Below are 66,697 nucleotides of genomic sequence, written 5' to 3'. Positions count from 1 at the left end.
CAAATACAAATGATGGTAACAGGAAGTGCATTTTGGTCGTACTAAGGTTCTAAGGAAGTTAATATTTAATCAACTAGCCGTTATAAAACAAGCATGGGTGTGTTTCCTTATGAAAATATAATTTAAAAAAAAAACCCTTCGACAACAGGTTATTAAATGACTAATTATTTTAATGTATACATTAATTAATCGCCTCTAGCGAAATTAATTTCAAAATTACCCGATATCAGGTTATTTTAATCAAGCAATTCTTTACCCGTTTTGGCTCAAGCGCATTTTGCAATAGAGTGATAGTTACGCGGAGTGATACACGATGTTAAATCACGTAAGGTTGAAAGTGGTAGTTGCAAAGTGTTTTGTTGAAATAAAAATTTAAATATTAGACAGGGTTTTTTTACATTATTTTAAGTTTATTTTAAATTTATGGGTTATTTTGAAATTCAAGGTTTTTTAACTTTAAAATAATGTAAATAAATAAAACTAGAAATTTTTATTTTGAAACATTAGACTTAAATTTAAAATTAGTTTAAACAAAATAAAATTTTATTAACAGAAATGTAAACATTTCGAATTTATCTACTAAAGTTTTCATTTTTTTTTGCTATTTATTTCCCGTATTTTTAACAATTAGTGATAATTAATAGAGTAACGGTGGTATCAGTTGTTTATTAAGTTGTAATACTACAATTTCGTGATTGAAATTTTAATTAAATTTTAAAATTAGAATACCGAATTAAGGTTAAATGAATTTTAAAAACGTTAAACGGTTCATTTGCCAAAAATATCGTGCCAAAATTTATTAACAAAATTTATTTTTTTTTAAATAAAATAATGGTTTAGAAAATTGGAACTAAAAATTAAATTCTAAACACGTGTTTACGTAAATATTGAAGAATTCAGTGTCCACGATGAACCACGTGTATATTTTTCTTAATTTAAAATTTGATCACGTGGTCATAGAATAAATTATTTAAAAAATAACGTATCTACCGTAAAATAGACCAAAAATAGGCCAGAAAAAAATCATTTATTTTCAACAAACTTCACCTTGAAAAAAACGTTGAAAAATATTGATTTTGCAATTTTGAAATCAAATCTAGCCCTTTTTCATGACCACGTTGTTGAAAATATAAAATTCTGAGGGGGATCGCGTCTACTTAAATATTGTTTTATTTTTCATTTTAAAATTTTAATGGTATTTAAGACAATTTTAGGCTTAACTACACTGACAATTATTATCCGTTAATACCTAGAAAACTTTAGTAAATACCCGTTTAACCTTTCAGTAGACGTAAAGCTCGGGTAGCCTCTGATAACACTAAAATGTTTTATTGAAAAAATAATAATAACAATCGAAGTTGAAGAACCGATTTTTAATTCGCGATATCATAATTTTTTTTATATAAAATAATGAAATAAATTTTTATGATTAAATGACAAGTTTAAAGGAATAGTGTCCGTCTTCCTATTTAATCTGTTCAGGGATAGATTTAATTTTAGAAGTAGGAATGGAGAACAGAGTGATCTGGGCGCGCGTCAAAGTTCCGGACCCCCTTCCCCGGGACGGGGGGGGTATGAAAGAAGAGGCGGGTCATAGCGACAGAGGTAAAAAGGAATTACGCATTTTTCGCTGTCTCCGTCAGCAACGTCATCAAAACGTAGTTTAAGTGAGCGAATAAAATAATTTAAAATTATCGTTACGTGTTGGAAGGAGGGGCTCTATACTGGGTGGTCTATGAGTCGGATTGAAGTAAATACTAACCGTTCTCCATTCCTACTTCTAAAATTAAATCTATCCCAGTTAATAATAATAATTTTTAAAACTCATATTTTTGATGACACTGTTTCTTTAATTTTAATTTTTTTCTTTAATATAGTGGGAGGGGGAAGGTGAATTTTTTATGATTGAAATGATCGAATGACAAGTTTAAAATTAGGGTTAGGTTAACATTGCGGTACCATGCGCCATCGTGGAAAATCCGGCCTTGAATTGACAGTAAAGTTTAAAAAACCTTTTGGTGTTTTACCATCGTGAGTGACTCGTTTAGTTAGCAATCACTACGAGAGACTAATATTTTAAACTTGTTCAAGTTCAACGCTTATTTCGGTTGAAATTTACCTGCCATTTCTTCTAGAGACACGATCTGCGGTGTTGTTTTAAGCTATTTAAAGACTTAAGGTGGGTTTTCTTGCTATATTTTTAATTTAAATGTTTTGGGTAATTTCTTGGAATGGTTTTTACCTCTTTTCAAAGGTAAATTTTATTTAGATATCTGGTTTTATTTTTTACTCATTTATTTATTTATTTTTGCATCCGGTGTGCCATATTATTACCTGTATCAGGGAATACATACAGCTTTTAGGAATAATTGTGTAACCATGTATCCCGTGTTAATTAATTTCTGTGAATTTGGGTTTTGTGGGATGGGCTAAAGTGAGAACTTACTAGTTTTGTAGTCACGCATCGTAATTCTGATGACGTCTTTCTAACAGTGTTGTGTCATTGGTTAGGTAGCAACAAGAGGCCCTAGGCGCGTGCGCAAGATGCAACGAGATAGATTATATTTACAGAGGTAAAATTCGTCATAGATAATGATTAGTCTAGCTAGCTCTAACCACAAAATCCGCCCTAGATACCTTGAGTTAAAATGGATACGCAGTGATTCTTAGTGGCTGTATGCATTCCCGCCTATCTAGAAACGTAATTACTTATGTAAGTACTTCAACTTTCATGTTATGATAAATTAGTGGTGTTTTTCGCCTGGTTTTCAATTGGTCAGTACTAGACATTCGGAGCAACGTTACTTGAAAGGGATGGTTAATTATGTTTACATATCATTAACCAATCTTTGCGCGCTTGGGTAATTACTAATTAGGGTTGGGAACTTAATTGTTTTCTTACACACGCGTCTTTCTAATTGTAGATATGTAATTTTCAACTAAATTTGTAATTTTATTTACGTCAAGTTATTTCAATTAAAAACATTATATAACGTAATTTATTTTAGTTTCGTAGCTAAGGCGCAGTTGACGGATATCCTATTCGGGGTGTGTCGTATTTACGTCTTATGAACTTGTTTATTGCAATGGATGTTATAAAACTTTAGGAAATATCTAGCCTTAACGTAATTAGAATTTAAAATACACCCTTATTAACGGAAGTAATTAAGGAATACGTGTTGCAAAAAATACGGTAACTTTTATTTCAAAATATTAAGATATCGCTCTAGACGTTATCAGTGATCTCATGATTAGTCCTTAAATATGACGATACTTTGCGTGATAAAAACTTAATGACGACGATGCTGCGCATGATCAAACCTTTAATATGACAATACTGCGCATGATCAAGCCTTAAACATGACAATACTGCTTATGATCAAGCCTTAAACATGACAATACTGCTTATGATCAAGCCTTAAACATGACAATACTGCTTATGATCAAGCCTTAAACATGACAATACTGCTTATGATCAAGCCTTAAACATGACAATACTGCTTATGATCAAGCCTTAAACATGACAATACTGCTTATGATCAAGCCTTAAATATGACAATACTGCTTATGATCAAGCCTTAAACATGACAATACTGCACATGATCAAGCCTTAAACATGACAATACTGCTTATGATCAAGCCTTAAACATGACAATACTGCTTATGATCAAGCCTTAAACATGACAATACTGCACATGATCAAGCCTTAAACATGACAATACTGCACATGATCAAGCCTTAAACATGACAATACTGCACATGATCAAGCCTTAAACATAACAATACTGCACATGATCAAACCTTAATAACAACAATACTGCACATGATCAAACCTTAATAACAACAACACTCCACATGATCATGAAGCCTTAATAACAACAATACTGCACATTTTCGAACTTTAATAGCAACAATACTGCACATGATCGAGCCTTAAACATACCACTCATGATCAAACCTTAAACATAACAATACCGCTCATGACCAGTTCTTCATTAAACATGACAATACCGCTCATGACCAGTTCTTAATTAAACATGACAATACCGCTCATGACCATGCAGTTCTTAATTAAACATGACAATACCGCTCATGACCAGTTCTTAATTAAACATGACAATACCGCTCATGACCAGTTCTTAATTAAACATGACAATACCGCTCATGACCAGTTCTTAATTAAACATGACAATACCGCTCATGACCAGTTCTTAATTAAACATGACAATACCGCTCATGACCAGTTCTTAATTAAACATGACAATACTTAATAAACCAATCTTTATCATTACCAAACTCACAATCAGTCGTCACTAATTTCCCGCCCAATCCTGTAATGGCGCTCAAACAAGTCGAGGTCACTTTAGACTTAATTTTAACCGTATCTATTTTATCACCTGCTTCTATGTACCATAATGACGTACCAGGATACGAAGCTCCGTACGAATTGAAGGTACCAATAGCGCTACCAATTCCACAAGAGGAATCCTTCAAATTCAAAACACCACTCTTGGAATACCTAACCCTAATTAAGAATTCACCGGGCCTTATTTCTTTAAACCGAAATTGTTGATACTCCTTGCAGTTTTGATTTGTGAATAGAACCAGGTCTTGGTACGACACAGCGTCGCTCGTTAGTGACGCTGAGAGTCCATTGGTTGACGAGGTCAAACTGTACCATAGTTTGTCTTCTGGTTTTACTTCTTTGAATACGATGAAGGCGATGTTTGCGGCTTCCAAACCGGAAGGAAGAGACACCATTAGGTCCCGTAAACCATTTGGGACGTTTACCATCTCCGTGATGTTGTATAGTTCACCTTTGACCCCATTTCCTGTTGATACTTTAAAGCAAAACTCAATAAGTTCATAAGATAAGATATGTTCCTTCCATAAGTTTGTTTAATTAATCTCTGGTCATGACAAACTGAAAGGCTTGTAATTTTGAAGTGAGTGAGTGAGGTAGGTCATAGATTCGGGGAGGTAAAGCGTGGGAGGCCTGGTGAGTGATTGAGGCGCTGCTGTCAAAGGGGGCTTAGTAATGCGGACTAAATAGGAGTGCCTAGATGGAATAGGTCTTAGCTGCAAAATTAATTAACCACCACCGAGTGTACTTAGGACTTCAATTGACTCGCTTCCGTAGTTCTCCTTCTCGAACTAGTTACCTCGAGCTGTAAGTCTCTCAGTAGCATTACGAAGTTTCATACTTAAGGAACCTATCTTATAAACTTATGGTATCGGTTATACAAGGTGTAGTTTTCATAAACTCATTACGTTTAGTTAACTAACTAACCAACCTTTAATCCTGGCAATTGGTGGGCTATCATAACGGTCGAATCTAAGTTCAATCAATTCTTGTACTGATTCAAGTACATTTTGAAGCCCAATTACGACTTGATTGGCGCCAAATGAACCGAAATGCACGTTGGGAATTGTGGTACGATCATCCGGGGCGTTGTCAACGCTTATTGGTTTAAACGCTGATATTGTTGGCATTGAATTATCCAAACATTTAATTGCTCCCAATGAAGCCACCAAAATTAGCGTTACCTTTTAAAATAATATTATAAATTTGGGGTAATATTAAGAGTGTATGAAAAAGAAATTGAGGTTTAAAAGTACCTCAAGACAAAGTTTAATCTGCGCCATTGAGGAACAGTTTCTTGCGATGCTTTCAGTTCAATCTTAAATGTGTGTAATGAATGATATTATGAAATGTAGTGGGTTTATTTCCTTTGGGTGTTGCGGAAATTCCTTCTTGTATATCAACACTCCGTTTTAATTGATAAATACAAGGCTAGGGTTAAGAACTTTAGCTGTATTGTGTTATTGTCTTGAAAGTGTAAGAGGTTCGTGAAAGGCATTGTAAGTTCCTGTGTAGTGGTTGAAGGGTTTGGTTTGAATTTAGTAATTTATATCTACGCTTTTTTTCAATCGTGAAATTAGGCTTGATGCGTAATAAAATGGTCGAGAAACGTTTTTGCAACAATTTTAATTATCAATTTATTCATTAAATGCGCCTAATGAACTATTAATTTACTAATGAATTTATAGATAATTATCATATTTATTTTATATCTGTAAATTATTTTTACTATTATTATATTTATTTTATACTTACAAATTATTTTAACTATTAATCAATATATTTATTTTATATTCATAACTTCTTTTAACTATTAATTTCTATACATATTTCATATTTATAACTTTTAATTATCAATTAATTAACATAAAATATTTATGAATATAATTTTATTCATCTGTAAAGGCGTTACTATTAAGAGTGAATGCATATCTAACCATCACAGTATCTTACAAACCAACTGGTGTCCCCATTTTTGCAATCAGCCATAACGATATTCCCTCCGAATCCATTAATGGCGCTCATGCAAGTTTGCGTCAATTTGGATTTAATCTTAACAGAATTATCTAATTTGCCAGTTTCGAAGCTCCATAGATTATCGTCGATTCCCGGGAACTGGGCGCCCATTACCCTACTGCCAATCTTCTTAGATGGTTCCCGGACTTCCAAAGCGACACGGTCGTCTGGGCTTCCATTTGTATTATCATATTGTTTGCTCAAGATCTTGTACTCTCCCTTATCATTTTCTAGGAAATTGAATACTTGTCTGCCGGCGCGAGTGTTGTTGAACTTGTAGTACAGAACTGGGTCTCCGTCGTTCCTATATTTGACTGTTGTTGTCAAGTAATCGTAGTTGACTGGTACTAAACAGTACCAGTTCGTTTTCTCTAGCCTCTTTTGCAAGAAATATATTTCACCTGAAGAAAGACACGCGTTAAATCACTTTTGAAAAATTGTATCATAGATGGCGCTAAAGATAAAAGGAAAGGGCTTAGTGTGGCTCCATCTAGATTTGTCTAGTGGTGTTTTATAAAAGGGGTAGGATTCCTACAGAAATAGAAGAGTGATTTTGAGTCGAAAATGTAACGTCTATGACCTTGAAGGAGTGAGTGATGGAGTGAAACCCCCATTCTTATAACGTTGCCTCTGTGCCCTCTACGGCACCGTAGTCCTCCCAGCATCCTTAGTGGCGTTTAGGTAGGGTCTTACAGTACGGAATAGTAAAGGACGCCCTCTCTCTTATAAAAATAGAAGCTAGTTCTCACACAAATACAATGGCTCTACGAAGGCCTGCGTAATTAAGGCACACTGAGAGAGTTACAGTGCCGCAATCCAGCTCACCTCACTTATCCCTGCCATGACGTTTTCCCCTAAGGGACACCGTTGGAGTGTTTTAGGGATGACACCTTAAAATTAATTAGGAATTTGAAAGAAATTGCTAATTTAATTAAGGGCCCCGGGTCATCTGGATAAAATCCACTTGTTGTAATTGTAACCTTTATGATCCCAATTGAATTGATAGATAACTTACCTATGTTGTAGTCTTTTATGTCACTGTACCTTAGGTCTATCGTAAAAAGTCGAGATCCACCGGGGAAATTGATAACGTTGGTGATGTTATAAGTTAAACTTTGATTGAAGTTGAAGTCATCACCAGGTGAAACGTCAATACTAAATTGCTTGTTAGACCGGTAATAGTTTAACATCAATCCTCCGTTAACAAGTCGGGTCATATTTTTCAAAGTGATTATGACTTGGGATGCACCAAAATGACCCAAAGTAGCGTTGAAACTGACTTCTCCGTAGTTTTCACTTTCAACGCTTTCAACAATAGTATATTTATCGCCATCTTGCGGTTTGAAATCTTTTAATCCGTGAACTCCATACGAGAGCCATACGATAGCTAGCACCTAAAATTATTAATTAAAATAATCATAAGTTCATTATTTTTCATCTAAGTTCCGAGTACTTCCTGTTTGCAGTTACTTAAGGAACTCACAGCGAAACTTAGAAACTTGTAGCAACACTTAGAAACTTGTAGCAACATTTGGAAATTTGAACTAATCTTAGAAACTTTAGTCGCAAAGCTTAAAAACTCATCGCCAAGCTCAGAAACTCGTCGCAAAGCTTAAAAACTCGCCGCGAAACTTCTAGCTAAAATAGTTAAGACGAAGCTAAATATTTACTCACCCAAATCATTTTGTGAACCATGTTCAATTCTTCGATGAGAAATAATGAGTTATCAGGTACCCAATAATTTAGTTTAAAGGCCAACTTCCAACGAAAAGGGTTCTAGCGAACTGAAAACCGAGCATCGAGACTAACAATGGAGTGACCGGGCCGATTTGCGAATCCCCGCTGGGGTAAAAGATGGAAGGGTTATCTCTAACTGAAAATCGTGCAATGTGGTTCTAAAGAACTGAAGATGAACAACAGAAATCCTTTTAATCTTTTTTCCTCTCGAATTTTGCTTTCCTCGGAAGGAAATTCTCTATTGCGTATCTTCAGTTCGCTAGAACCACATGGCACGGCTTTCAGTTAGCTAGAAGCCTTCCAACTTTTGCCCCAGCGGGGATTCGAAAATCGGCACGGTTGCTCCATTGTTAGTCTCGATGCTCGGTTGTCAGTTCGTTAGAACCCTTTTCGTTGGAAGTCGGCCTTTAACCAAATAATGGCAAGATAAGATATTGAGCGTAACGTTTATAAAAGAAATGCAGGTACGTTTGAAGATAAAATTTCAGTAAAGTAAAAGATTTCATACTTATGTGCAGCCGACTTATTAATATGCAACCTTTAATCAAGTTTTTTGATTAGATTAATGTATCATAGCCCTATAATGCTAAGTTAGGATCATGCATCTTTTTAACGGATATAGGGACATCTTGTGGCGGATTATTTCTTGGCTCCTGGTAAAGGATTGGCGGAAAACAGAAACTATGATAACCTACTATGATCATTATCAATTTTATTCATGTTTAAACATTTAATTGGAGGTGGCGCGGTAGTCTCTTGAATTTTGTCTCGCATGGACAAATGATTGATTAAATGCGTCTAATGAACTATTAACTATCAATTTATTGAGTAAATGCGTCTATAACTATTAATTATTATATTTATCACTTCTTTTAACTATTTATTTCTATATATATTTCATATTTATAACTTCTTTTAATTATTAATTAATTAACATAATATATATATGAATCTTATTTTATTAATCTGTAAAGGCGTTACTATTAAGAGTGAATGCATATCTAACCATCACAGTATCTTACAAACCAACTGGTTTCAATCCCCTTTTCGCAATCAGCCATAACGATATTCCCTCCAAATCCATTAATGGCGCTCATGCAAGTTTGCGTCAATCTGGACTTAATCTTAAAAGATTTATCTAATTTCCCAGTTTCGAAGCTCCATAGATTATCGTCGGATCCCGGGAACTGGGCGCCCATTACCCTACTCCCAATCTTCTTAGATGGTTCCCGAACTTCCAAAGCGACACGGTCATCTGGGCTTCCATTTTTATTATCGTATTGTTTGCTCTTCTTCCATGGTTTGCTCAAGATCTTGTACTCTCCCTTGTCATTTTCAAGGAAATTAAATATTTGTCTGCCGGTGTTCTGAGTGTTGTTGAACTTGTAGTACAGAACTGGGTCTCCGTTGTTCCTATATTTGACGGTTGTTGTCAAGTAATCATAGTTCACTGGTACTAAACAGTACCAGTTCGTTCTCTCTAGCCTTTTTTGTAAGAAATATATTTCACCTGAAGAAAGACACGCGTTTTGAAAAATTGTATCATAGATGGCGCTAAAGATAAAAGGAAAGGGCTTAGTGTGGCTCCATCTAGATTTGTCTAGTGGTGTTTTATAGAAGGCATACAAGTCCTACAGAAGTAGAGGAGTGATTTTTAGTCACCTTACTTATCCCTGCTATGACTTTTTGCCTTAAAGGGAGGGTGAAGTGGAAAATCAAGTGATTTTTTATCGCTTCTTCCACCAATTTTAAACAAGGACTGCCGACCAATCGCGTAACGCTCTGCCTTTTTGTTAACAAAATTCTCGTGGCACGTTCCGTGTTGAATGAAATTTATCACGAGATTTGATAAAATTAGGCGCGCGACGTGACATGGAGCGTGCCACGAGTATTTGAAAGACATTTAATTAGGGGCCCGGGGTCATCCGAAAAAAAAATCAACTTTTTCTAACCTTTTATGATCCCAATTGAATTGATAGATAACTTACCTATATTGTAGTCTTTTATGTCACTGACTACTAGCTCTATCGCAAAAGGTCGAGATCCACCGGGAAAATTGATAACGTTGGTGATGTTATAAGTTGAACTTCGATTGAAGTTGAAGTCTTCGCCCGGTGAAACGTCAATACCAAATCGCGTGTCTGACGGGAAATAATATAACATCAATTCTCCGCGAACAAGTCGGGTCATATTTTTCAAAGTGATTATGACTTGGGATGCTCCAAAATGACCCAAATCAGCGTGGAAAGTGGCTACTTCGTAGGTATCATGAGGGGTGTCAATAAAAAAGCTTTTAACAATAGTATATTTATCGCCATCCTGCGGTTTGAAATCTTTTAACCCGTGAACTCCATACGAGAGCCATACGATAGCTAGCACCTGAAATTATTAATTAAAATAATCATAAGCTCATTATTTTTCATCTAAGTTCCGAATGCTTCCTGTTTGTAGTTACTTAAGGAACTCACAGCAAAACTTAGAAACTTGTAGCAATACTTAGAGACTTGTAACAAAACTTAGAAACTTGTAACAAAACTTAGAAACTTGTAGCAAAACTTAGAAACTTTTAACAAAACTTAAAACTTTTAGCAAAACTTAGAAACTTTTAGCAAAACTTAGATACTTTTAGCAAAACTTAGAAACTTTTAGCAAAACTTAGAAACTTTTAGCAAAACTTAGAAACTAGTAGCAAAGCATAGATATTTGAAGTAAATCTTAAAAACTCGTCGCCAAGCTCAGAAACTCGCCGCGAAACTTCTAGCAAAAACAGTGAAGGCGAAGCAAAATATTACTCACCCAAATTATTTTGTCAATCATATTCAATTCTTCGACGAGAAATGATGGAAGAAGAAGGGTGTAATGGAATGGTGAGGTGAATAGGCAGACGGCTGCGCGAAATGTAGGGTCACGTGGGAAAACTCTCCTCTCCTCTCGGCACTAGCTGTGACTCGATTACTGCTCTGCGCAATATTGGCGCGCAAGCTACCTCCTTAATACCGTACAGAGAGAGGGATACACTGTTTAGATCCGTTCTCTACCGCCTCTACTACTGCGCAGAAGCTTTCAACGTTGGTGATAAACTCCGGAAGGAGGGGATTTCTTTTTCTTCCATGGAGAAATGATGAGTTATCAACTACCCAATAATTTAGTTTAACCAAATAATGGCAAGACAAGATATTGAGCGTAACGTTTATAAAGAAATGTAGCTGCGTTCGAAGATTTAAATTTCAGTGAAGTAGATTTTATGTGCAGCCGACTTATTAATATGCAACTCAAATTTTTTTATTAGAACACTGTATCATAGCCCTAGCTAGCATGCATCCTTTTTAACGAATAACGGATATAGGAACATCTTGTGGCGGATTATTTCTTGGCTCCTGGTAGAGGATTGGCGGGAAACAGAAACAATGATAACCTACTATGATCATTATCAATTTTATTCATGTTTAAACATATAATTGGAGGTGGTGCGGTAGTCTCTTGAATTTTGTCTCGCATGGACAAATGATACTACAAGCCCATACGGTAGACCCATACTTCTTCATTATGTGGTTACGATTGTATCCAAAACAAAAAGTGGCCCAACTTTGCCCTTATCACAAAGTAATATATCAGATGCTATCAATTCTAGGCATTGATTGGTTGAAATTTGAAACGTTTATAAATTCAAAATAACTTTATTTCAACGATGTGTAACTCCCAATTACAAAATTTGCGTAGTTTTTTCAAGGTCAAAATGACGACATTAAAAATCTTGAACTAGATCGAATTAACTTAGCGTAAACTACTTCTGGTGCCAGGAATACATACAACTAGTTGGAATAATTGTGCTCCCAAATATCTCAAATGCTAATTTCAATGCGGGTTTTGTGGGCTGGGCTTGAGAATTTACGTTGAGAAAATGGCTACACAATGAAATGATTACTATAAGCAGTATTTTGTTTGAATCCTCTAAACCCATTTAGCTTTGTAAAAATGACCCCATCATGACCTTGAACTACCAGATTACCGATTTCAAATTGAACTTGAAGACTAAACAATTTAACCGTCGCAATACCTTATTAACCAATCTTTCGAATTACCATAATTGCAATCAACCATAACAACTATCCCACCAAATCCATTAATGGCGCTCATGCACGTTGAGGTTAATTTTGATTTGATTTTAACCGACCCTGATTGTTCACCCGCTTCTAAATACCAGATATTATCATCGGATCCCGGGTATTTGACACCCTTGATGCTACTACCAATCATTTTAGTCGGATCCGCCACTTCCAAAACCAAATCTTTCTCCATTGAATTAGCATTACCGGAAATACGACTTGAAATTTTGTATTCCCCTTGTTCGTTCTCGTCAAAAATGAATCTTTGTCGTTTATCGCAGGTGTTCGTGAACAAGACGGGTTCACCCATGTTCCCTGATCTTACTGTTAGGCTTAGCTGATTTTCGACTGAGGTTATGCGGTACCATTTTGAACTGTCTAACTTCTTGGGTAGGAAGATTATGGGGCTAACATCGGCTGTTTTTAAACGCCCAGTTAAACGAACGTAAAGGTTATGGCGTCCACCTGGTACGTTGACCATTTCAGTGACGTTGAAAGCGCTTTCACTTGTGATACCGTGGATTCTACTTGTGGAACATGACAGGTCGATAGTTGCGATTGGTTCGTCGTAGAATTCGTTAAGCCTTAGCTCTATTCTTCCCCATACTATTTTGGATTCGTTTTGTAAGCAGACGATAACTTGACTGGCTCCGAATAATCCGAAATCGACGTCATGTACCGGGCCGTATACACGTTTGATGCCATGGTTGTTTTTTATTTCAGTGTTGTAATACTCGATGTTGATTGGTTTAAACGCCGATTTAGTATAGAGGGTCAAGCTCCCCGTGACGCAAAATGTTACAGCCAAGATCAAAGTTATCTGTTGAAAGTATTATGATATGTTTCCATTTGAGGTGAGGTTTAATGCTATGGGGGTTAAATTTCGGGGGCCATTTTGGATAATGGTTCTTATAAACGTTGTTCGAGCTTTCCAACGCGATACCCACTCCGCAATTGCACCAAAATTTTGCATATAGATTTCTTGAATTCTACAGTAAACCTGTATAGGCTATGGCATTAATCGGCCTCCATATTGGAAAATGGCGGCTGGTTAAGTAATAGCAACTTCCCAAACCCATAACTACCGCAAATTTCAACCAATTCAACCCAAATCTTGTGTATATAACTTATCCAACCCTATAGAAAATCGTATAAGTTGGGCTATTAATTGGCCGCCATCTTAGAAAATGGCGATCATTAATCTAAACTTTGTAACCACAAAACTACCGTCACTTTAGACGGATTAAACCTAATTTTAGCGAAATATCTCAATAGCTCATATGGGCTTAATTTTTGCCATGAAACATCCACAATCACATTTCAAAAACAACATAAACTCCAATTAAAAAACCCCAAATAAATAAATTTTAATTTACACTTAAGTCTAATAATTAAAATTAGTTTCAACAAAGTAATTACATCGTAGACTACGATTTGTCCGCCCATCCATTAATTCAATAAATTAAAACAAATTAGACCAAAATTGTAACAATCATGGCTCACGAAACCATTTTAGAATTAGATTGTAAAATATGGGTTAGGAAGTTACTTACCCAGAATTTACTGCCACTCATTCTTAAATACGAGTTCCCGTCGTATCATTAAGTTCTTGAGTCCCTGAAGATAGAGACAAAAAAGAAGCAGCGGACAACCCACCGGTACTCGAAACTTAAAATGATGATGACAAAATATAAGAGGAACCGTCCATCAAACCAAATAGTTTCTATTCAAAGAGAGATTGAATCTAGGGTTACATACAACCACAAGTTTATAAGATCCGTTATATAATACTTCGTAATGCTATCTCTAGAGACTTACAGCTCCTCAAGATAACTAGTTTCGAGAAGGAGAACGACGGAAGCGAGTCCATTGAAGTAATACACTCGGTGGTTAATTTTGCAGCTAGGACCTATTACATCTAGGTCCTATTTAGTCCGCATTACTAAGCCCCCTTTGACAGCAGCGCCCCACTCACCAGGCCTCCCTCGCTTTACCACCTCGAATCCATGACCTACCTCACTCACTTCATAATAAGCTCCAGTTTGTAACCAGTGACAAACTTATGGTACTTATGATACAACTAATGGGAATCATGGTATCTAGATTGATTTTGTTGGAAGATCTAAACTAATCATTATATATGACAAATTTTTAATCTATCTCGCTGCACCTTGCACCGTTGCGCATGCGCATTGGAACTGGCGTTGCTACCCAACCAGTGAAAATATCACAGTTAGAAATATGTCATTAGAATTATGAGGCGTGACATGATAGTAAGTTCTCAAGCCCGGTATACCCACAAAACCCGAATTCATAGAAATTAGCATGAGAAATATAGGGGCACAATGATTCCAACTAGCTGTATGTATTCCTGGTGTTAAGCATTGCAATTCATATACGTTTTCTGTTCCACACGCTCGCGCTGGTTTGCTTTCGGCTTCCCTTTGCTCGAATTAAAATATCTTTTTAACAGCGTCCGATATGCTTTGATACGGAAATGCCTTAATAGTTGGCGAATTGTACAAAGAACGTCAAACGTTGCACGCGCCAAAGTGTGGATTATGGAATCAGTCTTTACTATACTCACGACTGAACGCGCCTTTATGACGTAGACATTAACTGTAAATTCATCGAGCTGAGTTAGTGATGCCCTATAAGTTTAAGATATTAAAGGGACTGTAAAGTAGACATCGGCGCTTGTGTAAAAATTATTTGAAATACGTCACAGGCACCACGTGGTGCCAAGATCCAAATACTGCACATTAGTCCTTGTTTTTCCTAAGATAGCAGCGTAGTTTCAAAATAAACCGAACGAAGCTACACGTCTTTCCGCACAGTCTCGTGGTGCCTATGACCAGAAGTGAGATGAGACCAGAAGTACTGAGCTAACCAAATTCTTCACTCGGCGAAAGTGAATATTCTTGATAACACGCCAACGGTTGGTCCTCTGGTGGCGGTTTCAGAATTTCCCCTCCAAAACGTGAGACGCTCGCGGTGGTAGACGACCGAACTAGAATCAAGGAGCCGCGTCCGTTTAGGTTGAGGGGAAGGGGGTAGGAAATGTTTTTGGAATTCGACCAATTTTTTTCTCTCTAGTGTAGGCGCGATGGAAGCGGCATAAAATCCTCAAATTTGTTCACTATCAATGCTAGAGCCCTTTACTTCTAGTCTCATCTCACTTCTGGTATGACGTATTTGAAAGAATATTAACCCACCATCCGATGCCTTACAATCCCTAAAATAAGAGATATTGACAAGTAAAATTAATATTATATACCAGGCTTTATTAGTTTACTTTATTACAGTGTGAATTAGTAACATTTATTATTATTATTATTATTATTATTATTATTATTATTATTAGGGCTGCACCTCTCCTACTAAATCTAAGGCGCTGCCAATATTTGACTTAATGTACTCTTTAAATCTTAACCAAATTAATCCACTTTCGAACAAAGCTGGCAATACCTTGGATCTTTGTCTTTGTAATATAAATGGTCTCGCAATCACTGCCGTTGTTGATGCATTGGTGAATGTGGATGCTTATCATCCCCCATTTACCGTGGATTATACGGTTACATTGTGTCAACCGGTCAGAGTGGCGGGGCAGTCATTTCGATATCATTTGGGTGATTACGATCTTTTGTATAGAACGCTTCGTGACTCGGATTGGGCTGTAATTCATGACAATGACGACGTTAACTTTTGCGTCACTGAGCTAACCAACAATGTCACTAACGCTATGCAGTTAGCTATACCTAAAAAGGGCTCTGTCGGGTCTCTGAGGTTTCCTCATTGGTATTCGGCAGAACTGAAGCATGCTATTAACCGTAAAAAGTATTACCACAAGAAGCGTAAGCGCACTGATGCATTGGATGATTTCATTGCTTTTAAGAAATATAGGGCTATAGTAAAGAGACTGTCAGTTAGGGATCGTATGGCGCACTGCAAAGCGGTTTGTGAGGAGGCTGTTGCACATCCGAAGAAGTTCTGGGGTTACGTAAATGGAAATATTCGGGATAAATCGCATTCCATAGCACTGAAAGTTAACAACACTATAGTCACTGACAACGACGCCATTGCTAGGGTGTTTCGGTCGCAATTCTCCACTATTGCGACAGATACCACCTACGTTAATGATCGTTACGATTACGACTGTCCTCAAATTGCGAGTAATTCATTTACCTGCCCTAGAATTTCGGCGGACGATATCCGAACGGCCATTAAGAAGCTACCTGCAAAATTCTCCACTGGCGTGGATGGTATTCCCGCGTTTATTATTAAGGGATGTGAGGATACATTTGTACCGATATTGCAGCATATTTTTAATCTATCCCTTCGTAAACAAACCTTCCCCACTCAATGGAAATCGGCCATAATGGTCCCTATCTACAAGAGCGGGCCGGCCTGTGAGGCTAAGAATTATAGACCTGTTTCACTGCTTAGCGTATTTGCAAAGCTGTTCGATATGGTTATGCACTCTTGTCTGCAGAGATGGTTCAGCGTTTTTCCCAACGATTGCCAACATGGTTTTCTACCGGGGAAAAGCGTTGACACTAATCTGACATGTTTTTTGGACTTCGTGGGACCTGTGGTCGAGGGTCAAGGCCAGGTCGATGTAATCTATCTCGATTTGGCTAAGGCGTTTGACCGCATCTCCCACGGAGTCCTTCTCCAAAAACTGCATTTTCTGGGCCTTGGCGGTGAATCTCTGGGTTGGTTACGCAGCTATTTATCAGACCGTGTTAATGTGTTAAAATGTAACGGTCAACTTACAGATGTGTCCTATAGGGTGAATTGCGGGGTCCCACAAGGATCCTCGTTAGGACCATTGCTTTTTAATATTTATCTGTACGACTTGCAATTCTCGGTTAAGCATTGTACCCTATTCCAATTTGCGGATGACAACAAAGTTTGTCATCTTATAAATACACCTGAAGATTCTGCGAGACTACAGGGAGATTTGCATGCCATTGCCCAATGGTGTACTCGCAACAACCTAGCGATCAACCCTTCAAAGTCCATACACGTGACTTTCACGAGAAGGTTTTGTCGTGAGGTGCATTCCTCATTTAGTGTTGATGGCGCGGTAATTCCGCAAAAATCGCAAGTAAATGACTTGGGAGTTATTTTTGATAGGGGACTATTTTTTCACGAGCAAATAGCCAATTGTGTTAATCGCTGTAGGCGGACGCTAGCTGTCTGTTATAAACTATCACGCTCACTTAAGTCATTACATCATTTTCGAATTTTATACCTTAGTCTAGTGCGCTCTCGTGCCCTGTATGGTTCTCTGGTATGGGGAGGGTGTAGTCTGTACCTTCGCACTCGCATAGAAGGAATACAAAGAAAGTTCGTTGAATACGTTCATAGTTTTTTTCTAAGTCATTTACCATATAATTACGACTCCCTTTTAAATGAACTAACCCTTAAGTCCTTGGAATACACCATGAAAATTAACGATGTCAAATTTTTATTCAAGTTAGTTCGTAATATTATACCACTGAGTGCATTATTAGTCAAACTAAATTTTCTAGTCCCTAAAAGTCTGCGACGAACTCAGACGTTTTATGTCAAGAACATTAAACTCGATCCCATGCAACGTATGCAACGACATTATAATTCATTTAGCAGTTCTTTCGACTTGTTTTGCATGCGTTACAAAGATATTCGATAAATAAATGTAATAAATCTATTATACAAGTTTTAAATCACGAAATATATGTTAACAAAGTAAACTATTTTAACAAAGTATGTAATTAATGTTTCGGCACAATTGACATTTTTCTTTATTGTATTGCACTGTATGTAAATTGTATATAATGTGTATATTCTCGTGAACCCTCGCGGTTTTTTGTATACACAATAAACAATACTTTCATTTCATTTCATTATTATTATTATTATTATTATTATTATTATTATTATTAATATTATTATTAATATTATTATTAATATTATTATTAATATTATTATTATTATTATTATTATTATTATTATTATTATTATTATTATTATTATTATTATTATTATTATTATTACTTAGAAATTTTGAAGGGAACATATTACTTCTTGGAGACTTTAACCTACCTGGTGTTGACTGGGATCTTTGTGGCACTCAGGGCTGCTCCTATAGTACTAGATTAAAATCGTCGCATATTTTCGATCTCTGCTATGAACTGAATTTAAACCAAATTAACAAGCCTGTTGGTGACAGTAACTTACTAGATCTATGTTTTACTAATATCAACGGTCTGACACTCTCCGAATTAGTTGACCCGTTTGTACCTGTAGACAATTTTCATCCTCCGTTCACGGTCTCGCTCTGCGCGGATTTTTCAATTCCAGACATTCTAACTGCCCCAAGCTATAACTTTAGCAAAGGGGACTATCATGAACTCTACTGTTGCGTTAGGGACTTTGACTGGTCGCTTGTTTACAACTCTCAGGATGTTAATTTTTGTGTCAATACCCTAACACTCTGCTTAACTAGTGCTATGGTAAATTCCATCCCCCTAAAGCCCCCTCGTTCGCGCTCTAAATTTCCACATTGGTACTCCCGTGAGCTTCAAAAGGCTATTAAAACTAAAAAGTATTTTTATAAAAAGAAAAAGCGCACTGGTGCCTCGGTGGACATAGGCAGCTATCGGTCGTGTCGTGCTCAAGTGAGGAAACTCCTTGATCGCGACAAGTCCGTTCTGGCTCGTCTGGTTTGCCGAGACGCTTTAGCCCATCCCAAAAAATTTTGGCGTTTTGTTAATAACAATATAAAAACACGGGAAAACACCATCTCTTTGAAAATTGGCTCTAAATTCATATCAGATTCCGAAGAATTGGGGCTTACGTTCGTTGACCATTTTTCAAATATAGCCCTTGTTAAAACCCAACCCGGCACAAAGTACGAAATGGACACTAGTAGCTTGGTCACCCATACTTACAGTGATCAGGCCATTTCTCAAGCTGATATTTATCAAGCTATTATGAAACTACCAACTAAGTTTTCAACTGGCGTCGACCAAATTCCCTCTTTTATTATAAAAGGTTGTGGGGACTTGCTTCTGCCAGTCCTGGAGCATATTTTTAATTTGTCCATCCGGAAGCAGTGCTTTCCTGACTTCTGGAAAAGGGCTGTAGTAGTTCCAGTTTTTAAATCTGGTGCGTCCTGTGACGTCAAAAACTACCGTCCAATATCGTTACTTTGTGTCTTGGCTAAGGTTTTCGATCGCGTCATGCACCAACATTTACAACGTTGGTTTAGTTTTTTGCCTAACAATTGTCAGCATGGCTTTGTCCCTGGCAGAGGAGTGGATACTAACCACGTCGCCTTTTTGGACTACGTCGCCCCCCAGGTTGAGGGACAGGGCCAGGTAGACGTGATCTTCCTGGACCTGGCCAAGGCATTTGATCGAGTGTCTCACACCTACCTAGGAGATAAGTTAGAAGCACTCGGATTGACTGGTAATCTTTTGGCTTGGATTAAACACTACTTGGTTGGTCGTGTCAACGTTCTGAAATGTAATTCGAAAATTACTACCTCTACGTATGGAGTTTCATGCGGCGTTCCACAGGGCTCGTCGTTAGGTCCCCTGTTATTTAATATCTACCTCTATGATTTGCAATTTTCGATTCGAAATTCTTACTTATTACAACTAGCAGACGACAATAAACTTTCCAAAATTATAAACACTAAATTTGACAGTCAGCTGTTACAGCAGGACCTTGACGCGATTGACAGGTGGTGCTCCCGCAACAACCTGGCAATTAATCCAACCAAGTCTATCCACGTGTCCTTCACTAGGCGGGTCTCTCGTGAGATACAAAATTCTTATTCGGTATCGAAGGCTATTATACCATGCAAAACGTCTGTTAAAGACCTTGGTATAATATTCGACCGCGGTTTATATTACAAGGACCATATAACTCGGATGGCTGGTCTGTGTCGACGGACTCTCTCAGTTAGTCTAAAAATTTGCCGAAAATTAAAATCCTTAAGACATTTTCGTGTTTTATATATGGCCCTAGTTAGGTCTCGAGTACTCTTTGGTTGTCTTGCCTGGGGGAGTGGTGCCTTATATTTGATAGCAAAAATGGAAAGCGTTCAAAGAAAATTCGTTGAGCACTGTCACACATACTTTCTATCCAAAGAACCCTATGATTACACTAAGTTACTTGAAACTCTAAATTTAAAATCTATTTCCTACCAATGTAAAATTTATGATTACAAATTTTTATATAAATTAATTCATAACCGATTAAATTTACCTAACCTATTAGTAAATCTAAACTTCCATGTTCCAAGTGTTACTAGAATTCGGAAGACATTTTCCAGCCCTATAGGAACGCTGTCTCCTTTGAACCGTATGCAGGCTACCGTCAACACATTTAATGACCAATTAGACATTTTCTCGATTAAATTTAGCCAAATTAAATAGCCATAATTGCCTAATTTAACCTGATTCAATCAACACTCTAAGTTATAACTTATAATGATTTTTTCTTTAAGTTTCTTATTCTTTACTTGGTATTTCTTTAACTAGCCTGTAAAGGTCGGGCACAATTAACGTTGTATGTTATTATAACTTTGTATATTTATTGTAAATTATTTTATTATTTTTTTTAACCTGTGTATATTCTCGTGAGCCGATAGGCTTTTTATATACACAATAAAATTCCATTCATTCATTCATTCATTATTATTATTATTATTAGCAGACGACCCGTTGATTTTTCGAAATTTTTTCGCGGCTGTGGTTTGCCATAGTCGCGCCTTAAGTCGTGCCGTTTATTCCGCCGGACTTGTGATGCAGTATTTGCTATAACTGTCTACCAGACCTACTTCAATAATTGCTAATTCTACTAGCATCGTCTGCTATTTTCGATTTGAGCCTTTCGGGCTCGATTATTCTTAATTCTACTGATGCCTGCGGCTAAGGACCCATGTATTAGCTGTGATAAACCTCTATTTGGCAAGCAGGCTATTGTGGTCTGCTCTGGTGGCTGCACAAGGCGTGCTCATAAGACCTGCAATGGGGACTCTTTTACCTGCACGAACTGTAAGTCATCGAACCGCTTATCGCGCAGTCGGCAACAATCACGCACGTCACTCAGCTCTTTATCTGAGGAAGGTAACCTATCTCCAGCCTACAACGATGACATCAGTGACTCTAATCCTGGTCCTAAGAAACCCTGCTCCCACTGCACGTGCTCTTCCGTTGCTGATATCAATGACCTACTCACGAACCTGCTCCGCCCGGACAGTCTAACTCGCGAACCTAACTCCATTTTGGACAAATTGCTGCAGAAAATGGACGCCCTCGAAACTTTAGTGCTGACCTTGGATTCTCAAGTTGTCGAGTTAACAGGCTCTAATAAACAGTTGCAGAAGGAGCTTTCTGAGCTCCGTGAATCCAATACCAACATCCGGCGTGACACTCCACCGACGCTCCCTCAGGGGCGATCCTTCACTGCAGCCGCCACGCATTTCCCTATGCTTGGATTGCTTCCACCCTCTACATCAGCAACGTCGGGGCCACCACGCCCACAGTCCGTGGTTTTTCCACCTACATCTCAGCCACAACAGCGCGTCCGCAAGCCAACAAAATCGGGCTCAGCGGTAAACTCTAAAATAAAAACTGCGAGTAGACAGCCTCAACGACAACGCAAGGCCCTATTCGTCAGCTGGCTCGACCCCGCTCTGCTCTCTTCTGACTTGCGTAAAACACTTGTCGAGGACGAGGGAATTCAGTCGGCTATATGCGTCCGTCTGCGGCCGAAAAATCCCAACGCCTCTCACTCCTCTTTTTATGTTACCTGCTCAGACGAAGATGAGTTCTCCCGACTCTCTGATCCTGATATCTGGCCTGTGGATTGTATAATCGCAGACTTTGGTGGGCCACTCCGTGACGCGTACAAGCACAGTAGTGAGCTCCCTCCGTCGTCTCCAACGATCCAGCAATAATGACATTGTCGATTGCCTACCAGAACGTCCGCGGCTTAAGAACCAAGGCTAGTGAATTTATGGAAAATGCGATTTCTCTTGACTTTGACATTATATGTTTAACAGAGACATGGTTTAACCAAGAACACTTTAATGCCAACTATTTTCCTGATACTTATATTGTATATAGAGCAGATAGACCGGATCTTGAATATAAAAACGTTCGGGGTGGTGGCGCCTTAATTGCCGTTAAGAAGTCACTAGTTAGTATAAGGCGCCATGATCTTGAGGGCGTCGCGGAATGCGTCTTCGCGCAAGTTAAGTTGCGCTCCGACGAGTCCCTCTTGATCGGTGCGGTCTATTTTCCCCCATCGGCCAATGACGCTAATTACTCCACGTTTAGGCAACGACTTCTCCAGGACTTACCAGACCAGGATACTAATTTACTGCTTCTTGGTGACTATAATTTACCTGGTGTGCACTGGGCGACTCACGACACTCTGGGCTGCACCACCCCTACTGTAAATAAGGCGCGTCACATATTTGAAATATGTTACTATTATAACCTCAAGCAATTTAATGAGTTAAAGAACTCTTGTGATAATATTTTGGACCTATGCCTAGCCAATGTTAATAACTTAGATATTTCATCTTTGTGTGATCCATTTGTTGCCCCGGATGCCTATCATCCTCCCTTTCTGGTAGAGTATGTGATTCCGTCATGTCCTCAGCCTAACACGCCGGAAAAATTTTATAAGTTCACGAAAGGGAAATATTACCAACTCTACACCACTTTGCGCGATTCCAATTGGCTGACCATTTTAAATTCCCAGGATGTTAATTTTTGCGCTACCATATTAACACGTTATTTAAAGTGCGCTATGGATGCTGCCATACCCATGCAGATTGGTAATAGTTCGTCTGCGTTTCCTAAGTGGTATTCCTCTGAATTGCGTACTGCTATACGTAGAAAGAAGTACCACTTTGGAAAATATAAGCGTTCTGCTTTCCTACCTGATTTTATAAATTATAAAAAACAAAGGGCTTTAGTTAGACGATTTGCAAAGCGTGACAGAAATATTGAGAGTAAACGTGTTTGTGAGGAAGCATTGGCCCACCCTAAGAAATTTTGGAGTTTCGTTAATGGGAACATTAAGAATAAGACGCATCTTATCTCCCTCAAGATTAATAACGAAATGATTACTGACACAGACATACTTGCCACTAATTTCGGCGATCATTTCTCACGTATTTCAATTGATAGCACGCCTTCCCATGATCGTTACACTTATGATTCGTCCAATACTGAACATCACCCGTTGTCCTCAATTACTTTCACGCAACATGACATCTACAAAGCAATCTTAAAGCTGCCCAATAAGTTGTCTACAGGAACAGATAGGATACCGGCTTTTATTATTAAGGGTTGCGGCGACATTTTACTGCCAATACTTGCTCATATCTATAACTTATCGATAAGTAAACAGGTCTTTCCCACTATTTGGAAACAAGCGGTGGTTTCCCCCATTTATAAATCGGGCTCTGCATGCGACGTTAAAAATTATCGTCCAATTTCCCTTTTATGCACCCTTGCTAAATTATTTGACATGCTCGTACATGCTAAACTGCAAGAGTGGTTTAGTGCATTTCCTTTTGAAAGTCAACATGGCTTTGTGCCGGGTAGGAGTGTGGACACGAATCATGCTGTGTTCATGAATTACGTGGCCCCATTGGTGGAAAATCGTGGCCAGGTCGACGTCATCTATCTCGACCTGGCTAAGGCTTTCGACCGTGTTTCGCATCCTTATCTGCTGGATAAGATGCGAATCTTGGGGGTAGGCAGTGAACTTATTGGGTGGTTTCGCTCATACTTAAGTGATCGTACAAACATGATTAAATGTAATGGTGCCTTAAGCTCTTTTACTTACCCTATAACATGCGGTGTACCACAGGGTTCATCCTTGGGCCCTTTATTGTTCAACATATATATATACGATCTACAATATTCAGTTAAATCCTCCATGCTAATCGCGTTCGCGGATGACCATAAAATCTGTAAATCTATTAACTCTCGCGAAGATTGCACTAAACTCCAAAGTGATTTGCACTCTATTGCTTCATGGTGTGACGCCAATAACTTGCCAATTAACCCTACCAAATCGACTCAGGTAACATTCACGAGGAGAGTGGGCAGAGAAATCTGCAATACATACACCATTGCAAATACAACTATCCCCCAGAAATTTCAGGTAAATGATCTAGGCGTTATTTTTGATCGTGCCTTGCTTTTTCGCGAGCAAGTGACGATTACAGTTAATCGCTGTCGCCGAACTCTAGGCGTGTCCTTAAAACTATGTCGGTCTCTAAGATCGTTAAAACATTTTAAACTGCTCTACCTCAGTCTAGTACGATCGCGACTTGTTTACGGTTCATTGGCATGGAGTGGCTGTAGTTCCTATTTACGACAAAGAATAGAATCGGTTCAACGGAAATTTATATTATACGCCTATACGTTCTTCTTGCGAAATCTCACTTATGATTATCAATTGTTACTAATTAGTCTTGGCCTTCCATCTTTAGCCCACTTACTTGAAATAACTGATATTAAATTTCTTTCTAAATTAATTAGTAATAAGATTAAATTAAGCGACTTAGTCGCAAAACTTAACTTTTTAATTCCCAATTCTCTCCGTCATACCGTGACATTTTATGTACCTATGAAAGTTCTTAATCCAATTAATCGCATTCAGAATACGTATAATAAATATTCCCATACAATAGATATATTTTCAGTACCGATCAAAAATATTCGTTAGTACATTGTTAATCTCTCTCTCATGTATATAACTACAAAAGCATTTTCTGTAAATATTGTATTGTTAATTTATGATGTCTGTCTATATTCTCGTGAACTACATGTTTAGTTTTTTATATAGACATTAAAAATCTATTTCATTTCATTTCATTTCATTATTATTATTATTATTATTATTATTATTATTATTATTATTAATATTATTATTATTATTATTATTATTATTATTATTATTATTATTATTATTATTATTATTATCTTTTCATTTCATTCATTTCATTATTATTATTATTATTTATTTTTCTGAAAATCGCCATACTGCCGACTGAATTAATCGTTACATCCTTAAGTTTTCAACCATCGCAGAATTTTAGGGACCATTCATTGACTCTACCATTCTTGCAATCGACCAGGACCAGATTGGAGCCTACCCCGTGTATGGCGCTGATACAAGTACCCGTTAGTTTGGATTGTATTTTAAACCCATTCTCTCCGCGAAGTATTGACCACACATTATCCTCGGACCCTGGATTTCCGTCTAGAATAACTTCGTCACCAATTTTTCTAGTGGCATCTCGAACTTGTAAATATCTCAAGTAATTTTCGTTTATTATTTTGTAAATAATTCTGTATTCACCCATTTCGTTTTGTTCGAAATGGAAACTCTGGCGATTTTCGCAAATGCTATCGTAGAGCATCGGAGTGGTTTCATCCTTGTTTCTATCCCATGATTTTATAGTTATCCCTAATTTGTTTGAGGTCGAAATAATCCTGTACGGGTTTTCGCTGACTAATTTCTTCGGTATGAATGAAATTGATAAAATTCTAATGTTTCTATTAAGTACCATTTCAGAAACTTTCATGGACCCAGGTCCGATGTCTACCATTTCTGTAACTTCGTACACCATGGTTTTGCCTTTATCCACTTGAATTGCTGATGAAACATCAATTTTGGCTTCTCCCGAATACATCGGTCTGGGATGTCTACCGTACCCGACATGTAATATTATCTCTCCCTCGTTGGTGTAATAGTTTTCATAGGAAATTATAACTTTTCGAGCTCCAAAAAGGCCAAAATTCACAAAACATTCTTCGTTTCCATACATCTTGCAAGTAACATTAATGACATCCATATCAGGGTTTAATCTCTGAGGCTGTTCTGTTGTTGTTGTTGGTTTCCCAAATACGGTTGTAGTAACCGCAAGGAGCGTCTGAAATATTTATTTATTTATTTTATAAAATACTTTATTAAAACGAAATATTCTAGTAATCTTACCAGGATTTTAAAGACAACCATTTTCCATTCGGTTATGAACGACACGTATTAAAGCAAAGTAAGATACTCTTGCGATTTATTATTTGAACTTTTCAAACCCTCAAGATTGACAGATTAGATAGCGGGACCATGGAGATGTAGGCCTATAAATACTAACGTATTATGTAGGCATTTTGCTTAGGTGTGCTTTCGGCAGAGAAAAAATTACTTGTAAACCCCCCCCCCTGTCCCATACTGGTTAGTGATTTGTGGTTTTTTTTTCTCTCTGCGCATGGGCGATATTTCAAACCCACCAATCATGATTCTCCAAAGAGAGATAGAGAGATATAGTTCATTTTCCCCGCGTGGCCTGGCTAATCCGATGATGTACCGCGTATTTGGTTGTCAGCTTATTAGCCAAGTTGGGACTCCATAATACGTTAGTATTTATAAATATCCATGGCGGGGCAATGGTGACTAACAGTTGATCCTTGAGTTCTTGTCACTTTCAAGTATTCCTTATCATTTAAAATTGCAATGATGTTTTGTTTTTCGCTGATGACACACTCGTCCTTTGCGGATTGCATTATTATCATTGATTGATAAAAATTTGTATAAATTATCTTCAACATTAAGGAGTTATTTGTTATTTGTTATTGATACCTGAATTAAAATGGTCGTCTTCAAAATCCTGGATTCCTGGTAAGAAAAGTGGAAAATTCCCATTAATTTTATGAAGTTGAAAATGTAAAATGAAAGAACCCGTGGTATCATTTCAGACAATCTTTGCATTTCTGACTTAGGCATTCAAGCTAGGTTGGTGTGGCATTAAATGTTTAGGAAATCGAATATTTATGAAATAAGAAATAAGACTAGTAAAATTAATTATTATTCCACCCCAGGTTTTATTACTTTACCTTAACTTTACAATATATGTTCCCTAAGTATGACACTAGGTATGCTTCGTAATACTAGAGACTTACAATTACAGCTCGAGATAACTAGTTCGACTCGGGGATAACGAGGGGGAGCGAGTCAATTGAAGTCCTAAGTACACTCGGTGGTGGTTAATTAATTTTGCAGCTAGGACCTATTCCATCTAGGTCCTATTTAGTCTGCATTACTAAACCCCCTTTGACAGCAGCGCCCCCACTCACCAGGCCCCTCGCTCGCTTTACCTCCTCGAATCTATGACCTCACTCACTCACTCACTCACTCACTTCAAAATTACAAGCCTTTCAGTTTGTCATGACCAGAGGTTAATTAAACAAACTTATGGTAGGAACATATCTTATGAACTTCTGGTTTACGTTATTACATTTATTTTTTCTGAAAATCGCCGTACTGACGACTGAATTAATCGTTATACTAAATTACAGACCTATGAAATTGGCAGCGTTGTACAATTATAAATGAATAATTTCGTATTAGATAATTGATAATTATTTGTGATGTGATGTATTTTCATTAAACTTTTCAACCATCACAGAATTTTAGGGACCATTCATTGTCTTTGCCATCCTCGCAATCGACCATGACCAGATTCGAGCCTAACCCGTGTATGGCGCTGATACAAGTACCGGTCAGTTTGGATTGAATTTTAACTTCGCCATCATCCCCTCCTGGTAGTAGTGACCACGCATTATCCTCGGACCCTGGATATTTAACTAGTATAACTTCGTTGCCAATTTTTCTAGACCTATCTCGAACTTCCAAGTATTTCACGTCGTGTTCGGTCATTCCTTTGTAAATTTTTATGATTCGGTAACCGCCCTTTTCATTTTGTTGGAAAAAGAAGCTCTGGCGATCTTCGCAAATGCTATTGTAGAGCATCGGAGTGGTTTTATCCATAAGCCTATTGTCCCATGATTTTATGGTTATCCCCAAGTTGTTTGAAGTCGAGATAATCCTGTAGGGACTTTCGCTGTTCAGTTTCTTCGGTATGAATGAGATTGATTTTACTTTAAATGATTTTATCCGTCTACTGCTACGGCTTGTGTCCTGCTCTACAACTAAGTAAATATTTCGAGATCCAGATTCAACGTCCACCATTTCTGTAACTTCATACGCAGTTTCGTCAACTTTAATTGCTGTCGCAAAATTAATTGCTGCTATTTCCCTTGTATTAGAATAGCCGTTACCGACATGCAATGTTATCTTTTTCAATTTTTTCGTATGGTTTTCGTAGGAAAGTACAACTTGCCGGGCTCCAAAAACACCGAAATTTACAGGACAGCCGTCGCCTTCACAATCATTATAAGTTATGGTGACATTAATGGCGTCTTTATCAAGGTTGACTCTCTGAGACTGATCGGTTGTTGGCGGTGTTGTTCCCAAAACGGTTGTTGTAAACACAAAGAGTGTCTGAAACAGTAGTTAATCAACAACATTTCAGATTTTTTTGCTTCAATTAAAATTTCAATTTATTTTTTTTTTCCCGATTTTCTCACCAGAATTTCAAAGATAGCCATTTTCATTCGCATCTGAACGAGAAATAACTCGTCAAATTAAAGAACAAAAATAAACTTATCTGGCTTTCAATGTACATAGTTTCCAGACAAGGATAATTGATACCATTTACAGCAGGAGACGAAGCTACTTGGTACTGCACTTTGTCCGCTAAGTAGCCTGATCTCCTGTTGTAAATTGTATCAGTCCTCCTAGTCTGAAAACTAAGTATAGTGGTTTCCTATTTGAATCCTCAAAAGGTTCAAGATAGACGATAGTCACTTGAGCGGTTGATCTTTGAGTTCTTGTTATTTTTAAGTACCCCGTATCATTTTAAAGGAAAAGGTCAAGTAACATAACTGATTGTACCTTAAAAGTACAACTGCTTTTTCTAAATATGAAAGGAATTAAATATTATAATTAATATAAATGGTCACTTATTACAATACGATAATTAGTACATTTAATTAGTCTTAAAAACTATCAAGAACTACTATGTCGCCATCCGCCATTGGTACTTTAGTGGCGTCTGCTAGCCAGAACCTACCTTACCCTTACATCTCTCAGCCTGTGAGAATTCAACCAATCTTGTTTGGGGGTAAGGTCATGGTTCTGGCTAGCAGACGCCACTAAAGTACCAATGGCGGATGGCGACATAGTAGTCCTTGATAGTTTTTAAGACTAATTAAATGTACTAATAAGAGATAATTTATTTTAATTTTAATATTTAATTCCTTTTATGTTTAGAAAAAGTGAGCCGTTTTTTTTAAGGTAGAATCATACGTTACCCTAACTTTACCTTTAAGATTACAATAATCGTTTGTTTTTCGCTGACGACCACTCTCCTTTGCGGACTGCATTACTCTTATCATTGATTGATAAAAATTGTTATTATTAATATAAATTATCTTCGACATTATGAAGTTATTCGTTATTTGTTACCTGAATTAAAATGGACGTCTTCAAAATCCTGGTAAGAAAACTGGAAAATTCCCAATAATAATTTTATGAAGTTAAGAAGGTAAAATTACATAAACGAAAGAACCCATGGTATCGATTCATTTCAGACACTCTTCGTTGTTATAACAACCGCATTTGGAACAACAACCGAACAATTTCAGAGAGTCAACCTTGATATAGACACCATTAATGTTACTTGCATTGACAAGATCAAAGACGACTGTCGAGTTAATTTTGGGGCTTTAGGAGTTCGACAAATTGTAATTAACTACAAAAACCTTGCAACCAACGAGGGAGATATGACTTTATACGTTGGAGACCTCTTTGGATCTAGAATTAACCTTGCATCAGCAATTCGAACTAGTGAAACAACTTACGAAGTTACTGAAATGGTAGATATTAAGCCTGGAACCCAGAAAATTTACCTTGGTGAACCACACCAATTCACAAAGTATGACGAACATGGGAAAATTGACACGGACCAATTCAAAATCGAATCGATTTCGTTCATACCGAAGAAACTGAATGCCGAAAATCCCTACAGAATTATCTCACCCGCTGAAGACTTAGTGTTAATTAAGAAACATTGGAGCTACTCCCTTGAAGATAAAGTAGTACTGATGCGTCACAATGACACTTGCCAATATACGGAACAGTTCCATTTTGAACGGAACGCAAAGGGTGAATATAGAATTTACCAAGGACAAACCAAGGGTAGTTCTGATGGAAAATATTTGGAAGTTCGAGACAAGTCTATTAAAATCGGTAACGAAGTGGTTTTAGTCGACTATCCTGGGAAAGAGGATAATGTTTGGTCACTATTACCTGGATTTGGTGATGCCGAACTTGTTAAAATCCAGTCCAAATTGACCGGTACTTGTATCAGCGCTGTACACGGTTTTGCGTCCAATTTGGTTATGGTCGATTGCGAGAATGGTAGAAACAATGTGTGGGAGCTAAAATTTTGCGATGACTAAAACCATAAGTTTATAAGATATGTTCCATCCATAAGTTTGTTTAATTAATATCTGGTCATGACAAACTGAAAGGCTTGTAATTTTGAAGTGAGTAAGTGAGGTAGGTCATAGATTCGAGGAGGTAAAGCGAGCGAGGGAGGCCTGGTGAGTGGGGCGCTGCTGTCAAAGGCTTAGTGATGCAGACTAAATTACTAAATATTATTAGATGGAAGTCCTGCAAAATTAACCGAGTGTAGTCAGTTCTCGCTCGAACTAGCTCCCAGTAAGTCTCTAGCATTACGAAGTGTATATAGTGTCATACTTATGGAACATATCTTATAAACTTATGATTGGACTAATGTAATGTTTTGTTTTTCTAACTTTTTGCGGCCTTTTTTTTCTTGGTTGAATAGGTGATTTGAAATAAGCAGTAATTAATAAAGTTTGGTTGCTATTGTAGTCTGAATTATTTATCTGATTTAAGTTTTGAATTAAAGGGGGGGTTTTAAGAAATTGACGTCATGCATCGTGCGTTTTAAACGAAACATTTACATGGCGTCCCAAATCTCGAGTGCGCATACCCAATAAAACGCGCAAGGTAGAACGACGTCACGGTTTTAAGTTCTGCCTCTTAAAACCAATCACATGGATCAATTTCATGGTTATAAATAAATGAAAGATATTAATTCTTTAAATCTATGTCTATATAAATCAAAGTCCTGACTGGCTGACTGATTTAGTACACTGGTTTCCTTTAACCTATAGACGGGCTGAATGGTCCTCCGGGCTCGATTTGTTGCCATCTTTTTAAATGGCGGCCAGAAATTTAAAAACCCTTCTTTGTGGAATAATGTACGCGTGAAAAGTAATAAAAATGTCCCGACGGGCTGATGGGCAACGCCGAGTGCCTTCGCTCCTAGGGTGCTACAAAAATTTTAGTCATCGGTAAAATCTACCATTTCTTTATAACTTTTTGATGTTAGTTCTTATTACACGCGAGCGACGCCGCGGGTAACAGCATGAGATATATTTGGAAAGTGGTTAGAGCTATTTTAATTATTAAGTCACATCAAACAATTTTATAGAATAATATGTTTTTTAATGCATAGAAAATACAACAGAATTTAATGGAAAAGGTACAATTTTAAATGAAACTTACTCAATTTTATTAGTTTAATCAGAAGTACATAATATTTCTTTTCGAGAGAAGTGGACCACAAAGCGGGGTGAGTAATTGTAACATGATTCTTTCGAACAGCATCCCTTAACATTTATTATAGCAAGGTTACTAAACCGAATCATGCATGCACATACGCCATTTTAAATAGTTCCCCCTCATACTATATCTATTAGCGCTGCTTAACTATTTGCCAAGGCGCTTGTACATGCGCTTGGGGATTAATTTTTGTCCCACGTCAAGACGAGGTTTATGGGTTGATTGCTGAGGATTTAGTACCTAAAACAGTTTTAAAATTCACCATAAAAAAAGGGTTCCTGGGAAGAATCATGTTACATTACTAAAGTATAGTGTCATCCTTCTGGTTTAATATATTTTGCTTTAACATAAACAATACAACAGAAATATATCCTCTACAAATATATGGGAAATTCTGTGACGAGTCACTCTGCGTTTCAACCATCGCAAAACTTAAGGGACCAGTCATTAGCTTTGCCATTCTTGCAATCGACCATGACCAGATCGGAGCCTAACCCGTGTATGGCGCTGATGCAAGTACCGGTCAGTTTGGATTGAATTTTAACTTCGCCATCACCCCGTCCTGGTAGTAGTGACCATACATTATCCTCGGACCCTGGATATTTGACTAGAATTACTTCGTCGCCAATTTTTCTATTCGAATCGCGAACTTCTAAATATTTCACTTCATGTTCGGTCATTCCTTTGTAAATTTTCATAATTCGGTAATCGCCCTTTTCATTTTGTTGAAAAAAGAAGCTCTGGCGATCTTCGCAAATGCTATCGTAGAGCATCGGAGTGGTTTTATCTCTAAGCCTAGGATTGTCCCATGATTTTATGGTTATCCCCAATTTGTTTGAGGTCGAGACAATCCTGTAGGGGTTTTCGCTGTTCAGTTTCTTCGGTATGAATGAGATTGATTTAATTTCACGTCTTTCATGTTGGTATTTATGGGACTGAGAAACGAAAACTTTCCGAGATCCAGGTTTAATGTCTACCATTTCCGTAACTTCATACGTTGTTTCATCGACTCGAATTGCTGACGAAACATTAATTTTTGCTTCTTCCGTTTTCGAATATTGTTCGTTACCGAGATATAATATTATCTCTCCGTGGTAGGCCGTAAGATTTTCATAGGAAATTACAACTTGCCGAGCTCCAAAAATGCCGAAATTTACAGGAGAACCGTAGTTATATAATTGACTAAAATCTGTAACATTAATGGCATCTTTATCAAGGTGGACTCTCTGAGATTGCTCGGTTGTTGGCGGTGTTGTTCCGAAAACGGTTGTTGTAAACGCAAAGAGTGTCTGAAATACATCACTTGTTTTAGTTCAGATATTTTTTACTTTATAGACCATTCCAGTAAAGAGAAGGAAACACCACAGGGGCTGGGTATGTCACCTCCTTGTCTTATTTCCCCTGGCGCCAAGAAGCAGCTACCGCTAGAGGCATTAACGCGAGTTGGCTTGCCTCCCGTAAGACGTGTAGTCATTACTCGGGCAGGGATAGGCTTAATTTTAGAAGTAGGAATGGAGAACGGTTAGCCTTTACTTCAGTCCGACTCATATATAGAGTCTCCAACACGTAACGAAAAGTTTCAATTATCTCATTGGCTCACTTAAACTACGTTTTGATGACGTTGCTGCCGGGGACGGCGAAAATACGTAATTCCTTTTTACCTCTGTCGCTATGACCCGCCTCTTCTTTCATAACCCCCCTCCGTCTTTTGGAAGGGGGTCCGGGGCTTTGACGCGCGCCCAGCCACATTACTCTGTTCTCCATTCCTACCTATAAAATTAAATCTATCCCTGACTCGGGTAATGCCTCTTGGTTGCCGCCAGGGGAAATAACTCCTATAAAAGAGCACTCACTACCTTCAGCCTCTGTTAGTTGATTTCTTTGCAAGAAATTAATGGAATTGTCTATTAAATGGGAAATTACCAGAATTTTGAAGGCGACCATTTTCATTCGGTTATGAACAACGAATAGCTCGTTATATCAAAGAAAATTAATATTGTTTAAAATATAAATAATTATCAATCGTAGATGGATGAATAAGGGAAATTTATGTATAGTTTAGAATTAAAAATTCGGGATTACATTTCATGATAAAAATGTAGTAGCTCGACGTCTTCCATCAGCTCATAAATCTACCCTTTTATAAATAAACATCAGTGGGAGTTTGTAATCTATATCTATAAAAATCAAAGTCCTGACTGACTGACTGACAGAGTGACAGACTGACTGATAATCAACGCCCAGCCCAAACCACTTGCCCTAGAAGGCTGAAAATTTGCAGGAACGTTACTCATAAGTAGTAGGCGCGTACTAAGAAAGATTTTTCCAATCTATCCCGGGTGGGAACTAATGAGGCAACTGGGGAACGTAAGGCATACAAGTATGACTCGGAATGCATACAGCTAAATGGAATGATTGTGTCCCATCTTCATTTCTATGCGGGTTTTGGGCCGGGTTTGAGAACTTACTATCCGACTCGCCTAACATCTTTCTAACGGCGGATAATAATAATCTAATCTAAGCTTGGTCTAGGTTGTATGGTAGCAACGCTAGTTGAAAGGCGCGTGCAATTAGATTATAAATTCGCCAAGTAAAATTTGCCACAAAATCCGCCTAGATACACGTTGAGTGAAAATGGCTACACGCAATGATTCGTATTAGCTGTATGCATTCCTGGTATGACTTTCTTCAAAATGAAAATATTTAAAAACGTGTTAGATATATAGTATTAAATTTTATTACTTTTATATATTTTCTTTAACATAAACAGTATAACAGAGTTCTCATTATTTTTATCTCTACAAATGTATGAGGAAGTCACTAAGCGTTTCAGTCATCGCAAAATTGTAGTTTCCAGTTGTTTTCTTTGCCATTCACGCAATCAACCATGACCAGGTTCGAGCCTAATCCGTGTAAGGCGCTGATACAAGTACCGGTCAGTTTGGACTGAATTTTAACGGCGCTATTACTATATCGGGGTAATAGTAGTGACCAAACATTATCCTCGTTCCCTGGATAGTCGACTAAAACAACTTCGTTGCCAATTTTTACGGACTTATCTCGAACCTCCAAATATTTTCCATCAGAACTACCTTTGGTTAGTCCCTTGTAAATTCTGTATTCGCCGTTTGCGTTTCGTTCGAAATGGAACTTTTCCTTATATTGGCAAGTGTCATTGTAACGCATAAGTACTACTTTATTTTCAAGGGAGTAGTACCAAGCTTTTTCAATCAACACTAAGTTTTTCGAGGTCGAGATAATCCTGTAGGGAATTTCGGCGTTCAGTTTCTTCGGTATGAACGAAATAGATTTTATTTTGAGTGTGTAAATCCCCTTTTTTTGATATTCGTCGAAATTTTTGTAGTTTTCGTACATGGGTACAGTTGCGAAAACTCTATTCATCTCAGGGTCAATGTTTACCATTTCTGTTACTTCGTAAGTTGTTTCATCGATTGCAATTGCTGACGAAACATCAATTCGTGCTATTTGCCTTTGAGAAGAATATTCGCCACTGACATATAATGTTATATATCCCTCGTTGGTCGTAAGGTTTTTATAGGAAATTACAACTTGCCGGGCTCCAAAAGCACCGAAATCTGTGTAACAGCCGTCTTTGTAAAAATTGCCAGTGCAAGTAGCATTAATGGCGTCTGTATCAAGGTTGACTCTCTGAGACTGTTCAGTTGCTGTTGTTCTTCCAAATACGGTTGTTGTAACCACAAACAGTGTCTGAAATGATACGTTAGGTACATTCGGTTATGTAATTTCACATTTTTAACTTCATCAAATAATAGAGTTTTCCCGTTTTCTTACCAGGATTTTGAAGACGACCATTTTCATTCGGGTATCAACGACAAATAACTCCTTAATGTAGACTAATTCGAATTTTTATCAATCAAAGATAAGAATTCACAAAGTATGAGAAATTAACCAGAATTTCCGATGACATTTCCAAGAAAATCAAATTAAAATAAATAATTACGATAAAATAGACGCAGTTGAATCTGTCCATCTGATAGTGACGCTCTGCCGGCGTTTAACGTTACAAACATGATTAATATTATGTTTCAGAATATCATTTAACGATAATCAAGATACGAGATTGACTTCCACGAATTAAAAAAAACATTTCTTAGTGTTTAGCTACAGCTTTAGAGTGAATTAAGCCGCGTTTACACGAGACACTTCGGAACCGTTTTCAACCGTTTTGGTAAGTCCTAACACTTTTCGAAAAATAATATTTGCATTTCCTCGTGAAAGATCTCTGGTTTTAACAGCGTAATATTATTTTTTGTACATTCCAAAACGGTTTAAACGGTTTCAAAGTGTCTCGTGTAAACGCGGCTAGTTTCATACAAAAAGTGGGGTGGCGTAGCGGTTAGCGCTTTCGCCTCGCAGCAATAGGACCCCGGGTTCGAACCGGGACTGTGGCTCTGGGTGAAAATCTGGGAACAAATCCTTCCGCGTAGAGTTTGCAAGTTCTCTCCCCGCTTGTTAAAAAGGAGTTTTCCTTCGCGGTCCAACCCGGTTTCTCCTTTCCACCAAAAACTTGCATTGGTTAACGGTAATAGTTAGTATAGGGCGCTGTAGGTTAGCTGTGGCATAGGGGCTAGCCACCACCCCTCTATGCAATGTAAAGGGACCCACCTGTAAACAAGCCACAGGCTTAGTGTGGAAATCCCTTCATAGACAAAAAAGCTTAGAAACATATAAATATTTCTTCATAAGATATGCTCCATAAGTTTGCGGTTTTTTTTTGCCACATAGTATGATGTACATCTACGATGAGGCTCTTAGTTTAAAGCGAGCGAGAGAGAGAGAGAGGGTTATAGTATTATACCTTAATTTAAAGTTAATGTTTAATACTCCCTTTAAAATTAGATGAAAGACATTAATTCTTTAAATAAGGTATATTTGGAAAGTGGTAAGAGCCATTTTAATTATTAAATCACATCAAGAAATGATATCTAGTTTATTAGGGAGAAGGTATAAGATGGCTAAGTATTCGCGCGCCATAGTCCCAGTCCCCCTTTCAAAATACAAGGGTGGGACGTAAAAGGAGGCCGGGCTATTTCGCCTCCTCTCCTCAGTCGGAAAATATGACTGTAATTTTCGTCATTCACGTCGCGCTGACGTGCACGAGTTTTCAAGAACCAATGAGATCATTGCTGGTTGTAATTAAGAGGCGGCGGGGATTAACTCCGGACACGTCTACGTTTGGACTGGAGATAAAGAGCTGGAAATGTGGCGAATTTATTCCTTCTCCCTAATAAACTAGATATCACTTCTTGATCACATCAAACAATTTTATTAAATAATATGTTTTCTAATACATAGAAAATACAACAGAATTTAATGGAAAAGGTATAATTTTAATTGAAACTTCATGACCGATTCTTACTCAATTTTATAAGTTTAATCAGAAGTGTATAATACTTCTTTTCGAGAGAAGTGCACTTGCACAAAGCGGGGTAATTAGTAATTGTAACATGATTCTTCCCAACACCCCTTAATTAACATTTATTATAGCAAGGTTACCAAACCGAATCATGCATGCACATACGCCATATAAATATTTCCCTCATCATTACTATAGTAACAGAATTTTTTTATCTACAAATTTATGGGAAAATCTGTGACAAGTCACTTTCCGTTTCAACCATCGCACAACTTAAGGTACCACTCATTTGCTCTGCCATTATAACAATCAACCATAACCAGATTGGAGCCAAACCCGTGTATGGCACTGATGCAATTACCAGTCACTTGGGATTGAATTTTAACGACGCCTTTACGCTCTCCTGGTAGTAGTGACCACACATTATACTTGGACCCTCGCTGTTTGACTAGAATAACATTGTCGCCAATAGGTGTAGACCCATCTCGAATTTCCAAATATTTCACGTCATTTTTGGTCGTTCCTTTGTTAATAATTCTGTATTCATGCCCTAATTCGTTTGGTTCGAAATAGAAACTCTGACGGTCTTCGCAAATGCTTGTGTAGAGCATCGGAATGGTTTTATTCTTGTGTTTGTCCCTGGATTTTATGGTTATGCCCAATTTGTTTGAGGTCGAGATAATCCTGTAGGGATTTTCTCTGTCCAGTTTCTTCGGTATGAATGAAATTGATTCTATATTAAATTTCCCAACCTCATCTCCAGATGCCAATATGTACTCTTTATAAGTATAAGTAGATACAGATGCGAAAACTTTCCAAGATCCACTTTCAGTTTCTACCATTTCCGTAACTTCGAACTTGTTTTCGTCGACTGGAATTGCCGCATAAACATTAATATCTGCTATTTCCTTTTTAGTATCGTCATCTTCGACGACATATAACGTTATATATCCCTCGTTCTTCGTTTGGTTTCTGTAGGTAATTACAACTTGTCGAACTCCTAAAGCACCAAAATCTACCATGCGGCCGCCTTTGTAAAGGTGTCTGTCGATGGGAGTAACTTTAATGGCGTCTGCATCAAGGTTGACTCTCTGAAACTGTAGTGATGTTGTTGTTCTGCCGAATAAGGTTATTGTAACAACGAAGAGTGCCTGAAATGATACGGAGAGGTTTTTTCGGTTATGTAATTTTACATTTATAACTTGGTAAAACAGGGATAGATTTAATTTTAGAAGTAGGAATGGAGAACGGTTAGAATTTACTTCAGTAGTCCGACTCATAGCCCACCCAGTATAGAGCCCCTCCCTCCAACACGTAATAACGAAAAGTTTAAATTATCTTATTGGCTGACTTGAAGTACGTTTTGATGACGTTGCTGACGGGGACGGCGAAAAATACGTAATTCCTTTTTACCTCTGTCGCTATGACTCCCCGCCTCTTCTTTCATACCCCCTCCCCCATCCCGAGGAAGGAGGTCCGGGACTTTGACGGGCGCCCTCATTACTCTGATCTCCCTTCTCCATTCCTACTTCTAAAATTAAATCTATCCCTGGTAATTAAAATTAGAGTTTTCCAGTTTTCTTACCAGGATTTTGAAGACGACCATTTTCATTCGGGTATCAACGACGAATAACACTTAAATGTTGACTTTAATTTATATATAATATGAATTTTTATCAATCAACGATAAGAATAATGCAGTGCACAAAGAAGTTTGGGAAATTAACAAGAATTTCCCGATGACATTTCCAAGAAAATCAAATTAAAATATAGAATTACGATAAAATAGACGCAGTTGAATCTGTTTGTCTGATAGTGACGCTCTGCCGGCGTTTAACCTTCCAAGCATGATGAATATTATGTTTCAGAATATCATTTAACGATAATTAAGATACGAGATTGATTTCCACGAATTAAGAAAAACATTTCTTAGTGTTTAGCTACAGCTTTACAGTTTATTAACGTCCCCGCAAATTAGATTCATACAAACATATAAATTTAAGTTCATAAGACATGCTCCATAAGTTTTTCACTGGTCATGAAGTGACGTATTTCATAGGTTTAACATAAATAATATAACAGAAATTGTTCTCTGCAAATGTATGGCAAATTCTGTGACCAATCACTTTGCGTTTCAACCATCGCAAAACTTAAGGGTCCAGTCATTGTCTTTGCCATTTTCGCAATCGACCAGGACCAGATTCGACCCTAACCCGTGTATGGCACTGATACAAGTACCGGTCAGTTTGGACTGAATTTTAACTTCGCCATCACTCCGTCCAGGTAGTAGTGACCACACATTATCCTTGGACCCTGGATACTTCACTAGAATAACTTCGTTACCAATTTTTCTTGACCTATCTCGAACTTCCAAATATTTTGCGTCATGTTCGGTCTTTCCTTTGTCATTTTTCATAATTCGGAAATCGCCCTTTTCATTTTGTTGAAAGTAGAAGCTCTGGCGATCTTCGCAAATGCTATCGTAGAGCATCGGTGTGATTTTATCTCTAAGCCTCTTGTCCCATGATTTTATGGTTATTCCCAGGTTGTTTGAGGTCGAGATAATCCTGTAGGGACTTTCGCTGTTCAGAGTCTTTGGTATGAAATAGATTGACATTACTTCAAGTAAATTTGTCGCGTATGAGCCGTTGTCCATCTCAATTTGCTCATGTGTTGTGTCCTTGACTGTGGTTAAAAAAACATTTCGATACCCAGATTCAATGTTCACCATTTCTGTAACTTCATACGCTGTTTCGTGAACTTTAATCGCTGTCGCAACATCAATTGCTGCTATTTCCGTTTCAGTAAAATAGTCGTTACCGACGTGTAATTTTATCATTTTCAAATTTGTCGTATAGTTTTTATAATAAATTACAACTTGCCGGACTCCAAAAGCACCGAAATTTACAAGACAGCCGTGGGGGTCATTCGCGATATAAATGCAAGTATCTTCAATGGTGTCTATATCAAGGTTGACTCTCTGAGACTGGTCAGTTGTTGTTGTTCTCCTTCCGAATGCGGTTGTTGTAACAACGAAGAGTGTCTGAAATGACATGAGAGGGTCTTTCGGTTATGTAATTTTACATTTTTAACTTGGTAAAAGAGGGATAGATTTAATTTTAGAAGTAGGAATGGAGAACGGTTAGAATTTACATCAGTAGTCCGACTCATAGCCCAATCAGTATAGAGCCCCTCCCTCCAAAACGTAACGAAAAGTTTCAATTATCTTATTGGCTGCTCACTTAAACTACGTTTTTATGACGTTGCTGACGGGGACGGCGAAAAATACGTAATTCATTTTTACCTCTGTCGCTATGACCCGCCTCTTCTTTCATACCCCCCGTCCCGTGGAAGTGGGTCCGGGACTTTGACGAGCGCCCAGATTACTCTGTTCTCCATTCCTACTTCTAAAATTAAATCTATCCCTGGTAAAATTAGAGTTTTCCAGTTTTCTTACCAGGATTTTGAAGAGGGTCATTTTCATTAGGGTATCAACGACGAATAACTCTTTAATGTTGACTTTGATTTATATATAATATGAATTTTAATCAATCAAAGATAAGAATAATGCAATTCACAAAGAAGTATGAGAAATTAACAAGAACTTTCCAATAACATTTCCAAGAAAATCAAATTAAAATATAGAATTACGATCAAACAGGCACAGTTGAATCTGTTTGTCTGATAGTGACGCTCTGCCGGCGTTTAACCTTCCAAGCATGATGAATATTATGTTTCAGAATATCATTTAACGATAATTAACATTAAGAAAAACATTTCTTAGTGTTAATTAAAGTCCTCGCAAATTAGATTCATATAAACATAAGTTCATAAGATATCCTCCATAAGTTTTTCACTGGTTAATGAGAGCTTGACATGAAGTGACGTATTTCATAGATTGTCGTAAAGCGACGCCTGGTGAGGCAGATGGACTGCAAAAGCGAACTAGCTCCCAGTAAATCTCTGGAAATAAGATGTGTCAATCTGGTCATACTAATGGATTATATCTTAAAAGCTTATGTTTATATTAACGAATTACACAATTATATAACTATTCGTGATTTTTTCGATGATAATCTAATTTTGTGGTTAATTGTGTTGCTTTGAAATGGAAATTAAACAAGTTACATAAAGTTAAATAATATTTCGAAACAGTTGAAGCCTTTGGGAGTTAACAGTCTAGTGATTTTTGGGGCCATATATTCGAGTAGTAATACAATGTTTCTTAACGGGCTATTCTTACTAAATTTTATATTCTTATCTTTAACAAATCTAACACAGAGATATTGAAAGGCTACGTCTCGAATTCTTGTTTAAAAAATTCCTTTAAAAACTCGTATATTTCAAAATTTTCACGAGAAAAGGTGTTTAAATTTCTTCATTGTTTCTTTCTAATAAAAAAAATATATATTTCCTCTACTTGGAATAATTAAGCGCCCATAGACCCTATACTAAATCTGAGTGAAGGTAAGGGGAGGGGCTTAAGAAGTTAAGACTTGGTTAAACCGCCAGCTTCTAATTTCTCGCGTCTCATTGGGTATTAGAATGTATAGATTGTTTTGTTTAAATCTGTTGCTTGCTTCGCGCGTAGATCACGAGGTACGTCTATATCACGTAATTTCTAAGTTAAAATACATTATGCCTGACGTCAGGGTGACGGTTTTTACGCTTCAATCCCTTTAATTTAAGCGGAAAGGAATAGAAAATTGCATCTTAAAGATTCCAAGTTTATGAATTAAGCTATGTATTTATACATTCAAAATTTAACCTCAAAAATCCAGTGACACATTTTTAGTCAGACATTGTTTTTCGTTAATTAAAATTGTTTGAAAATTTACAATTCTTATTTATCTAATTAAATTTTAAATATTTGAATTCAAAATTGCGATGTTCAAGTTGAACCTGCCTTGAACTATTTATATTAGTTTCTAATTAAATTATTAAATGTTTAACTCCAATTGGTATTTTTACCTTGGTTTTATTGGGAATTTTTGAAACTTAAAAATTCAAATTTATTTAAAATTTTTCATTTTCCTTAAATTATCTTTTAATATTCAAGGATTGATAAACACTGATGATAAGGGGACGTGATGACCGATTTCGTTTTTAAAGGGAGAGAATTGCTTTAAATCTAGAAGGTACGATGGTAATTTTATGGATTTAATTTATCGATGTCGTGATTTTAATCCCAATTACCTTAAATATTTGTTTAGTATATGCGAGGTCATTGATACACGTGTCATAGGTTTTAAATATTTTCCTACCTCCTACTTCATTTTGGCGGGAAAAACTGGTCTGTATAGAAAATATGGCCGGGAAATCATGCGTCATTAGGATGTGACGGCCGCGGAAATATTTGGTGGGGTCAAAGTGTACCCCTGAAGTCCTGTTCATAAAAATTCAAAACATGTCTGTAAATATATAAAATGGCGGGGAATATCTGGTGTCTGTAGGTGTAAACTGTCTCTATGGGAATTTAAATTGGCGGGAAATGTGTGTCTATACTTTGTAGGTCTATAAAATGGCGGGAAATATGTGTCTATACTTTGTAGGTCTATAAAATGGCGGGAATTATGTGTCTATACTTTGTAGGTCTATAATATGGCCGAAATTGTGTCCCTCCTCCGTAGATGTAAAAAATGGCGGGAAATGAGTTTGTTTTGAGTGGGTGTAAAAAATGGCGGGAAATGTCTACGTACTGAATATAAACATTTCCCGCCATTTTTTACACCCACTCAAAACAAACTCATTTCCCGCCATTTTTTAAACGTACTACGTTTAAAAAATGGCGGGAAATGTCTGTATTCAGTACCTTTAAAAAATGGCGGGAAATATCTGTTTTCAGGAGATGTAAAAAATGGCGGGAAATATGTCTGTCCTCAGTAGGTGTATAAAATGGCGGGAAATATGTCTGTCCTAAGTATGTGTAAAAAAATGGCGGAAAAATTCGAAACATAATTTAATGCATTTAAAGTTTTTTTTTATTATAAAATAATATTTACAGTGAGTAAAAGTTTTGCTGAAACACTTAAGTAGAATGAATTTGAACTTCAGTGATAATACAAATACATTTAAAACTGAGTAACAGCTTAGCAATTAATGATTGTTCATAAATCAAGTGATACTACACTACACTACACGTCATATTTATCAGGCAAACTCATAGCTAAATCGTCATCAATCCCTCCACGACCAGGTGGTGAATCTAAACCCTGAACACTATCATTTAGATCACTATCTAAATTTGAGGGCTCGGTACTGAACATTTCCGCTGGCACTGTCAATGGCGCTTTTTCAGGCAACAAATCTCTTAGAGCTTGCTTGGCTTCCAAATGACGTTCAATCTCTTCGGAGGTCATGTGACCATCACCGAGTGGCGGTAGAGTTGGTGTAGGTGCCGGAGTAGGCGCTGGGATGGGTGGTGTTGGAGTTGGTTGAACCACTGGTGTTGTAACAGTGCTTATTGTAGGCGTGGCAATTGGTGCCGTGATTGTTGTGACTGTAGTTGTATTTGAAGTGGTCACGGACGTTTTAGAAAGGGTTTTACGGGGTGGCTTTTTCTTTTTAGGTGCAACTTCAACTGGTTTCTAAAATTTTAAAGTTAAAAATTTTGTTAGGAATATGTTGCCAAGGCTTAAAAATAGGCCTTGGATCTTGAAAAAAGGGGTGTGGTCATTTACTGACGCGAGTCACGTGGCAATAAACTTAACCAAGGCCTAAAGCTTTAAGAGTTTTCCAATATATGTTGGCAAGGCTTAAAAATAGGCTTTGGACCTTGAAAAAGGGGTGTGGTTATTTACTGACGCGAGTCACGTGGCAATAAACTTAACCAAGGCCTAAAGCTTTAAGAGTTTTCCAATATATGTTGGCAAGGCTTAAAAATAGGCCTTGGACCTTGAAAAAGGGGTGTGGTTATTTACTGACGCAGTCACGTGGCAATAAACTGAGCCAAGGCCTAAAGCTTTAAGAGTTTTCCAATATATGTTGGCAAGGCTTAAAAATAGGCCTTGGACCTTGAAAAAAGGGGTGTGGTCATTTACAGACGCGAGTCACGTGGCAATAAACTTAGCCAAGGCCTAAAGCTTTAAGATTTAACAGTTTTCCAACTAATTAGAACTTTAGATTTAGAAGCAACTGTCGACTATTTTTATTATAGTTATATAATATTAATTGAAAAACAAACACATTAAGCTAAGCCTTGTTTAAAGTTTTCACACATTGAAGCAGACGACAGTTAAATTGGCCAGGGCTAGTATTAACAAATGGTAAATTGGTACAACTTTAAACAAAACAAAACGAGTTATTAACAAATGGTAAATTGGTACAACTTTAAACAAAACAAAACGAAATGAGTAACTCCACCAACAAACTAGAAATAAAAACCTAAGATGCAACTTGCAATCAATATTTTCTTTTAATTTATAATAAAATAGGTAACAATTTTTTATAGGTTATATAAAAATGACTCTTGGGTTTAAATTAAAACTACCTAACCATTATATAAACCAATAAGAGATCTGTTATAGTATAGAAGCTTATTTGTAAGAAATTACCATAGGAGGCGCTGTTGTTATAGTTTCAGCTATTGAAACTGGTTCAGTATGAGTTGAATTTAGTTTTTTCCTACGGAAGTTAACGATTTTAGTTTAAAATAACACACAGATGAGTGTTTTTGTTACTTTTTTAATGGTGGCAATTCATGTTTTTGCTCCGAATCGCTATCACTAGATTCAGTGGCGTCAGAATCGCTTGAAGTTGAGTCTACAGATTCATACTGCAATAATCTGTCCAATAGAAAACTTTTATCTCTAGAGACTTTGAGCAGTTTACGTTGAGCTTTACGTAGTTCCTCTTGGAAACATTCGTTTTCCTATAGATATTACGTGTTTTACTTTAATTAAACTAATTAACTACAAGCTAATCAACCTTACGTAGATTAATAATTTAAATTTCTTCTTTAAATTACGATATTTTTGTCGAAAATCGACCGAATCATCTATAAATGGAGGCATATTGAAGCCAAGGCTTAACGTAAAATTTCAACTATCTCGACTGCCTTGTTGTATTTTTACCTGATGAAGGCATTTTTAATGAGCATTTATGTTACGCTTAACAAAATTAACTTGAAAAATTAAACTATAAACTATGTTTATCAGTTATTATATCGACTTTTTTTTATCACATTTATTCTAGGGCGAGTGTGTACAAAATGGCAGCCACGTGTCAAAGGTCAAAGTAGAGCAAGGTGGGAACAGGGCCGAAAATAAGCACAGGACAATGGACATGTCCAATAAAATTTTAAAATGTCTCATTTATTGATAGCTTGACTAGGAAGATGCGACCATTGAGTTCTAATATATGTATGTTCTGAACTCAATGGATGCGACACTATTTTTGCACACTCCAGTGGACAATGGCCCATAAATTTTCCTTTCAAAGGGGGGGATCACTGGACACATGTCCTATAAGAAATTTTTCTTATTTCCGGCCCTGCAAGTGGGTGGGTAATGGGGAAAAGCATAGAGATGGAAAGGCGGGAGTTCCATTTGCTCCATTGTTGACAATATCAACTGTTTGTTATTTCAACAAACAACTTTTGTAACAATTTAATCAAAAAGCACATTTGACCTTATTTAAGTTTTTTTCTGCAAATAAATAAATAAATGTTATCTTATTTGTACGACTGTGCACATTGCTCTCCCTTATCATAATTTCAACACAAGTTGCAACCGAAACCGAACCAAACAACTTGGAACAAGTCTAAACTTGAAACTCGCCAGACGACACAAGTTTTCCCGCTCAAAATTGTCAGGTCTGCCTTTGTATTTTGGCGCGATAGTTTTACATGGGAATTTTTCGACTTTAAATCGAGAAACAAATTGTTTTTCATTGATAATTAATTAGTTTAATGATTAAAACTTGGAATTCTATTATAAATTACTTAGAATTGTAATATAAAATCTCAAAAGAAACCTCAGAAAAAGGACGGACGGACTTCTTAAGGTTTTAATTCATATCATAAGGCCAAGGCTTAAGTCCTTTCCTCCAAATTCACAATGGATATAAAATTAACGGAAGGCGCCATGGAGGTAATTAATTTAATTAACTTAATTTTGATTAATTATATTAGGCCTAAGCCTAAAAACAATTATTACAGCGCATTTTAGGAGGAGATATAGTTGACAAACCAATTGTCCAAATATTAAGTTACAAACGTGTTCCTGGATCTCAAGATCGTTATCGCATGCTTGTCTCCGATGGGCGATCAAGTTACCCATTTTGCATGCTTGCCACTCAGTTAAACGATCGTTTAGATGCCAAAGAATTTGAAAAATACACTGTCATAAAGCTGGATAAATATAGTTGCACAGAAATGCAACCTGGACGCAAAATCATTATCATGCTTGAAATAACTCTAGTTGCCAAAGGTGACAATGTTGGCAAGAGATTAGGGAACCCACAAAATTTTGGAGAAGGTGCAGGTGGTAAAGCAACAAGTGGTCAAGATACTGGTGGAAATGAAGCTAGTAATCATGTTGTTAATGGAAGTTCAAATGTTAATGGACATGGTAAGCTGGTTGGTTAACTTTGGGTAGAGTTAAAGGGTTAGGGTTCATACAAACTTGACCTGGAGAACGTTTAAAATGTCAGGGAGATAAATTGTTTGCTAAAAATTCAGGGAAAACTCAGGGGAAGTTTATGGGTTTTAGTAAAATGGATTGAAAACTCATGGAGATTTATAATTTCTAGTAAAATGGATTGAAAACTCATGGAGATTTATAGTTTTTAGTAAAATGGATTGAAAACTCATGGAGATTTATAGTTTTTAGTAAAATGCATTGAAAGCTCATGGAAAATTATAGTTTTTAGTAAAATGGATTGAAAACTCATGGAAATTTATAGTTTTTAGTAAAATTCATGGAAATTGATAGTTTTTGCTAAACTTTATTGAAAACTCATGGAAATTTATAGTTTTTAGTAAAATGGATTGAAAACTCATGGCGATTTATAGTTTTTAGTAAAATTCATGGAAATTGATAGTTTTTACTAAACTTTATTGAAAACTCATGGAAATTGATAGTTTTTAGTAAAATGCATTGAAAACTCATGGAAATTTATAGTTTTTAGTAAAATGCATTGAAAACTCATGGAAATTTATAGTTTTTAGTAAAATGCATTGAAAACTCATGGAAATTTATAGTTTTTAGTGAAATGGATTGAAAACTCATGGAGATTTATAGTTTTTAGTAAAATGAATTGAAAACTCATGGAGATTTATAGTTTTTAGTAAAATGAATTGAAAACTCATGGAGATTTATAGTTTTTAGTAAAATGAATTGAAAACTCATGGAGATTTATAGTTTTTAGTAAAATGGATTGAAATTTGAAAACTCATGGAAGTTTATAGTTTTGACCAAAATTCATTTAAAACTCATGGAAATTTATAGGGTTTAATAAAAATCAGGGAAATTAATATTTTTATATAAAATTCAAGGAAAACTCAGGGAAATTTACAGTTTTTAGCAAAATGCATTGAAAACTCATGGAAATTTATAGTTTTTAGTAAAATGCATTGAAAACTCATGGAAATTTATAGTTTTTAGTAAAATGCATTAAAAACTCATGGAAATTTATAGTTTTTAATAAAAATCAGGGAAACATATTTTTTTTTTAAAAATTAAGGGAAATTTATATTTTTTAGTAAAATTCATGGAAAACTAAGGGAAATTTATATTTTTTAGTAAAATTCATGGAAAACTAAGGAAAATTTATAATTTTTATTAAAATCCAGGAAAAACTCAAGGAAATTTATAATTCTTAGAAAAACCCAGGGAAATTTATAATTTTTAGTAAAATCAAGGGAAGTTTTCCCTGAAGGGGTTGTTCCAACTAAAAATAACCAATCAAATCCCATAATTATTACTCCAACAAACCAGTCCTGCAGTTACTAGGGGGCCCTATCAGGGAAATATATAGTTAAAAAGCTTCACATATTTAGCAGGGAAATCGGTTACCCAGAAGTCATATGAACCCTAAATTACTCTAACAAATAATAAAATAAGGCATTAAAATTTATTAAACAGCCAAAAACGAACCTGTAGAAGCTCCGGTAATAAAACAAGAACCACTCTCAAACAGCAGCATTTCAAACTCCATTCCAAAACCAAATACATCACACAATTTTGCGAGTATTGTGAAATCGGAGAACAATTTCAACCCAATTCGTCCAGCCGCTAATGACCCCAAGCTTCCATTTGGTGCCGTGCATTCCATAAACTCCATTTCTCCTTTTCAGAATAAGTATGTTAATCATTCATCATTCATTATTTTAATTTTTAGTTGAGAAATGAATGATTACTTTAATTACTATGTAATTAACATCATTTTTACAATTTTAGTTGGGTCATTAAAGCCAGAGTTACCTTTAAACAACCAATTAAAACTTGGAGTAACTCGAGAGGCGAGGGACGATTGTTCAACATGAATTTAGTTGATGAGAGTGGAGAAATCAGAGCAACCGTTTTCACGGATTTGGTTGATAAATATTACAACATGATGGAACTGAATAAGGTATTTATGCCTGGAGGTATAAGGGGAATAAACTTGGGAATGTATGGGGAATAAACTTGGGAATGTATGGGGAATAAACTTGGGAATGTATGGGGAATAAACTTGGGAATGTATGGGGAATAAACTTGGGAATGTATGGGGGATAAACTTGGGAATGTATGGGGGATAAACTTGGGAATGTATGGGGGATAAACTTGGGAATGTATGGGGGATAAACTTGGGAATGTATGGGGGATAAACTTGGGAATGTATGGGGGATAAACTTGGGAATATAAGGGGAATTAACTTGGGAATATATGGGGAATAAACTTGGGAATATGAGGGGGAATAAACCTGGGAATGTGAGGGGAATAAACCTGGGAATGTGAGGGGAATAAACCTGGGAATATAAGGGGAATAAACTTGGGAATATAAGGGGAATAAACTTGGAAATATAAGGGGAATAAACTTGGAAATATAAGGGGAATAAACTTGGGAATATATGGGGAATATATGGGGACTAAACTTGGAAATATGAGGGGAATAAACCTATAAAATTCAGGTAAGTACAAGGGAATAAACCTGGAAAGTTTTGGGGAAATGTCAGGGTATAAACCTGGAAATTTCTGGGGAAAATAAGGAAACAATCCGGGAAATGTTTGGGGGAATTATAAGGGAATAAACCTGGAAATTTCTGGGGAAAATAAGGAAACAATCCGGGAAATGTTTGGGGGAATTATAAGGGAATAAACCTGGAAATGTTTTGGGGAAATATCAGGGAATTAACCTGGAAATGTTTTGGGGAAATATCAGGGAATTAACCTGGAATTTTTTTGGGGAAATATCAGGGAATTAACCTGGAAATGTTTTGGGGAAATATAAGGGAATAAACCGGGAAATATAAGGGAATAAACCGTGAAATATAAGGGAATAAACCTGGAAATGTTTTGGGGAATTATCAGGGAATAAACCTGGAAATGTTTTGGGGGAATTATAAGGGAATAAACCTGGAAATTTTTGGGGATATATAAGGGAATAAACCTGGAAATGTCAGGGAAATTTGTTTCCAAAAGTTGTATGAACCTTTTTAATGGGTTATCAATATATGTACCTAATTATGACACTTTATTAATCATTTCCAGGTGTATTTCATCAGAAAAGCCGCTACCAGAGCCGCCAATAAACGTTTTAGCAATGTAAATCACGACTATGAACTTCAGTTTAACAGAGAAACTGAAGTTGTAGAATGTCCTGATGAAGAGACTGCTTCAATCCCAATGGTGAAGTACGACTTTCAGGACATTGCCTCATTGCAAAATATAGATCCCAGTACTTTTACAGTCGTTGGTACGTGATAAAATCTTCAAATCGAGTCTTAACTAATTAATTACGTAATTAGCATACCCAAAAACGTAATTAAATTAAATTAAATTAATTAAAATTAGATGTTATTGGAGTTTGTAAGAGTTACGGTGACATTACAACCATCATGCAAAAGACCACCAACAAGGAGCTAAAGAAACGAGAGTTGCATCTTGTTGATAAATCCTTAGCTGAAATAACATTGACACTATGGGGTGAAACTGTGAGTTAATTAGCTAGTATTAATTAATTAGTTTTTTAAGCCTAAAATTAGGAGTAACGAGTCTAAAACTTAATTAATGTTATAGGCTGAGGAATTTGATGGTTCGTTTAATCCAGTTGTGGCTGTTAAAGGAGCTCGCCTTTCTGATTTTGGCGGGCGTTCTCTAAGTACTCTTATGAGTAGTACAGTCTCAATAAACCCTGATATTCGGGAAGCACACGCGTTAAGAGGGTGGTATGATAGAGAAGGAGCCCACGCTAACACTCAAAGCATGACCAAAATGGGTGGAATGGCCAGTATGTTTAAAATTAAGTAACAGTAATCTTCATGCAGCAACTGTAATTAACTTGTAATGAATAATTAAGGCGGTCAAACAAATTGGAAAACTTTTGCTCAAGTACAAGCTGAAAAACTTGGTTTTGATCAAAAACCTGATTATTTTACGTGCAAAGCTATGGTGTTGCTTATCAAGAAAGATAGTTGCTTATACCAAGCTTGCCCTTCAGAGAATTGCAATAAAAAGGTTCAAGATCTGCAAGATGGAAATTATCGGTGTGAAAAATGCCAGAAGGAATTTCAAAGTTATAAATGGAAAATGTTGGGACACGTTAGTTTAAATTTGAAACCTTTTATTTCGTTTTGTTAATTAACTTGGTTTTAATTGCTAATTACATTGTTTTTAGATCAATATAGCTGATTTTACAGATACAATTTGGGCTACTTCTTTTCAAGAGAATAGTGAAGCCATTTTGGGGGTTACAGCTGAAGAATTGGGTCGGATGAAGCTTTCAGATGAAGCTGCCTTTGGGGATGTTCTTACCAATGCCCAGTTTAAATCGTATATATTCAAAATTCGAGCCAAAGCTGAAACTTGGAATGTAAGTATTTAACCTCAGGGTTCATATTAGTAACAAACCTGGGAAATTATCAGGGAAATTTCTGAGGTTTGATTAAGTTTGCTCTGAAGAGGTTGCTTCAACTATAAAAAACCACTCCGTGTTCTTACTAAATATATGGGGAAATACACGGTAAAAACCTGGTAAATTCCATTAAATACATGGTTTAAAAACCATGGGAAACTCAGGGAAATACACGGTAAAGAACCTGGTAAACTCCAGGAAACACATGGTAAAAAACCCTGGGAAACATAGGGAAAAACCCTTAGAAAACTCGGAAATATATGGGGAAACCTGGGAAATTCAGGAAAATATATGGGAAAACCCTGAAAACTCAGGGAAATATATGATAAAAAACCCTGGGAAACTCAGGGAAATATATATGGGAAAACTCAGGGAAATATATATGGGAAAACTCAGGGAAATATATATGGGAAAACTCAGGGAAATATATATGGGGAAAACTTCGGGAAATATATGGGAAAACCCTGAAAACTTAGGGAATATGGGTAAAAATCTGGAAAATTAAAAAAGTTGTATGAACCCTGTTTCTAATTATTATTATTCTTGCTGATTTTGAAAGAAACTTTTACTAATTATCATTTAACATACATATTTATCAAACAGGAAGAAGAGAGAGTAAAATACGCAGTTGTTAATGTTCAACCCATGAATTTTGTTGAACATGGCAACAAACTTTTGGCTGACATAAAAAATCTTGAAGCCTTGCTTCCAAAATAGATAGATCGATCATGCAGTTATGATGAACTATCCTTAATTTCTCTTAACTATTCAGTTCATTTTTAAATAATTCGGTTCAGTGTTAGTTAAATCATAAATGTTTTGATGGAAACAGAATTTTTGTCAATTTATTATTTTTCATACACAAATAAACGTTAAACATGTACAAAATTAAATATAATTCCCAATTTATTTAGCGCGAGTGATCTCCTAAATCATCTATAGAATCATCGTCAATCTGAAATTCAATTAAATTAACAGAATTAAAGTTAATTTAACATTAAATCTGGGGGTTTTGGGTTTTGGGACAGAGGGGGTATTCACCTCAGGCCATTTTTCCATTATTAAATCAAATAAATCATCCTTTACATCCCCTTGAATCACAATTTCGTCATCACCGGTTACCGATGAGCCGCAAGAGAATTTATGTGCAAAAAACTTTGCAGCATCTTTAAGATCAATATCTATTGATGCATGTAAGTGTAATTTAAGTTTCCTGACACATTTTGGTAACATTTTGTGCTCAATCAGGGATAGATTTAATTTTAGAAGCAGGAATGGAGAACAGAGTAGTGTAGTCTGGGCGCGCCTCAAAGTCCAGGACCCCCTTTTACCCGGGGAGGGGGGGGAATTGTGAAAAAAGAGGACTGAAGTAAATATTAACCGTTCTCCATTCCTACTTCTAAAATTAAATCTATCCCTGGTCCAATATTATTTACCAAATGTGCTTAAACCAGTCACAACTGTCACAAACTTCTTTTTACCCCTCGAAGAACGGAATAGACAAACTTTCTTTTCCTTTTCTACTTTCTTTTTGGCTTTTATTTGACCTTTACCCCCGCGTTTTTGACGTTGTTTTTTCTCTTCTTCCCCAGTTCCCGAGCCCTGATCGTCGCCTTTATTAATTAATTTTTACTCATTAATTAACCCCTTTTTGTTAATTTTTAACGGTTAATTAACAAACCTATTTGGACCTTATTAAACTCTGAGGGTAAATTTTTTTGTAACCAGTCTTTACATTTTTCATAATTTGGGTAGTATTCGCAATACTCTAATGGCATGGAACATTCTGCAACGTTTTAATTAATTTAGTTAAAATATAATTGCTAATTAACTTAAGAGGGATGGTTTAAATTAGTTAGGGTTACCTCCACAATATAGTACTTGGAGTGGATAATTGACCCCTTTTAGTGGACCAGGGTTAAGGCCTTTCGGTGTAGCTTGTTGTTCTGATTCGTTTTCATTATCGGACATAATTCTATTAATTTAATTATATTTAAAATGATTTTAGGCTTAACTTTGTCTTTAAAATTACAGTACCAAGGCTTAGCTATCTTTTTTTAGAATTAAGTTCTTTTATATTTAATTAATGGATCAAATTTATTTTTATGATAATGTCTGACTTTATGCCGATATTTTAATACCCTAAAATCAAAATTAATTATAATTACTTCTAATGAACACAATTTGAAGGGAGGAATCGGCGTGCAGGCTGATTGATCGCGGCTTTAAATGGGAACAAATTTACCGGCTTGTTTTTAACCTTTGACCCCCACAATTTACAAGACCAGAAATAAGCATTCGCTTTTTTGGACATAAATTTTTCAATAGCAAATTATGTCATTTAATCAAGAGATATAGACTTAAATGAAATAAAATGTTCATATTAAGTTCAAAAGCATTATAATTAACTTTCAAATTAATGTTTTCAAAGTCAATTTTTAAATTTAAGCCACCCAATTTTCTGTGCTTATATCAGACCCCTATACAGCTTGTCAGTTTCAAAATGGCTGCCGCTTTATTGAGACGTCCGAAATTTGCTTCGACTTTGGGCCGAGCAATTATAAATAATATTCGCAATGAAGAACAAGCTGTGGTTTCAATTATGCCAATTAGAAACCGTAAGTATTTATGTTATTAAAATATTTTTTCACTCAAATGCTCTAGGCCTAAACAGGATCGAAATATAAATACTTAAGCCAAGGCTTAGGAAGCTTTATAATTTTTGAAAATTTGACCTTTGATTATTATTATGTCTTTTGTCAAACTAAACTTCGTTAATTTTAATTAAATATTAATTCTAGATTGGAACAAGGATTGGAAACCCGGTCCATACCCTAAAACCGAAGCTGAGAGAATAGCCGCTGCTAAGAAATATAATTTAATACCTGAGGATTATAAACCATTCCCGGAAGATGCGGAAATGGGAGATTATCCTAATTTACCTTTAGTACCAACGGAATTAAAGGACCCCTATGAATCTTGGGATTTTCAAGTTTTGAGGAAGAATTACGGAGAACCAGTAAGTAATCAATCAAGTTTATTAATTAATTACTATACTTACTGCAGGAAATATTAGAAATTAACAATAAGGTTCAATTAAAACTCTATAGCTTCATCATGAAATAGATTATTATGGAGAGGATAGGCTTAACCCTGTTTCACCCATAAAATATAGCTAGTGAGTACAATATTACATTTAAATATAGTATATATATAAAGCTCTTAATTAGGGTTAAAAGATACAAACCTTTCTTAATCTTAACACTCTACATGTTCTATATTTTAGTCCAGTCCAGATTATGACATTTCTGGTGTTTGTTATTGCCGTTGGGGTTTTAGGAGTATTTTTTGAAAATGCTCGGTACACTCCCCCTGTTGTGAGTACTTGGTTTTAAAACTGAGGTATTTGCATATAATTTAGCAATGTTAAATCCATAAAAAAAAAGTACCAGAATATAGGCTTTGCTAAGCCTTGTCCTAAGATAAGCCTTGTCCATAGATAAGCCTTGTCCATAGATAAGCCTTGTCCTAAGATAAGCCTTGTCCTAAGATAAGCCTTGTCCTAAGAATAGATAAACCTTGTCCTAAGAATAGATAAACCTTGTCCTAAGAATAGATAAGCCTTGTCATAAGAATAGATAAGCCTTGTCATAAGAATAGATAAGCCTTGTCCTAAGAATAGATAAGCCTTGTCCTAAGAATAGATAAGCCTTGTCCTAAGAATAGATAAGCCTTGTCCTAAGAATAGATAAGCCTTGTCCTAAGAATAGATAAGCCTTGTCCTAAGAATAGATAAGCCTTGTCCTAAGAATAGATAAGCCTTGTCCTAAGAATAGATAAGCCTTGTCCTGAGATAAGCCTTGTCCTAAGAATAGATAAGCCTTGTCCTGAGATAAGCCTTGTCCTGAGATAAGCCTTGTCCTGAGATAAGCCTTGTCCTAAGAATAGATAAGCCTTGTCCTAAGATAAGCCTATTTTCCTTATTTTGGTCTAATTTGGATTTTACTTGGTAAATGATATGTTTATGCCCAACATGGCTTTCTGAATGCTGATTGGCTGTTGCTTTACAGTTGCCTAAGCAAATGCCAGGAGATGGTCGCAAACATTACACTTTTGAACTTTCAGAGTAAAGCAGTTTAAGGAATTGTATATATACATATATTTAGTGTTGCAACACATTGTTGTAAATTAAACTGTAGGGAAACATAATAAACATGAACAGTTATTGTATATAGTTTGATTATTGTGATTATTAAACAAACATAACACTTAAGCCTTTGTTAGACTAATAGGTCTATATTATTAGGCCAGTTTTGAACTGAACTGTGCCCAATAGGCCTATTATATAGTCCAGTTTTGAACTGAACTATGCCCACTAGGTCTATTGTTTAGACCAGTTTTGAACTGAACTGTGCCCAATAGGTCTATTGTAAAGGCCAGTTTTGAACTGAACTGTGCCCAATAGGTCTATTGTATAGGCCAGTTGTGAACTGAACTTTGCCCAATAGGTCTATTGTATAGGCCAGTTGTGAACTGAACTTTGCCCAATAGGTCTATTGTATAGGCCAGTTGTGAACTGAACTTTGCCCAATAGGTCTATTGTATAGGCCAGTTTTGAACTGAACTGTTAACAAAAGGTCTATTATATAGGCCAGTTTTGAACTGAACTGTGCCCAATAGGTCTATTGTATAGGCCAGTTTTGAACTGAACTGTGCCCAATAGGTTTATTGTATAGGCCAGTTTTGAACTGAACTGTTAACAAAAGGTCTATTATATAGGCCAGTTTTGAACTGAACTGTGACCAATAGGTCTATTATATAGGCCAGTTTTGAACTGAACTGTGACCAATAGGTCTATTATAAAGGCCAGTTTTGAACTGAACTGTGACCAATAGGTCTATCATAAAGGCCAGTTTTGAACTGAACTGTGCCCAATAGGTCTATTATAAAGGCCAGTTTGGAACTGAACTGTGACCAATAGGTCTATTATAGAGGCTAATTTTGAACTGAACTGTGCCTTTGACATGAGTTATACATAGCACTAAGCCTTTGGTAGTTCAACTCAAATAGGTCTATTATTAAGGCTAGTTTTGAACATTACCTTTGTGAACTTTCACAAATGAGTTAATGTCAAATAGGCTTAAATAATAAATGGTAATAACAACAAAACATGGAAGTATAAATATATTTTATTATTTTTTTGGCAATTTTTTAAACTTTTTGCTTTTTTTTTTAGATGTTCAGAGAGTATGTGAAAAAAACCAAATTGTTTTTCACAATATGTGGAAATGCTTTCAGTTATAAGAAGCGTCTGCGTGTTGTGAACAAGATAATCATGACTCTACTTTTAAAATGTCATTTTGCACATTAGCAGCCGCGTCTGAATTTTCATTACCAATGACGTCACTGGCTTGAACACATTTCCAAAGGCCATATGTTTTGCCTACAGTAGTTTGCCATAAACGTAAGGTTCCATCTTCACTGCCACTGGCGTATAATTCTCCATCAGGCGAGAAACGAATGCAGTGAACTGGCCCAAAGTGACCTTTAAATGATTCTGTGACAAAGAGAGCAAGTTATATTGGTCACATGATCAGTAATGAGTCAGCAATTTTTAAACCCCATCTTCCTTATACTCAAATGAAAGGTTTTGATGAGAGTAGTAAGAATATGAAAAGTTTTTTAAGATCACGTGATTACAAGCTTCACAAATGCTATTTGTGACCTTCTTGTGACTTGGGAATTTTGGAAGTTATTCAAACTATGTAATGTTTGCACTCAAATGAAAGCGCTTGATGAGAGTAGTGGGAATATGCAAGGTTATTTAAGATCACGTGATTACACGCTTCACAAATGCCATTTGTGACATTCCTGTGACTTGGGAATTTTTAAAGTTATTCAAACTATGTCATGTTTGTACTCAAATGAAAGGTCTTAATGAGAATAGTAAGAATATGCAAGGTTATTTAAGATCACGTGATTACACGCTTCACAAATGCCATTTGTGACATTCTTGTGACTTGGAAATTTTCGAAGTTATTCAAACCATGTCATGTTTGTATTTAAATGAAAGGTCTTGATGAGAGTAGTAAGAATATGCAAGGTTATTTAAGATCACGTGATTACACGCTTCACAAATGCCATTTGTGACATTCCAGTGACTTGGGAATTTTAGAAATTATTCAAATCATGTCATGTTTATACTTAAATGAAAGGTCTTAGTGAGAGTAGTAAGAATATGCAAGGTTATTTAAGATCACGTGATTAAACGCTTCACAAATGCCATTTGTGACGTTCTTGTGACTTGAGAAATTATTCAAACCATGTCATGTTTGTACTTAAATGAAAGGTCTTGGGGAGTTATGAATGAATATGAAAACTACAACTCATTTCAACCATTTACATTGTCACAAACTTCAATTGTGACAAAACTCATATATGACCTGTGACACTTTTAATAATTATTCAAACCCTATCATGTTTATACTCAAATTAAAGCTCTCAGTGAGCTGAATTCGATTTTAAAATTAAATACAAACCTATTTCATTTCCTGACTCATAATCATACTTGTACATCTTAAAATCCTCTCCACCGCAAACAAAAACAGTCCTTTCCGGATGCAAAGATGCGGAATTAACCAAGGTAGGCACACTATATTCTTTAACCTTTTCATATCTAACATAAAAAATCAGAATTAGAACCCATTAGAACCCTTTAACCTCTAAAAAAACCTAATAAAACTGACCTATTAGTATCCCAAAAGGTCACAGTATGACCACTGCTAACTGTTAACATATTACCATCTTGGCTTAATTCAATACTGTTAGGCACAGCGGGAAATTCAATTTTTTTAATTTCCTCTAACGATGTTTGGTCCCAAAACCTAATGCTTCTATCATCGGAAGCGCTAACGATCCTTTTCTCATCCTTTAAAAATAGAGCATGTCGTACCCCTGATGTATGTCCAGGGATTTTAATTGGATCTAATAATTAATACTTTAATTAACACCCCATTTAAATTTAATTAGTCCTTATTCTTTATAACCCCACCTGCTTCAGGTTTATTCAGATCAAAAATTCTCATTAGCTTTTCATTACTTCCTGTCAGTAAACGAACGTCATCCTGACTAAACTGCACGCTTTTTACTATGTGTTGATGTACAAAAGTGTGTTGTTCATCCCCCGATACTGCATCCCATAGCTTAAACATGATTTTTTTGCGTTAAATTTATGTTATGTGCAAGTTTGCAAGTTTTTAAGGGTTTTAAATACCTTAGCTGCAAAATCAGCAGCTCCAGTAGCTGCTTTACTTGCATCTTTATTTAATGCAACACCCCAAACTGCCCCTTTATGCCCATCAAAAGTACCAATCCAATCTCCAGTTTCCCCTTGACGTAACATGGGTTTTCCATCTTAAAATTTATATTTAACACGTTTAATATAATAATATTGCCCTAAAAGATTTTTATTAAGCCTAAATGCTGTTAATTATCCCATTTCGTAATATTTAATTAAATTAGGTCAAAGTTTAGGTTACTAGGGTATTTTCCACGAAGCCATGGTATCCTATAGACTAATGGCACCCCATGTTATTTCCCCGTAGAGCTTAATACAGTCGAAGGCGGAGGGCTGCCATTACCCTATTATTTGCTAACCCAGACTAATGGCACCCCATGTTATTTCCCCGTAGAGCTTAATACAGTCGAAGGCGGAGGGCTGCCATTACCCCTATTATTTGCTAACCTATTTATCGCTAAGCCTTGGTCAAATTATTGTAACGGATTTTAAACTTAAGTATCACAGATTTTTACTTAAGAAGTTAAGAAATTAATATTTACCTTTACAAGCTGATATTAAAAAATATCCAGATGACGTAATTTGGCTAAAGGCTAGATGAACTACGGGTCTGGTATGACCACTGCAAGTTAAAGGGGTCTGTCGCAACGTAGCCATTTTTAAAACGCTTCTGGGTCGATTACGAAATCTTTTTATAGCGAAGCCGGTTGAGGGACAGGGCCTGACATAAGTTGAACCCGATAATTTTTGATATACTTAAAAATCAGCCTTTTTTAATGGAAATATTGGCATTTTTATTGCCACTTAAAGGCTTAATTAACGTGCTTAATAAATGCATTAACTTTAGGCGCATATTTTTGTTGAAAGCGAAATTAAATTAAACCGATTCAATCGGTTACATAAACGGTGTCAGTACTGAACGAACTATGCGAACCAGATGTCATTACCCTTTGACTTTAACGTACCCTAGCTTTAATAGGGGTCATTCAATAAGGTTTCAAAAATAAATACAGCCAGTTTCTATAAATATATGCCATATAAATCATAAAATACATACATTATTGAATAAAATAATTGAAGTCAGATTATAAGATTTTTTAAACGTAAAATTTATTAATTATTAATTATTATTAAATATAAAGCTAATAGAAAATTTAAAAGACAGACATATAAACCGCTAGCATGTAAGGTTAGGATACAAATTTTCCAAATAAACACTCAGATTTAAACGGAAACATTGTAATATTTATACACGACCCCTCAAACGTTTTCACGACCACTTTCACAAAAAAAACCAAACATATACAAATCGCGCGCCTTTGTTTTATATATATAAATATATCTATGCACCATTTTTTGCGTCACGTGACTTACATTACCCAATCAGAATCGAGTTTAATGTGGTTAGGGGGATCGTAAAAGGGGATGAAAAATTAAGTCGATCTTTAAAGAGTGTTCCAGGCTAGTTCAGTCCAGTTTTCCAGTAGGGTCGGGTCAGCGGATTGACGCGGTCGAAGGGGAAGCCGCTGCTATAGGCGCGTATCATTTTTTGTAATATTTATAAAAGGAAACCCTTTAGCCCCTAAAATGATGATTAATAAAACGTTTTAGTTAGAAAATTTTTAATTTTTGGTCAAAATTTACTACTACAGTTTGAAAATTAGATGAAATTATATTTTTCTTAGTTGTGTAGTTGTAATTGTAACTCGGGGGTCATGACCGTTACTTACTCGGCGGAAGTAGCTACTAGCCGCGGTTTTGGATGTTTTTGGAAGCTATTGTTTAGGTAAATTACGTGTAAATAATAAATAAATGTCACGTGATTTCAATGTAGTTTATTATAGTTTTTAATATAGAAATTATTTAATTTTTCGTTATAGGTGGCGCGGTGGTATTTATAAATTAGTATGGCCTGATTTGTTTTTATATATATCGTTGTACTATTCGCTAACTATTCTATATAGATGTATATTAGAGGAGGAGTCGAAAAGGTTAATTAATTTTAAATTAATTAATGATACGTAATTTTTGGCGTAATCGCATGCGAATTTTATTTAAAAATTATTTTATTTTGCAAAACTATGGCTGTATTTATTTATTTATTCAATTAATTTTTTAAGGAGTGCAAAAATAATTAAGTGTTTTTAATTTTGAAGCATCATTAAATTTTTTTATCAAATCGCCTAAAAATATTGTTGAACTAATTTTTAGTAGCGGAATCACGTGGGGTAACACGTGGTGTAATTATCTAGTCACGTGAAGGGGTATTGAAAACGTTTTAAACGATTTTATTGGCCTATTTTATTTACTTTGAAAAAAGGCGTGTTGGTGATTTGATGAAAAATATGATGCTCTTACACCTTTTTCTTGAATATTACACGTTTATGCAAATTGACAATGAATAAAGGCTTAGCACAATTTTCGATTTTATGCTCCTTTGTTTTTATTACTCATGAAATTCCATACCTGACTGTTATGAGTCATTTGTATATTTTATTGATTACCTATGGCGCCATACCATACCTTACCTGTCCACCGTGTGCAGGCCATAGACAAACACGTGACACGATGAAAATATACGTAATAATGTTTACAGGAGTTTCGAAAAATTCGCGCTTTACTGCGGCAATTTTGCCGATTTGATACCAGTGTCTTTTGTCCTTGGTTTTTACGTCTCCATTGTGGTAAGTCGTTGGTGGAATACATTCAACAGTATACCATGGCCGGATTCCCTGGCATTTTTCGTCAGCGCCTTTTTACATGGACAAGTACGTAACGTAACTTAATATTTTAAGCCTAAAACTGCATAGTAACCGTTAAGTTCCCGCTTTTTTTAAACCCGTGTTGTGATTGGTTGAAAAAATATTGCGACCTTGACAATGATTTTTGGCGCGCAACGTAGGTCTAATTATGATTGGTTGTTATAGCTCAGAGTTGGGGCTCTCGTTTCCGGGTTCCCGGTTTTCTAAAAGGGTTAACGTTTTTGAACAAAATCGATTTGTTTTCCAGACTGAGTGGGATTCGGGTTGACTTTGACCTCGAAATTTATTTTTACTTGCAAATTTATTATGGTCAACTGTAGGCCTATAAAGATATGTAAGGGCATGTCAAATTGTTGCCGTTTTCTATACTGTTTTTGTTATGATTTATATCCAAGGACAAATATAACAGAGGTCAAACCGTCCGGGGATTTTGTAAGGCCTGTAAAAGGTCAGGGATGTTGAAAATAGTTGTAGTTTTCAACGGTTTTTTGTTATGATTTAAACATAAAAGACCTAGAAGTCTGGGAATTTCAAATGGCCATCCAAAAGGTCAGAGGTTGGAAGGTCGGGGAGTTTAGAAAATCCATTGAAAGGACAGGGTTAAATAAAAGACGTAAGGGTTAGAAGGTCTGGGAATTTCAAATGGCCATTCAAAAGGTCAGAGGTTAAAAGGTCAGAGAATTAAGAAAATCCATCGAAATGACAGGGTTAAACGGCGTTGAAGTCAATGAGAGTTTTAATTAAATATTGCATTTTATTTACTTAAAAATTGACACCCCCTTTACAGTTAAAAATAGCATTGAGTTTGTCATTCATTGATAAGTTCCATCCACAAAAATGTTCTCACGATTTTTCAATCGCAACCTTGAAATATTACCACCCATGAATGAAATAGTAGGTTCCCCTCCTTGGGATTGTCAAGCCATGGTCAAGAGGGGAGCAATTGTAGAAATACTTGTAAAGTTGTAAAAACCACGGGGTACCACTTGAGAGAGAGGAATTGTAAATAAAATAGTATTTATTTATTTTTTTGGTTCATTCACAAATTGGGGGATGTTTATAAAACTACTCTAGGAGGGAAGTGTTCCACTATTAGCCATGAATGGAACAACAATTCGGAAACGCGGCAAACTTACGATGTCATAATATTTTGTATTAAATTTTATATTTTACATTGTAAAATTTAACCATGTATCTAACAAATTTATGATATGACATTTTAATGAATAAGTTTACATTTTTCGGTTGACAATTTTTCACAGGACGACCGTGGCCGTCTTATGCGCAGAACTATAATGCGTTACGTCAACTTGGCTTCCACAATTACAATGATTTGCATAAGTCCTTGCGTGAAAAAACGTTTCCCAACCTTAGACCATCTTGTCGAGGCTGGTATGATGTTACCAAATGAAAAGAAAGTGTTTGAACAAGTAGGCTTAACAACCGTCCATTGCACTTATTGGATGCCGTTGGTTTGGGCCTCGAGTATCGCGACACGTGCCCGTAAGGAAGGTCGAATCAGGGACGATTTTGCCTTGAATACTATCGTAGATGTAAGAAGCTCTTGACTTTACTGGGCACTTACTTTGTTTTCTCTATTTGCCTCTGATGATACTTCTATATCCTGTATTCTGTTTATTATTAGGCCATAGCTAGTTACCGACGCCATTGTGGTGGTCTCTTCAACTACGACTGGATTAGTATCCCTTTAGTTTATACCCAAGTAGTTACATTAGCCGTTTACGTATTTTTCGTGGCCACCCTCCTAGGACGGCAACACTTAGACCCCAAACAAGGCTACGAAGGCCACGACAACAATGTTTACTTTCCTGTATTTAACTTTCTTCAATTCTTTTTCTACATGGGTTGGCTTAAGGTGGGTGCGTTCGGTGCGTGAACGGTGACTTACCATCTTAAACAAATGACAATGGTGCATGGTTTTAGGTGGCTGAGACACTGGTCAACCCGTTCGGTGAAGACGATGATGATTTTGAAATGAACTACATGCTAGATCGCAACTATCAGGTAATTGGGGCAACGATATGGTAAGGGGCGTGGGTTTGAACGCATTATTACGTAGGTGTCCTATTTAATTGTTGACGAGATGCACCAAGAGCACCCTGAACTTATTCGGGATCAGTACTGGGATGACATTATGCCATCCGAACTGCCTTATACTGCCGGTTCCGAGCAGTTCCGGTCTGAACCACCTCAAGGTTCAGCAGCGCAAATAATGTAAGACTCAGTCGAAGATATGCACAATCTACACCTCAAAGACTTGTGTTAATCTGGTGACTGTTATCTTCCAGTGTGTCTCCAAAAGAAGCTGAGATCATCCCACTAACCCCCTTGGAGGAAGAAGAGGATATCGATGTTAAAGTTAACCCTAATCATTTCATCCCGGTTAGCGTCAAGTCTTCACTTCCCGGCAATTACTTATCCCGTCAATTATCCGCAAGTACACGTAGTAGCATCTCAGGATTGGGTAACCCACGACAGAACATCATGTCCCATCTGAACCGCCTCTTTTCGCGGGAACGCGTCAACGGAAGTAGCGTCTCATTGCAAAGTAGCAGACGAAAACGTAGAAGTAAGAAACAAAACAGTAAGGAAGCCGAGTCACCGGGATCCAGCGCTTCTTCGACGCCTTCAACCGCTAACCCTCCTCGGCAACCAAATAACGATTACCCTGATGATATATTTCACCTGTCGGATCTGAACCTGGTTGACAACTTCCACAACTCGAGCGAGATGCCAACACCCAATATGTCAACCAGTTTACAACTTCCTAGTATGTTCTTGAGTAACCGTCCTGGTATGATGTCCCGACATCCCAGTTCAAGAAGAAGGCGACAATTACGGTATAGCAACTTGGGACTTCAGAGTGTGGATACTTCGGGTTTGAATAATAACCAACAACAAGTTCAACAACAATCGCAACAGTCTCAGGAACCGGAAGTCGCCGCGAAACCGCCGGAAATGAAACGCGAACGTTCAAGTAGTTTGAAGTTCATTGGGAAGTTGTCCAATGCCTTGTTGAAAAAGAGTCTGGATTCGCCTAAACCTCCCAAGAAATCGGAGCAAGTTAATGTCCAAGTAAGCATGAGCGACCTACAAGATAACGAGGACAAAGAGGATCAAGATCAGGATCATGAGGCGAGTGACAGTGATGAACCAACCATCAGAGTTGCGGACCATGTACCATCTGGATCCAAAGGTATTTATCATGAAGAGTGTTCGAAATAGGGTAGTAGGACCGAAATTCAGTGGGTTCTATGCCTGGGAAACTTGAATTTCAAATTTTCTTGACAGGTCTTGAGAAATCGGGCAGTCTGTCATCAGTCGCACCATCTCTTTCACCGGATGAAGGCATGTTCCCGGAAGCCATGAACATGGAAGATCGCACACCCTCACCTCCCCATCCAAGTAAACCCGCGCCGTTGTACAATTCCCCAACCATCTACGAGAACCCATTGCTAGAACGCCTCTCCTCTCACCAATTGGTTATCACCTCCCCGACACCTCCCAAATCCTTGCCGACCTCATCGCCTCGTAATGGTTCCTCTCCATTGTACGAAACACCTCCAATAACCCCAGGCGGTCACAAGTCCCCGATAGATGAAGATTCTAATGAGGCGAACATTGTACCGAGTAGTGGTACTCTACCCGTTATCAACGAGCACGTGATTCTGCCTGTACAGAAGTCACCCGAAAGGATACTACCCCCAAAGTCGCCCGAAAGGTTGTCCAAGATACCAGAAGGAAGTCCGATTATTACACAAGAGTTGGACGTCGTAGAGCCCAAGAATGTAAGTTAATTTCTTGATATTAACGATCAGGTAGTTTAATTTCGCGTAATCTTATTGGCTGCAAGATACTGCCATCTTGGAGTAACATTTGATGAGATCATACTGCAGTACGATTAGAATATTTCCAGCTCCAGTTACTACTGTCGACACCCATCGGCCATTTTTGACATTTCATTGGCAGGTTGAAACGGTGCAAAAGATTCCTGAGCCTGAAACCGCGTTTGCCGAAGCCTTGCCCATAATACCCGAACCTCAAGAGAAGCCCCCAGCTTTCCCGGAAGTGGTTCCTCAACCTTTGGAAGCCGCCAAGTCGATTCTAATTAACAGACGGAAACCTTTCCGTACTTCAAGCCTCAAAACAATTAACGATGAAGGCGAAGAACCGACGGTTCCGCCAAGGCCTAAGAAAAAGACAAAGTTTGTGACCATAAGTCAACCAACAAGTCCTGATGACTTGTACGGACCAAATGACGAGGAACCATTACTTAACTTCAGTCCTCCTGAAGATGGAAGCCCAAGAAGTACCGAGGATTTGTCTTCGAGCGTCAAAAAGAAGCCATTCTTTCAAAGTGATGTGTGAACAAAGAAAACCATTCCGAAACCGTTTTTAAAATGACGCAGCAACAAATCCGCTCTCGATTTGGAGTTTTGGACTTGAACTTTGTGAACGGGTATATTTTGTAAGTTTTATTTATTTTAATTTATTGGTGACGGTTAATTAAACACGGTGATGGTTACTTAATTCAATTACTAACATTTTTATAAGTTTACTTTTGTTTTCAAACGATAAATATTGAGTATTAGGCTTAAGTTTAAGCCTTGGCTTTTGACCGGGAAAGAAATAGTATTATTTATTTAACCAATAGAAATCACGTTTTTTATTAAAGAAGGAAATAATTTTGTTCTTGAATGTTAGTTAAGCCTTGGTTTGGTTAAGACTTGGCCTAAAAATTGTGTTTTCACATTTTAAACTTGTTTAATTTTTACCATTTTTGGTGGATTTATGGTTAACGTGCAGGGATACTTAAATATACGTAGGAAAATTAAATAATAAATTTAAAAATTAGTGAAACACCATTAAAATTATCGTTAAAAGGAAAGGAATTGTAGGTAATTTAAATTTAATTAGAGATGCGTGATATTGGACTGTGATAATTGAAATTGGGTAATTAAATAACTTAATTGGTGTATCACTAATTTTTAGATTTAAATATTGGGATTATATTTTAAACAATGGGGGATTTGAAAAACTGGGAGAAATTTCACTGAAGTATTTTTATGTGGAGATGTGGGCCTTGGTGACGTAAGTTTATACCGAAACTAATTAAAATAATTAGGTTTAGCATTAGGATTAAAGAAAAAAATAATAATATAGAATTTCAAAAAATAATATTTCCTTAAGAATCTTGCCACTAATTATAAAATATTCGTTAATTAAATTTGCTTACACAATTAACAAGGTGCTAATTAGGTGCTTTGGATTTAATTTAAACTACTGAAAAACGCACAGAAAACCTTAATTTGGTTTAACTGTAAATACTATGCAAATTTAGCCAATTGCTAATTT

General features: G+C 36.5%; 14 protein-coding genes across 16 annotated transcripts; 4 read left to right on the top strand and 10 right to left on the bottom strand.

The window, feature by feature from the left end:
• Positions 1-4,251: 4,251 nt before the first annotated feature.
• Positions 4,252-5,646, bottom strand: LOC149615834 (uncharacterized). The gene is made up of 3 exons (XM_089857075.1): positions 5,620-5,646; positions 5,295-5,547; positions 4,252-4,841 (listed from the first exon to the last, which is right to left on the bottom strand). Exons 1-3 carry the CDS (start codon positions 5,644-5,646, stop codon positions 4,252-4,254), a joined length of 870 nt encoding a protein of 289 aa, XP_089713201.1.
• A 609-nt stretch (positions 5,647-6,255) lies between these two features.
• On the bottom strand, positions 6,256-8,182 carry LOC149615833 (uncharacterized). The gene is made up of 3 exons (XM_089857027.1): positions 8,054-8,182; positions 7,395-7,773; positions 6,256-6,780 (listed from the first exon to the last, which is right to left on the bottom strand). Exons 1-3 carry the CDS (start codon positions 8,072-8,074, stop codon positions 6,296-6,298), a joined length of 885 nt encoding a protein of 294 aa, XP_089713153.1. The 5' UTR covers positions 8,075-8,182; the 3' UTR covers positions 6,256-6,295.
• An 870-nt stretch (positions 8,183-9,052) lies between these two features.
• LOC149615832 (uncharacterized) lies at positions 9,053-11,402 on the bottom strand. Its single transcript, XM_089857038.1, has 3 exons — positions 10,913-11,402; positions 10,105-10,495; positions 9,053-9,626 (listed from the first exon to the last, which is right to left on the bottom strand). The coding sequence occupies exons 1-3, from the start codon at positions 10,931-10,933 to the stop codon at positions 9,118-9,120; spliced, it is 921 nt and encodes a 306-aa protein (XP_089713164.1). The 5' UTR covers positions 10,934-11,402; the 3' UTR covers positions 9,053-9,117.
• A 13,524-nt stretch (positions 11,403-24,926) lies between these two features.
• LOC149615831 (uncharacterized) lies at positions 24,927-26,766 on the bottom strand. The gene is made up of 3 exons (XM_089856228.1): positions 26,544-26,766; positions 26,251-26,393; positions 24,927-26,185 (listed from the first exon to the last, which is right to left on the bottom strand). The coding sequence occupies exons 2-3, from the start codon at positions 26,269-26,271 to the stop codon at positions 25,328-25,330; spliced, it is 879 nt and encodes a 292-aa protein (XP_089712354.1). The 5' UTR covers positions 26,272-26,393; positions 26,544-26,766; the 3' UTR covers positions 24,927-25,327.
• Positions 26,767-27,110: 344 nt separating this feature from the next.
• Positions 27,111-28,816, bottom strand: LOC149615830 (uncharacterized). The gene is made up of 2 exons (XM_089856672.1): positions 28,680-28,816; positions 27,111-28,593 (listed from the first exon to the last, which is right to left on the bottom strand). The coding sequence occupies exons 1-2, from the start codon at positions 28,710-28,712 to the stop codon at positions 27,706-27,708; spliced, it is 921 nt and encodes a 306-aa protein (XP_089712798.1). The 5' UTR covers positions 28,713-28,816; the 3' UTR covers positions 27,111-27,705.
• A 483-nt stretch (positions 28,817-29,299) lies between these two features.
• LOC149615829 (uncharacterized) lies at positions 29,300-31,059 on the top strand. The gene is made up of 2 exons (XM_089856546.1): positions 29,300-29,650; positions 29,745-31,059. Exons 1-2 carry the CDS (start codon positions 29,630-29,632, stop codon positions 30,612-30,614), a joined length of 891 nt encoding a protein of 296 aa, XP_089712672.1. The 5' UTR covers positions 29,300-29,629; the 3' UTR covers positions 30,615-31,059.
• A 3,483-nt stretch (positions 31,060-34,542) lies between these two features.
• On the bottom strand, positions 34,543-35,661 carry LOC149615828 (uncharacterized). The gene is made up of 2 exons (XM_089857036.1): positions 35,623-35,661; positions 34,543-35,538 (listed from the first exon to the last, which is right to left on the bottom strand). The coding sequence occupies exons 1-2, from the start codon at positions 35,647-35,649 to the stop codon at positions 34,639-34,641; spliced, it is 927 nt and encodes a 308-aa protein (XP_089713162.1). The 5' UTR covers positions 35,650-35,661; the 3' UTR covers positions 34,543-34,638.
• A 1,803-nt stretch (positions 35,662-37,464) lies between these two features.
• Positions 37,465-38,818, bottom strand: LOC149615827 (uncharacterized). Its single transcript, XM_089857073.1, has 2 exons — positions 38,793-38,818; positions 37,465-38,358 (listed from the first exon to the last, which is right to left on the bottom strand). The coding sequence occupies exons 1-2, from the start codon at positions 38,811-38,813 to the stop codon at positions 37,465-37,467; spliced, it is 915 nt and encodes a 304-aa protein (XP_089713199.1). The 5' UTR covers positions 38,814-38,818.
• A 4,347-nt stretch (positions 38,819-43,165) lies between these two features.
• On the bottom strand, positions 43,166-45,439 carry LOC149615826 (uncharacterized). Of its 2 annotated transcripts, XM_089856837.1 has the most exons (5): positions 45,280-45,439; positions 45,139-45,203; positions 44,887-45,077; positions 44,761-44,830; positions 43,166-43,794 (listed from the first exon to the last, which is right to left on the bottom strand). In XM_089856837.1, exons 1-5 carry the CDS (start codon positions 45,290-45,292, stop codon positions 43,342-43,344), a joined length of 792 nt encoding a protein of 263 aa, XP_089712963.1. In that variant the 5' UTR covers positions 45,293-45,439; the 3' UTR covers positions 43,166-43,341. The 2 variants fall into 2 exon arrangements, with proteins under 2 accessions (XP_089712963.1, XP_089712962.1); XM_089856836.1 differs by having other exon boundaries at positions 45,139-45,436.
• A 349-nt stretch (positions 45,440-45,788) lies between these two features.
• Positions 45,789-52,160, top strand: RPA1 (replication protein A 70). The gene is made up of 10 exons (XM_089856825.1): positions 45,789-46,296; positions 46,365-46,776; positions 48,292-48,508; positions 48,607-48,778; positions 49,900-50,104; positions 50,203-50,342; positions 50,428-50,638; positions 50,708-50,949; positions 51,026-51,220; positions 51,866-52,160. The coding sequence occupies exons 1-10, from the start codon at positions 46,264-46,266 to the stop codon at positions 51,977-51,979; spliced, it is 1,941 nt and encodes a 646-aa protein (XP_089712951.1). The 5' UTR covers positions 45,789-46,263; the 3' UTR covers positions 51,980-52,160.
• Positions 52,080-53,533, bottom strand: DENR (density-regulated protein). Of its 2 annotated transcripts, none has more exons than XM_089856839.1 (6): positions 53,431-53,533; positions 53,128-53,237; positions 52,944-53,048; positions 52,699-52,875; positions 52,304-52,443; positions 52,080-52,217 (listed from the first exon to the last, which is right to left on the bottom strand). In XM_089856839.1, exons 2-6 carry the CDS (start codon positions 53,231-53,233, stop codon positions 52,173-52,175), a joined length of 573 nt encoding a protein of 190 aa, XP_089712965.1. In that variant the 5' UTR covers positions 53,234-53,237; positions 53,431-53,533; the 3' UTR covers positions 52,080-52,172. The 2 variants fall into 2 exon arrangements, with proteins under 2 accessions (XP_089712965.1, XP_089712967.1); XM_089856841.1 differs by having other exon boundaries at positions 53,300-53,509.
• Positions 53,534-53,743: 210 nt separating this feature from the next.
• On the top strand, positions 53,744-55,492 carry ND-ASHI (NADH:ubiquinone oxidoreductase subunit ASHI). Its single transcript, XM_089856402.1, has 5 exons — positions 53,744-53,880; positions 54,064-54,281; positions 54,373-54,440; positions 54,549-54,639; positions 55,333-55,492. The coding sequence occupies exons 1-5, from the start codon at positions 53,766-53,768 to the stop codon at positions 55,390-55,392; spliced, it is 552 nt and encodes a 183-aa protein (XP_089712528.1). The 5' UTR covers positions 53,744-53,765; the 3' UTR covers positions 55,393-55,492.
• Positions 55,493-56,435: 943 nt separating this feature from the next.
• wmd (serine-threonine kinase receptor-associated protein wmd) lies at positions 56,436-59,258 on the bottom strand. Its single transcript, XM_089857638.1, has 6 exons — positions 59,102-59,258; positions 58,536-58,675; positions 58,314-58,464; positions 58,009-58,246; positions 57,802-57,938; positions 56,436-56,819 (listed from the first exon to the last, which is right to left on the bottom strand). Exons 1-6 carry the CDS (start codon positions 59,214-59,216, stop codon positions 56,596-56,598), a joined length of 1,005 nt encoding a protein of 334 aa, XP_089713764.1. The 5' UTR covers positions 59,217-59,258; the 3' UTR covers positions 56,436-56,595.
• A 780-nt stretch (positions 59,259-60,038) lies between these two features.
• LOC149615821 (uncharacterized) lies at positions 60,039-66,417 on the top strand. The gene is made up of 10 exons (XM_089857637.1): positions 60,039-60,345; positions 60,440-60,550; positions 61,156-61,327; positions 62,584-62,874; positions 62,967-63,197; positions 63,266-63,346; positions 63,402-63,556; positions 63,631-64,538; positions 64,634-65,130; positions 65,312-66,417. Exons 1-10 carry the CDS (start codon positions 60,275-60,277, stop codon positions 65,708-65,710), a joined length of 2,916 nt encoding a protein of 971 aa, XP_089713763.1. The 5' UTR covers positions 60,039-60,274; the 3' UTR covers positions 65,711-66,417.
• The last annotated feature ends 280 nt before the right edge of the window (positions 66,418-66,697 follow it).

The sequence above is a fragment of the Phalangium opilio genome, unplaced genomic scaffold (genome assembly GCF_054372755.1).
Source record: "Phalangium opilio isolate 3A_F unplaced genomic scaffold, DU_Popi_V2 ptg000217l_1, whole genome shotgun sequence".
NCBI classification, from domain to species: domain Eukaryota; kingdom Metazoa; phylum Arthropoda; class Arachnida; order Opiliones; family Phalangiidae; genus Phalangium; species Phalangium opilio.
This window is presented reverse-complemented; position numbering and strand designations above follow the sequence as displayed.

Excerpts from the sequence above, each read along its gene's own strand:
- LOC149615834 (XM_089857075.1), bottom strand. The coding sequence starts at position 5,646 with ATGGCGCAGATTAAACTTTGTCTTGAG. Across the intron at positions 5,548-5,619 it reads AGATTAAACTTTGTCTTGAG|GTAACGCTAATTTTGGTGGC; the intron begins GTACTTTTAAAC and ends TTATTTTAAAAG. Across the intron at positions 4,842-5,294 it reads ACCAATTGCCAGGATTAAAG|TATCAACAGGAAATGGGGTC; the intron begins GTTGGTTAGTTA and ends TTTGCTTTAAAG.
- LOC149615833 (XM_089857027.1), bottom strand. The coding sequence starts at position 8,074 with ATGGTTCACAAAATGATTTGG. Across the intron at positions 7,774-8,053 it reads TGGTTCACAAAATGATTTGG|GTGCTAGCTATCGTATGGCT; the intron begins GTGAGTAAATAT and ends TAATAATTTTAG. Across the intron at positions 6,781-7,394 it reads CATAAAAGACTACAACATAG|GTGAAATATATTTCTTGCAA; the intron begins GTAAGTTATCTA and ends GTCTTTCTTCAG.
- LOC149615832 (XM_089857038.1), bottom strand. The coding sequence starts at position 10,933 with ATGATTGACAAAATAATTTGG. Across the intron at positions 10,496-10,912 it reads TGATTGACAAAATAATTTGG|GTGCTAGCTATCGTATGGCT; the intron begins GTGAGTAATATT and ends TAATAATTTCAG. Across the intron at positions 9,627-10,104 it reads CATAAAAGACTACAATATAG|GTGAAATATATTTCTTACAA; the intron begins GTAAGTTATCTA and ends GTCTTTCTTCAG.
- LOC149615831 (XM_089856228.1), bottom strand. The coding sequence starts at position 26,271 with ATGGTTGTCTTTAAAATCCTG. Across the intron at positions 26,186-26,250 it reads TGGTTGTCTTTAAAATCCTG|ACGCTCCTTGCGGTTACTAC; the intron begins GTAAGATTACTA and ends TAAATATTTCAG.
- LOC149615830 (XM_089856672.1), bottom strand. The coding sequence starts at position 28,712 with ATGCGAATGAAAATGGCTATCTTTGAAATTCTG. Across the intron at positions 28,594-28,679 it reads TGGCTATCTTTGAAATTCTG|ACACTCTTTGTGTTTACAAC; the intron begins GTGAGAAAATCG and ends CTACTGTTTCAG.
- LOC149615829 (XM_089856546.1), top strand. The coding sequence starts at position 29,630 with ATGGACGTCTTCAAAATCCTG. Across the intron at positions 29,651-29,744 it reads TGGACGTCTTCAAAATCCTG|ACACTCTTCGTTGTTATAAC; the intron begins GTAAGAAAACTG and ends GATTCATTTCAG.
- LOC149615828 (XM_089857036.1), bottom strand. The coding sequence starts at position 35,649 with ATGAAAATGGTCGTCTTCAAAATCCTG. Across the intron at positions 35,539-35,622 it reads TGGTCGTCTTCAAAATCCTG|ACACTGTTTGTGGTTACAAC; the intron begins GTAAGAAAACGG and ends GTATCATTTCAG.
- LOC149615827 (XM_089857073.1), bottom strand. The coding sequence starts at position 38,813 with ATGGTCGTCTTCAAAATCCTG. Across the intron at positions 38,359-38,792 it reads TGGTCGTCTTCAAAATCCTG|GCACTCTTCGTTGTTACAAT; the intron begins GTAAGAAAACTG and ends GTATCATTTCAG.
- LOC149615826 (XM_089856836.1), bottom strand. The coding sequence starts at position 45,219 with ATGCCTCCATTTATAGATGATTCGGTCGATTTTCGACAAAAATATCGT. Across the intron at positions 44,831-44,886 it reads GAATTGCCACCATTAAAAAA|GAAAAAACTAAATTCAACTC; the intron begins GTAACAAAAACA and ends TAACTTCCGTAG. Across the intron at positions 43,795-44,760 it reads TAACAACAGCGCCTCCTATG|AAACCAGTTGAAGTTGCACC; the intron begins GTAATTTCTTAC and ends TTAAAATTTTAG.
- RPA1 (XM_089856825.1), top strand. The coding sequence starts at position 46,264 with ATGGATATAAAATTAACGGAAGGCGCCATGGAG. Across the intron at positions 50,343-50,427 it reads TGACACTATGGGGTGAAACT|GCTGAGGAATTTGATGGTTC; the intron begins GTGAGTTAATTA and ends TTAATGTTATAG. Across the intron at positions 50,639-50,707 it reads CAAAATGGGTGGAATGGCCA|GCGGTCAAACAAATTGGAAA; the intron begins GTATGTTTAAAA and ends TGAATAATTAAG.
- DENR (XM_089856839.1), bottom strand. The coding sequence starts at position 53,233 with ATGTCCGATAATGAAAACGAATCAGAACAACAAGCTACACCGAAAGGC. Across the intron at positions 53,049-53,127 it reads CCAAGTACTATATTGTGGAG|AATGTTCCATGCCATTAGAG; the intron begins GTAACCCTAACT and ends AAAACGTTGCAG. Across the intron at positions 52,218-52,303 it reads TAATGGAAAAATGGCCTGAG|ATTGACGATGATTCTATAGA; the intron begins GTGAATACCCCC and ends ATTGAATTTCAG.
- ND-ASHI (XM_089856402.1), top strand. The coding sequence starts at position 53,766 with ATGGCTGCCGCTTTATTGAGACGTCCGAAATTTGCTTCGACTTTGGGC. Across the intron at positions 54,282-54,372 it reads GGAAGAATTACGGAGAACCA|CTTCATCATGAAATAGATTA; the intron begins GTAAGTAATCAA and ends AAAACTCTATAG. Across the intron at positions 54,640-55,332 it reads CTCGGTACACTCCCCCTGTT|TTGCCTAAGCAAATGCCAGG; the intron begins GTGAGTACTTGG and ends GTTGCTTTACAG.
- wmd (XM_089857638.1), bottom strand. The coding sequence starts at position 59,216 with ATGGCTACGTTGCGACAGACCCCTTTAACTTGCAGTGGTCATACCAGA. Across the intron at positions 58,676-59,101 it reads TTTAATATCAGCTTGTAAAG|ATGGAAAACCCATGTTACGT; the intron begins GTAAATATTAAT and ends ATAAATTTTAAG. Across the intron at positions 58,247-58,313 it reads TCTGAATAAACCTGAAGCAG|ATCCAATTAAAATCCCTGGA; the intron begins GTGGGGTTATAA and ends ATTAATTATTAG.
- LOC149615821 (XM_089857637.1), top strand. The coding sequence starts at position 60,275 with ATGACCGTTACTTACTCGGCGGAAGTAGCTACTAGCCGCGGTTTTGGA. Across the intron at positions 60,551-61,155 it reads TTAGAGGAGGAGTCGAAAAG|GAGTTTCGAAAAATTCGCGC; the intron begins GTTAATTAATTT and ends TAATGTTTACAG. Across the intron at positions 62,875-62,966 it reads CCTTGAATACTATCGTAGAT|GCCATAGCTAGTTACCGACG; the intron begins GTAAGAAGCTCT and ends GTTTATTATTAG.